A 72,089-nucleotide genomic window follows, 5' to 3' on the forward strand; every position below is an offset into this window, starting at 1 on the left:
TTAACAGTTGATCCTTCTAAAAGAGACTCTTTTCAAAAATCTAATTTAAAATCTCGTTATTATTACAATTTTTTGGAATACTAATCCTGTGCAGTTTGCTGACTGTCCTCTTCGTGGACTGTGTCAACAGCAGCTGCTATACCAAGGGACCAAAAGCTTACTGATCATATTTTTGCCCAGTTCCAGGCCCTCTTCTCTAGGAGGTGAGGATAAAACAAATCTCTGACTTCTAGGACATTACGCTTAGTGGAAGAGATGGAAAATACATAAACAAACATAAAATCAAACCGTGTGTCAGTTGGCAGCAATTGCTATGAAGGTGAACTCCTAGCACCTCATTACTGTTAGCATGCCCTTACTGGGGACACGCTGGGATTTCCATCAGATCCCCACCCTTTCCTCCCCAAGGCCGCCTTCCTATTTCTCCTTCCCGTCTGCCCTTTGAGCCCACTCCCTGCATTCATCAGTGGCCTGGTGAACCTGCCCATAATGCTGCCTGACCTAATATAATGGTAGAGGCTTTAACCATGGCCTGGGGCAGAGAAGGAGCAAGGAGACACAGCTAGACCAGGAAGCCAAGAGCCTTTGCTTGTCCTTAGCAGAGGCTGTAACCTCCAAGCCCCTGGTGGCCCTCCCTTGGAGTCAGTGTTCTGCCTCATGAGTCTGGCTCTGACAAGGTCCCGCCGCCACCCTCTGTCTCACTCCACACCAAGCTGGGCCAGGGCCACCCCAAGGGACCTGTTCCCGGGGATTACCTGAGGCTCAGTCAGGCCTGTTTTTTACTGGTTTATATTATGGTCCTAAGTTTTTAAAGCAAAGCTGGGACTTCCCTGGCAGTCCAGTGGTTAGGACTCCTCGCTTCCACTGCAGGGTGTGCAGGCTCGATCCCTGGTCAGGGAACTAAGATCCTGCATGCCGTGTAGTGCGGCCAAAAATAATTAAATAAATGAAATTTAAAAATAAATAAATAAAGGAAAGCTAACTTTGTATGGATGATGTCTCAAATGTATTACATAATATTATTTAGGGAAAAAAATTGTACAGGTTAAATAGTGCAACACGAGGGGAAGAAAAGTGCTACTTAAAAGGAATATCTTCTAACCAGTCTCAAATTTGTGTTAAATCCTTGGCTTAGAGATTTCCATGGCACGCATACAGAAAATGTTAATTCAGATTTCATACCACATGTGGCACAGTAGCACTGGGGTTCCAGAGTTTTCATGAAAGATATTTAAATAAAAATGTGTATATATTATATGTGTATATATTCATATATATTATATATGTGTATATATATAAAAGCATACATATATAATACATAAATAGAGATTATGCACACACCCACACACACATATAAGTATATTTTTTTCTTCTCCCAGGAATTGGCTCACTTTTTTTTTAATTCTCCTGGGATGGTGACAGGTCCCAGCTTTATGTAATGATCTCAGTCTGGCTTTCACTCCTGAGACAATGTCTTCTGTTCTAGAATGGGCATTACCATCTCAGGCCCTACCACTTAGGTCCCATCTCTGCTCTGATATCCTTACAACCATCAGGGTATCAGTTTAAGAGCATATTGCAAGCTTATTGCAAGTTTATGGTTCTAATTTTAAGTTTCCTCTTCATCTTTGGCTTCTGGGGGCTTCTGAGATTCTGTGTTTGTTAAAAATGCGAACTTTCTAGGTACTTGTACTTGGGCGCGGCAGTTTGTATTAGCTCAGTACATTAAGCTGTTGGCTGCTGTAGTATTAAACCCACCTGAATTTCCTCAGTCATTTAAGTCTTCTTCCCATGGGTTCTTCAAATTTTAGTTTTTATTTAAGATTTTAGTGTTTCTTAAAATCTAATATTGAAGAAAGAATTTCTTTGAGAGTAGGCCACTAGCTCTTCTACACTTGGAACAGAAACAGTAAAAATACAAGAATTACTGCTCCAATAATGCAGTGTTGTATGATATTGCTGTTTTATTAAGAAAGTTTTTTTTTTTCCCCTCTATTTTCTTTCCCTGCTCCTCTCTCTTCTTAAATTGAAATGCTAGAGCATTTAGCACTCTTTTACTTAAAGAGTTAGAGGAAAGTAACACTATTAAAGGGGAAAGGGGGACTCTCCCCAACTCTAGAGCTCCAAACGGTAAAATCCTTAAGGGAAGACAGAGTGCACACAACCTGGAAAAAGACGTGAAAGAAAACATGATGAATTCGGCCAAGGCTTCCCTGTCCCACCACTTAACCTAGGACAGAGGACAGGTGCCCAAAGCTGGAATTGGTAAAGGAGGGGGATAGTTGGAAGAGAAATTTAAATTATGTAGATAAAGGTGGGTCTCAAGGAGGGAGAGACCCTGTACCTGAGTGCTTAAATGAAGCCCTTAGAAAATAGCAAAATGCATAGGTTTGTGGGTACTGAGAGTAGAGGGGAATACTGAATCATTCTCAGATAGAGGTGTTTAAATGTTGTCTCTAGACAGATACAGCCTTAGTTGACATCACAACAGAGAGATGTTGGAAAAACAGATCCACTTCTAGGGCTCCACAATGCCAAGAAGTATAATGGGTAGAAGTGGGCAGATCTAGAAGCCATACAACTGGAAATTGGGACATTTCTACAGCATGGATCAGGAACTGAATTCCAGAATGTTCTATAGCTATCTCGACAGATTCCAAAGAGGACAAATGGCACTGACGATGATGTGTCTCTACTAATGCCTTATTATGTCATAAGCCTCCTTAATATTGTGTGCTTCTTAAGAAAAAGACTTGATCACAAATTGATTGACATTTTCATTTCCAGCACCACGAAAGAATGGAGGACAGAAAAAGAAAATGAGTGATAGAAACTACAAACAGGTAGCATTACTTATAGGAACTGAATTTAAACCTGTGCCAGAAACAGAAACAATGCTTTCCTTAATCCAAACTTCTCTTTCAAGTTTGTTCATTTGTTTGATTTGAAATGCTTCACCCTAAAACATGCAATGTTTTTCTTTTAGTAGCGAAAACATGTAATACTTGGTACGTATGTTTTCTAAGGCACTGATTTCAAACTAATATCTAAGGCCAGATTCAAATACACTATGTTTTTCATCTCACAGTGGGACGTTGGAGACCGCTCAGACTTGCTCCCAGGAACCAATTACACACTTTTCTTCCCATGTTTACTGGTGTTTACTCCATGTTTACTGATGTCATCCAGACAGCTCAAAATTGGCCCTAGTGGGAGTATTTAGCCCATAGAAAGCAGCAAATGCTGTACGTCAGGGCTTTCCCCTCCCCTGAGAGCCGCTGTTAAATGTTTAGCAATTCACCACTGGTCCTGCATCTTTAGCACTGGAGAACCATTTTTAAACTTCCCATGTTTCTGCTACAACTGAATTTATTTTTAGTTTTTGAGCAGAGAATACCCAGTCACATATGACATTTTTTATGAATCCTGGGTGTTCCAGATTTCTAATTTAGTAAAAAGTCATGTTTTATGTTTTAAAAATTTGAATTATTGGACTTATGGAATTTCTGTGGGACTGGGATCCAATTGCATGATCCCTCCACCCCATAGTGCCCGCCCAGTACTTTGCATCTGTTGGGCACACATACAGCCCCAGCGGCAGCCTCGGAAGCAACAGCAGCTCTTCTAATGAATGACCCAGGGGGCCGATTTTATATTAGCCCTTTCATGGAAAATAGAGTAGTAGGAAATCATGTCATGAGATGTTCTGTAGATAGATAGATACATAGGTAGATACATAGGTAGATACAATAGGTAGATACATAATTATATAGATAGATAGATACATAGGTAGATACATAGGTAGATACAATAGGTAGATACATAATTATAATGCTGTTTTTATTCTTTTTTATAGTACTGACCAATGTCAAACTTTTGAAGAAATTGATGATGAGGAAATTAAAGGAAGGAAATGAAATGGACTGCAGTGGTATGTATAGTTTATCTAGCCTTAGAGAATTCAGAGATAAAGGATGAAAGACTTCTTCCAGAAGCAAAGGGTGGGAGTTTCTTTTATCAAGTGAAATGAGTATAAGAGAATTAAAAGATCACTCAGAAATGACTTCGTTTATTATCCAGATCTCCTGGTGTTTTATCTTTTGCAGAAAATAACAGTTTGTGAATGCTCTGCTTAGTGCCCTATATGACAAGAGGGAAGGCAGTGGTGTGGGCAGTGAGGCTAAAGACAGGAAAACATAAAGTTAAGAAAAAGTAGCCTGAGGGTTGCCTGGAGGGGAGAAAAGGGAGGAGGGGTAAGGCTTACAGAAAAGTGGGCAATTTCCAGACCACACACAGACTTCCTTCAACAACAGGGAAAAAGCCTCAGGATTTCCTAGTCCCAAAGATTTAGATGACATGATACAGCAGAATAATGACTGCTGGCTCAGACGTCAAACCAGTCGTCTGGACTCTCTGTAGTTGGTAACAGTTATTACATTAGCTCCTGATGCCAAAAAATTATAAAAACGAGAAATTTCCCCAAATCACAATCCATTTTGATTTGCAAGGGATCTATCTTGTAATATTTTTCTCTCAGACTGATATATTTATACAGTGCTCAAAGCGATTTCTTCCTCCAACATTTTTAATCAGTCCAGTCATACAAAAACCATACTAAGACATATGTGAATGTTCAAAATAAAGTAAAACTTTAACATTCTTATATACTTTATAACTTATTAGCTGAGTAATTTACATGATTCTACAAACTGCCTTTTTTATACTGAAACAAATAGCTACTAATTGATATGTATTGGCTGGAAATGTTTTTAGTTGAAATACATTAACTTTTTTTTTTTTTAAGAAAAATACAGAATGCAATATTGTACAATAGAAACACTCATTTGAGTAAATCATATCAGTGCATTGGAAATTGAGATCTGAGCCACTTTCCTTCAAGAATGTATAAAATAATTCAAATAGAATTTTATTTAGTAGTGAGTCATATTAATAGTAATTCAGTTTAAGAACAAATGCTGCTGAGCAGAGGATGAGGTATTTTAAGGCAACAATACAATGAGAGAAAAAAAAAAGTCCCAGGTGGCTAAGTCTCTTCCTTACATTCAGTTAAATGCAATAATTATTTCAGGTTAAGGATTTTTTTTTTTTTTATCAATTAATTAATTTATTTTTATTTTTGGCTGTGTTGGGTCTTCGTTTCTGTACGAGGGCTTTCTCTAGTTGCGGCAAGCGGGGACCACTCTTCATCGCGGTGCGCGGGCCTCTCACTATCGCGGCCTCCCTTGTTGCGGAGCACAGGCTCCAGACACGCAGGCTCAGTAGTTGTGGCTCACGGGCCTAGTTGCTCCGTGGCATGTGGGATCTTCCCGGACCAGGGATCGAACCCGTGTCCCCTGCATTGGCAGGCAGATTCTTAACCACTGCGCCACCAGGGAAGCCCCAGGTTAAGGATTTTGTTCACTCATTCAATAAATATTCGTTGGAGCCTAATAAGTGTCAGTTACTCTTTCAGGCACTGGAGATAAAAGAGGGGAAAATAGACCCCCCCCCCAAAAAAAAGAGATAATATTGGATCATTTCCCTCAGTGTCCGACCTACTAGGAAGAAACTAGTACCTAAAGGAAAGTAGAGGTCCCTGACTGCATTTGGTACAGTGGTGCATTAATTACCACATGGGGAACACGAGGAAACTGGCTTGGCCTCTCCTCTGTCCTTGCTGATTTCCTGGTGAGGAACTGGGTACAACTAGTTAAAAAAGGTCTGTTTTCATTTTCTCCCTCAATGTGCAGAGCAGAAACCTTTTAAAAGCCCCAAGTGTGGAGTCAGGGATAGGTTCTCTCCTCTCTCCCCAGAACTCTGATATTAGATGCTGGCTTGATATTTGCCTGAAAAGAAGTTTTATCAAACCTCTAAAATGAGAAAGTTGGAAATTATTTCCACTCTCCTTAATAAAGTTCCATTTGAAGAATTTTACTTCTGTTATCTTCCTTAAAAAGTAGCTTCAACTTCACACATGATCTAGGTACAAGCTAAAGATATTAATCCTTGCATGCTTTAACCATTTGTAATTTAAAACTGGAATATTGCCAGCTCTTGAATTATCTTCAGATTGGCAAACAATTTATCTAATATCTTATTTTTTTGTTTTTTGTGGTTTTTTTTAACATCTTTATTGGAGTATAATTGCTTTACAATGGTGTGTTAGTTTCTGCTTCATAACAAAGTGAATCAGTTATACATATACATATGTCCCCATATCTCTTCCCTCTTGCGTCTCCCTCCCTCCCACCCTCCCTATCCCACCCCTCTAGGTGGTCACAAAGCACCAAGCTGATCTCCCTGTGCTATGTGGCTGATTCCCACTAGCTGTCTATTTTACATTTGGTAGTGTATATATGTCCATGCCACTCTCTCACTTTATCACAGCTTACCCTTCCCCCTCCCCGTATCCTCAAGTCCATTCTCTAGTAGGTCTGTGTCTTTATTCCCGTCTTGCCCCTAGGTTCTTCATGACCATTTTTTTTTCTTTTTTCTTTTAGATTCCATATATATGTGTTAGCATATGGTATTTGTTTTTCTCTTTCTGACTTACTTCAGTTTGTATGACAGATTCTAAGTCCATCCACCTCACTACAAATAACTCAATTTCGTTTCTTTTTATGGCTGAGTAATATTCCATTGTATATATGTGCCACATCTTCTTTATCCATTCATCTGTTGATGGACACTTAGGTTGCTTCCATGTCCTGGCTATTGTAAATAGAGCTGCAATGAACATTTTGGTACATGACTCTTTTTGAATTATGGTTTTCTCAGGGTATATGCCCAGTAGTGGGATTGCTGGGTCATATGGTAGTTCTATTTTTAGTTTTTTAAGGAACCTCCATACTGTTCTCCATAGTGGCTGTATCAATTTACATTCCCACCAACAGTGCAAGAGGGTTCCCTTTTCTCCGCACCCTCTCCAGCATTTATTGTTTGTAGATTTTTTGATGATGGCCATTCTGACTGGTGTGAGATGATATCTCGTTGTAGTTTTGATTTGCATTTCTCTAATGATTAATGATGTTGAGCATTCTTTCATGTGTTTGTTGGCAATCAGTATATCTTCTTTGGAGAAATGTCTATTTAAGTCTTCTGCCCATTTTTGGATTGGGTTGTTTGTTTTTTTGATATTGAGCTGCATGAGCTGCTTGTAAATTTTCGAGATGAATCCTTTGTCAGTTGCTTCATTTGCAAATATTTTCTCCCATTCTGAGGGTTGTCTTTTCATTTTGTTTATGATTTCCTTTGCTGTGCAAAAGCTTTTAAGTTTCATTAGGTCCCATTTGTTTATTTTTGTTTTTATTTCCATTTCTCTAGGAGGTGAGTCAAAAAGGATCTTGCTGTGATTTATGTCATAGAGTGTTCTGCCTATGTTTTCCTCTAAGAGTTTGATAGTGTCTGACCGTATCAAACTCTTAGAGGAAAACACTATCAAACTCTTACAGATAATATCTTATTTTAAAGTTAAAAATTTTTTTTTTTTACTTTATCAAATTTAGATGAGACAAGACCGAAGTCATCAATTTTACATTCTCCTCAGACTGGAGAGACTGGCTTCATCTCTGCTCTTGGCATCATGAAATGCCAACTGAAATTTGTGCCTTGACTGTTTTAATGATCAAATCTGTTGCATTTGGAACTTTGTAATAAAATCTATTTTCAGAACTTTAGCCATGCTGGTCTCCTTTTTTGTCTCTCAATTATGCTATTCTCAACCCAGCTACAAAGCTGTTTCTGTGCTGAGAGAATTTCTTCTCCCAAAACCCAGAATGCTTTTTCACCTAGTTAACTCCAGTTCATCCTTCACATCAAGCTTTCCTTAAGCATCACCATCCCCTCCAGGTTAGATTTGATTTGTTTTGTCATATATTTGGAGAGAACCATGTAACTTTCCTGTCTAGCATTTAACCACATATAATTTTTAACTTTTCAATATGGAAACTTGTAGAGAGAATAGTATGTTTCAGCCCTCTGTACCCATCACCACCAGCTTCAACAACAACAACCCATGGGTAATATTTTTCTCTTAACAATTAAATCAGTTATAATATACATATAATAATATTTAGCCATTTTAAATTTAAATTTTGATTGCTTTTATCTAAGGCATATACTTTTGTAGCCATCTCCATAACTGTGATGTAGAACATGTCCATCACCCTAAAATGTTTCTCTAGCCCCTTTGATGTCAACATTATACCAACTTTTTGTCAAGTTGTTTCATGTCTTCTTAAGTTGTAAAAATCTTTTATGTATTCTGGGTACAACTACTTAGTTATATTTCGCAAATATTCTTTCCCCAGACTCTGGATTGTCTTCTCATTTTTTAAAACAGTATCTTTGGGGGATTAAAAGGTTTTAAAATATATCAAGTCCAATTTATCAATTTTTTTAGGTTTTATGATTTTTGTGTGCTTTCCAAGAAATCTATCCAGAACCCAAGATCACAAGAATTTTTCTCGTATATTTTCTTCTAAGGGGTTTTCTAATTTTGGATCTAACCTTTAGGTCTATGATCAATTCTGAGTTAATCTGTGTATATGGTATGATGTAAGAGTCAAGGTTTAATTGGTTTAATTTTGTATGAGGATATTCAGTTGTTCCAGCATCGCTTGTTGAAATTAATTTTTCATAGTCAAATACCTTGACATCTTTGTGGAAAATCCATTTACCTTGTATGTGTGGATCTACTTCTAGATGCTCCATTTTTTTCCTCTTATGTACAAGTCTATCTTTTACTGAGTGCCATGTTGGCTCAATTACTATAGCATTTTACTAAGTCTTGTAATTAAGTCATGTATATCCTTCAACTTCAACCTTCCTTTTCAAAGTAATTTTGGCTATTCCAGGTTCTTTGCATTTTTATACGAATATTAAAATCAGCTTGTTGATTTCTAGCAACAAAAACCCATTGTAATTTTGATTGGGATTGTCTTAAACCTTTCTGATCAATTTTTATAAAGTTGACATTTTAACAGCATTGAATCTTCTAACCCATAGACACATATCTCTATTTACTTAGTAGCATTATTTTGTAATTGGAAAAGAAACAGGTTTTATTAGGTGAGTTGGTGAGAAAGAGACACAATGAGAGGAATGGAGTAACATCTTTCCCATAGCAGGTCTTCTGAACTCTTTTTGAGGTCTCTGTGAGGAGAGGAATTTTAAAAAACTGATGTTGATGGTTTCATTTAAGGACAACTGTGGAACTCTGGATATGAGGGCTGTCCTGGGACTCAGTGACAATGAGTTGTAAAATCCCAGCACAAATCAAGTGACTAGAGGTAGGGTGTGGAAGCATTTTCTAGCAGCAGCATCCTTGACGCAATTTTCTTTACTGTAATTGGTCAATTACTTGGGTGTTTCCTTCCAAACTCTAAACACCCCTCTGGTGACTAAGACTTGACCTGAAGTTTCATGGGGCTGAGGGTGTCCAGTGCTATAGGGGGCTTTTGGGTGGAGCATATCAAAGTCCTGATGCATAAGCTTTCACCTTCCTCAGGAAATTCTATGTAGCCACTATCAAAGAATGCTCTCATTCAAACTGCAAACAAGAGCACACCTGTTGTGGCTTTTCCCCACAGATATCATGATGTACTCATTTTGGTGGTTGGGGTGGTTTGCTATCACCTCAGTTTGGCAGACTGTATTTTCCAAAAATAGCAATATGTATATAAATTGATGGGACTTGTTCCCTCTCTTGAACCTGGGCAGGTACTTATGATTGCCCTGACCATTGGTGTACTATAGAAGTGATGCTATGTGACTTTCTTTGTTGTTTCTTTAAAAGAATTATTTTATTATGGTAAGAACTCTTGACATGAGATCTACCCTTAACAAATTTTTAAGTGTAAAATGCAGTATTGCTAACTAATGTACAGTAGATCTCTAGAACTAACTCATCTTGCTTAACTGAAACTTTATGCCTGTTGACTAGTTACGCCCCATTCCCGCTTTCCCTTGACCTCTGGCAACCACTTTTTGATTCTATGAATTTGACTATTTTAGATACCTCATATAAAGTGGAATTTGTTCTTCTGTGACTGGCTTATTTCACCTGGCGTAATGACCTCAAGGTTTACCCATGTTATCACATATGTAGAATTCCCTTCTCTTTTACCCCTGTACAATATTCCATTGTATGTATATACCACATTTTCTTTAACCATTCATCCATTGATAGACATTTAGATTGTTTCCACATCTTAGCTATTGTAAGTAGTGCTGTAATGAACATGGGAGTGCTAATATCTCTTCAAAATTCTGGTTTCAGTTATTTTGGATAAATAAAATACATTTTGCTTGGTGCTCTTATTCTCTTTTTTTCTTTCTTAAGATACTCACCTATGGAACCCAGCTACCATGTTGTAAGGAATACCAGATGACATGGAGAGATGATGTGTATGTATTCCTGTTAACAGCCCCAACTAAGGTCTGAGCTGATAGCGAGCATCGACTGCAAGACATGAGTGAAGATGTCTTTAGAAGATGTCTTTAGAAGATGACAGCTTCCAGACTTCAAATCTTGCAATTAAGACCCCAAAAATCACAGAGCAGAGATACCCTATCCAAACTGATGACCCGTAGAAACAATGAGAGGTAACAAATCACTTTTCTTATTTTAATCTATTACATTGTGGGATGATTTGTTATAAAGCAATAGATACTTGAAATACTTTTCCATGAAACTTTCCAGTGCTGGCTATACGAGGAGCTTGGAAGTCTCTTCATACTGATTTCCCTCCTCTCCACATGGTCCTCCGCAACTATTTGTCTCATTTCATGGCACAGATTTATCCAGGGTTTCTTCTATTATTTCCTCATAGCCGAAGGGCACAGCACAGTAATCTGGCTATCTATTCCTGTTATAATTTACTAAATAGTCAACACTAAATTATTATTACTAAATAATATTTTTTTAAAACCCGAGATACTAGTGTTTTCAGGCATTCTTTTTAATTCTCAAGATATTATTTTTGATATTCAAAACATTTGATTCCTTCTTTCTTATACCTTTTCTGTTATATAAATCTTAATTGTTCTTGATTCAGTGTGGAAGACTGGTGAGTGTGGAAAGAAAAGCACAAAGATGAGTATTTTAAGATATAATTCACTAAATATGTGTGTGACATGTAAGTATGTTCTGTGTTTATCAGTGGAGATAAGAGATCACTTGTAGTAAGTATTTAAAACATCTATTAACTTCATTCACATTCATTATCCCAGAGAGCTTTAGCATTGTTCCTATTCCAGATTTCCAGGACCCCAAACCAGCAGGTCCTCAGTTATGTATCTAGGTACACAGTTCTCACAAATCAGTCATTGTCATTTAAGAATGCCCAGTATGGAGGAAGATTCTAGCAAGGAAACATTTTTCTTAGCTCCCTTCCTAGTATATTACTATTTCTTTCTACCAACATAATCTCACACTTTTTTCCAGTTTTTCCATTGAAATGATATAAACCTTCACCCAAACAGCAACAGCAAAGCAAATGTTCTTGTTCCTGTTAGAAGTTGTTCATCTACTCCCCTTCCCACCCCCCATCCCCACCCCCACTAGCACTGCCTTTATCAAAAGGCACAAAGGCTTTCAACATCTTTTCTTGGCTTATTGTATTTTTATGCAAAACTCACAGATAGAAATATTGGCAGAATAGGGTAAGTGGAAAGGGAAGCAAATTACTTTTAATGAAGTTTAAGACACATAACCTGAAAATTTAAATATGAAACATAACTTTTTATTAAATATGCAATAATGCATGTTCCTCAATTGTTAAAGATTATAACTACATCTCAATATTTCCCTAAAAGTGAAATTTAACAGTATAGTTTAGAATATAAATTGGTATAGCCAATTATTTCTCATCTTATTCAGATATATCTTTCGTCAATAGAACTATTCCATCATTCAAGCTCCCATAATTTATTTGCTAATGAGTGATTACATAACATTTTAAAAGCTGTCAAGGTAGACCCTCCAATTTTTGGTTCTAGATGCACTTTACGAAAATGGTTGTCTTACCAGGAATTACAATTTCATTCAGTTAACACACATTTAACAAGTTTGGTGTCTCAGAAATTTTCTCATTTCTTTGGATATCACTGTGGCTTGCTCACCTTTTATCTACTAAAGTTATACATAGGTGGCTGGATCAAAAAATTGGGCCAAAAGCCTTGTACATGAGGTAATTTGTTTTCTATTGAAACTAGGATTATTGTAAACAAAGCCCAGGAGAAACGTTAGCTAAAAAAGGTCATTTAAATCTCTTTTTGCCACATGTCAGAGGAGGATTTTTCAGGCAACATAAAGGTGTGTCACAGTATACTTAAAGGTCAAAGAAAGTGCAATCATTCAACTTTTGGAACTTGAGGTTATATGATTTCAAGTTTGCCTATTTTCTAATACCATCAGGACTAGATAACTCACTTGGGCTGAATATTTTAAAAAGTTCCTAGTTGTTAGAAGATTGTTGGACCAGGCAACCTAAGGCACATAAAACCAGGGAAACTGAGCACAACATAAAAAATAAAAACAGAAACAAAGATACAAAGAAAGGATAGCTGCATCTTCTTTATGCTCTTTATGCTCTCTTCCAAGAAGTCTTGCAGGGAAATTCCGGACTAATTGTTAACTGAGATTAAAAGCAAGGGAGTGAGGATTCCAATGTTTGGCCTTCTTGGATTGTTAGTAGGCACCTAAGACTGTTGTTCAGCTGTCTCACATTACTCCTTCTGGAGGGCGGGTGGGGCAAGGAGGGCTTTCTTTCTATTTATCGATATGCTTTAATTCCTCATGCTTGGAAATAGTAAATGATTCCCAAACAGAATGTTTAGAATACCCAAAAGAAGAAAGAAAAAAAAAAAAATTATCCATAGACTTACTACAACAGACAAATGCTCTTGGTGTTTTAGGGCACCTCTTTCTGTGTTCTTTTAAAGTGTAGTTGTGTTTATATAATATTATTTAAATGAATACTAATTTAAACTTTATATATAAATGTAATTTACCGACATATCCATATTATTATTATCATTATATTATGTATTATTATGTTATTATTCTTATGCATAAATTATCCATATTATTAAATGCTGATTTTAAAAATAAATATATTTCATGTCATTTCATATTAGGTTTAATAGATATAGTTTATATTTATATCTATGTATAATTTTTTTCTGATTAAAGAGATAATGCAGTTCTTAAGAAATAGTAAATTTTTTAGAAAGTAATTTTTAAAGATACATATGTGACACTTTTCTTACTTTGCATAGCTAAGGATTCATGTATTTGCATTCATACATATGCATTAAATGCATGATATGAAATTTTGAGTGCACACATTTTTTTACCACAACATTATCTAGATGCAGGTGTGTTGATTGCATTTTGTTATTTAAAGTTGCAAAGTAAAAGTACACATTGAAAGCTTGTTCATTTGCAATGGAACTCTTTTCTGCTTATATGCCTGGATAATCTTCTTATTCCTTGTTGGGGAAAAATATCTTGCCAGTATTTATCTTGTTAAGGGTCTCTACATCTTAGCTTTTCTTGAATTCTGGCATAACTTGTTTGTTGATACATTGTTTTTTGTCAGCAAAGGAAAGATTTTCTTCTACTGTTTCAGGCTGCCTTGCTTCTATATTTTCAAGAACATCAGGTATCTCCATTCTTTTTCCTCCAAATCTATCAAATCCTATCTTATTGTTTAATCTACTTTACATTTTTTCTGTATTTCAGGTTTCTCAATTAGTCTTGCTTTTATAACCATCAGTATATAATTTTATTCTATTTTCTTTGTTTTAGGTTTTTTTGAATACTTCTTTTAGTTTATTGATATTTTATATAAAACCCTTGTTCTTCTGAAGACTCAAAGACTGGTTTTAGTCAACAGAGTACATTTCATAGGATTCTTGAAGTCTATTGAATATATTAAAACTTTTCTTGATACTTACCTTAGGTTCTAAAATAAATGATTTTTAGAGTAATATTCAGTGACAGTGTACTGTGATGATTTGGCATGCAGACTAGGGGTCAGAGTGCTGGGGTCAAATTTTGTCTCCATTACTTCACAGCTATGTGACTTTAGCCATGTTACTTAATTCTTTCCCAGTTTCCTCACTGACAAAAGGCAGGTGACACTAATTTGTGTAAAAAAAAAACATGCCACTATTAAAAATGTCAGGACTCAGTAAGAAAGAGTATCAAAATGGAAGCCAAATTTTCTGGTTAAAATTGAAGTTCCTTTAAAAAAGGGGCAAATTATAAAGAGAATGTCTACCTTCTTTTACGTTGAAACCTAAGACAATTTTTTTCTGAAACGTCTGACTCCATTTGCTTTATAGTTAATAGAGAACTCTCCCAGATTCCAGCGTTACTTTATTTAATAGACTCAATTTCTGATATTGATGTCATTTCTGACTTTTCCATTTTATTCATAGGTATTTGGAGGGAAAGTTAGTAGAAACTGTGGTTTTTCAATCATAAAAGAAACCAAGCCTGTTGATTATTTATTATGTCTTTAAAATTTAGGTATGAAATCCTGCAACAGTTACAGCAACAGGCTGTTTAGAAGCTGGGTCTGTTATTCTCCTGGGGGGAAATTGTAGTCTTTATTTTTGCCCAGTTACCAGAAGCAGTGATTTAGGTATGAGGTTTTCAACTTTCCTTGGTGAACTGGAGAGGGACTAGCTAGGATCAGAAGGCAACTTGAGTGTACTGAAGGGTCTCTGAACTTCACTTAGTTTGGTTCTGTCAAGCCTTTGACCATGCCTTAAAGAAAGTAGTACATTTTACCCAGTACACACACATACACAAACTCAAAGTTTCCTGAAACCCTATTTACTTTTACCACGTGATGTACTTTTTTTTTACTTTTTGATTTTATTTTGTTAAAAATATCATTCACAACCTGTTAAATTTAGTTTATTACCTCTAAGGATTTGTGGCACTCAAACAAAAAAAAAGATCAAAAAATCACTGGATTAGAGTTTGAGGTTCTTATGACTTTCCCTGCTGCCCATATGATGCTTTTTTTTTTCTTTTTTTTTTTTTATAAATATTTTCTAATTTATTTATTTATTTTTGGCTGTGTTGGGTCTTCGTTTCTGTACGAGGGCTTTCTCTAGTTGCGGCAAGCGGGGGCCACTCTTCATCGCGGTGCGCGGGCCTCTCACTGTCGCGGCCTCTCTTGTTGCGGAGCACAGGCTCCAGACGCGCAGGCTCAGTAGTTGTGGCTCCCGGGCCTAGTTGCTCCGCGGCATGTGGGATCTTCCCAGACCAGGACTCGAACCCGTGTCCCCTGCATTAGCAGGCAGATTCTCAACCACTGCGCCACCAGGAAAGCCCCATATGATGCTTTTGAATCCTAATGGAAAATAATCAAAGGTGAGATGTGTGTAAATAATATAAGAAGAGATTAAAACAAATGTCATACTACATAAACAGCAAATAGATTAACTGCAAAACATTTTTTCCTCTATTATTACTTCCTATCCCAATTTGACCTCCCAGAAAAAGATATTGTCAATTAAGAATAAAACAATTGTTTGACATGTTTCTTACAAGAGAAACCAAGAAAAAATTTAAATATAGAAAGTAAAAATGCCTTAATCACAATATTTGGAAATTTTACTAGTATTTATTGTACACACATCTATTTTCTGCAACTGGACAATTATGTTCTCATAGATTAGAAAGCTGAAAAGAAGAAAGATCAACTAAAATAAGTAGGTCCATTTTATTCACAAGGTGGAAATACTGTGAACTGACAAAACTACAAATTCAGAAACCTCATGACAATGAAGTTTTTCCACACATTTATTCTTTCCACTTTTAATTTAAGAACAAATAATCATTTGTCATTAAATTATTGGTAACAGATAAAAGTAAATGAAAAGAATAATCAGACACCAAACTTTTCTGTTATTTTTGCTTTTGTTTTCTTTCATAAGCAAGCAGATATTATAGCTGAAAACTGGCATTTTACTCTGTGCAATGATGTCAGATTGATTTAAGATTTATATAAGGTTAAAAATTCAGCTTTTGCTGCATTTTAAAAACAACAAAGAGCTTATGTTTTTTTCTTAATTTTATGAGCCAAACAATAGACATCTGTATTATTATAGCTAGTTGTTATTGTACAGCAGGATTTACTGTACCTGCCTAATTAGACAGCTAAAAGTACCATAAAGGAATCTTAAAGTATCCTTAAATAATTTATTTAGCAAGCCTTTGCTAGTTATTTAGCTTTGGGAAGTCTGCTGATATAAGGGTAGAGTATCATTTTTCAGGTTTAACATTGGCTTATGGTCAAAAAAAAAACAAAAAAAAAGAAAGAGAAAGAGAGCAAGAGAGAAGGAGAGAGAGAGAGATTATTTCTTTGTCAAATTAAGTCATTTTTCGAGGATCCCAGGGGAGAATACACTTACTCGCTTCATATAACAGAACTAGTAGGGAGGTTAGGTCAAAAATATTGTTCTGAAACTGAAGTGAGAACTAACAGCTGAGAAATGTATATTTAAAATGGAAGTTCACATGAAGTATCAAAAGTTCAAAGTCTGTCTTGTTTCCATTTCTATGTGTTTCATATCTATTTAACTGAAAGGCAGAAGTAGTTGAATATTTTGAGCAATTTGTACACTCAATGTCAGGATAGGGGGTGGTGATTAAGAAAGAACTTCTCACCAGACACTGCCATAAGGCTGGCAGTTATTTGCAATTTGATAGCTCTCCTTTCCTCCTCTTTGTCTATCTGCTTCTAGCCACAAGCATAGTCAATCAAATGAGTTTTACATTCAGTCTCAAATGCTGTATACTATCGGCAAACACTATAAGATTTAAAAAAATTTTAAAGTTTATGTACCTTTATGTTCACTGTGGTCAAGGTAATTTTCTTTTATACTATACAGTTTGACAAGACCATGTGAGCAGTTTTCTTGAGGGTCTGTTTTCACAGTAATTCATGACACTGAATTTGACTGAATTCTAGAATAAGAAAAATACATGCTTTGTTATACTTCAGTCCTATCAAAATATTTGGAAGAAGAAATTAAACAATTAATATGCATGTATTTTTTAAGGGAATAGAATTAAATATCTTACATTTTTCCTTCTCTGTTAAAGGAGAAAAAATGAGCATTATAGAGAAAAATAATTATTTGTCTTCCAGCTATTTTTCTCCCTTTTTAGGTCAGCCAAACAATACTCTATTTATGAAATAAAACACACCAGGAGTAAATTTAAAAAGAACAGGAAGAACTTTGGTAAACTATCACCACATGTGATAGTTTCCAGCTAAAGGGAGATATACAGTTCAGCCTACTGGGTGCTCTATTTTCTTTTTTTGATTAACTAAGGCATTTCTTCAACTTCAGTATTCTTTTTTTCTTTTTTACGTAATTTTTTGTAGTCTTTATAGCAAACTCTTAGAGATTCCTCGTATTTGTTCTCCCCTTCTTCCACAGTAATAGGCTTTCTTTTAGTTGTGTACATGGTCGCCAAACTAAAGGCTGTATTTCCCAGCTTGCTATGTGATTCATCATGGGATGTTCTCAGCTGTCAAGTCTTATAAAGGCTTAAAATAATATCTGGTACATGATAAGCACAATTTACATTTTAGGAAGACAGAGAACATGAGTTTTGTTAAAAAACATACACTATTTCCAGGTCTTGCTCTAAAACAATTAGGCATCGCTCCCCAAGTTTCTCACCCTCTTTTCACTAACTTGGAGATGGCAGAACTGGAACAGCCATATTGGACCCCCACTTTAGCCATGACCCTGGCAGTGCCACTTACCAGCTCTGATGTCTGCCTACCATTGAATTGTTATATGAGAGAGAATAAACTTCCATTGTGCATAACCCACTGAAATTTGGAATATCTTTCCTGGTGGGGCTGCAATCAACTAATATGAATTACTAATCATTCTCCTTTAAGAGAATTTTTCTTAGAAAATGAAACTTGTTATTAGTTCTAAAATAGAGGTATAGATTTGTTTGGCAAAATTATTAAGCCCAATCTTTCAAAATATTTTGTATTTATATATATATACTTTTTTAGAAGGCTAAGAAAAGTATTCAAGTCATATATTAGTCAAATCTGAGTAGTTATGATTACACTAACACATAAGTAGAACGATTCTCAATTTCAAATCCATTACTCTACAGAGAAGTTTCAATACAGTAGTGTTTATCTTATCCTTACAATTTTTGATAGACATGAATTATGCAGCTCTTATTATGTAGAGCACTATACCAAGACCAAAAAGAAAAAAAGAGAGAGAGATCCAGTAATACATATATGTTGTGTGTGTGTGTGTGTGTGCCTGTGTGCATTCAGAATAGTTTTTCAACCAAGCCTCTTGTCTTCATCCTTCCCTTTCCTAGTCATACTCCATAAAATCACCAGAATATTTTAACTATTTTCTTTATTTTTAAGGTAATTTGTGTAATACAGAACTCTAAGACTCCCCTGCATGATTAACTTCAAAATTTTGGGCACATTATTTAGAAATTTTCAAAATCAAGTATCAATCTACTTTTTTGTCGTCTTGGTCTCTCTTTCCTTCCAAGTATTTCTTCTATCTAAGTAGGCAGAGTTAGTCATAGTTTTCCTTTGTTTCCACAGCTCAGTTGATTTGCATATATTAGAACATTAAACACATTGTTTTTCGGTTACTTGCTTATCTCTCTTTCATCATACCATTAGTTTGTCAGAGACAAGCACCTCTTGCACAGTAATTCACACTTTATACTCTCTAGCATTTATTTCATTTTGCATTTCATATTGCATTTTAATTTCAAAGTTAATTTTTCTCAATATTGCCTGAACCCACTAGACATAGAAATGGAACCCTAAATAAAAAACAAAAAAAGATTCTTATATGATCCCTTATGTATATTTGTGTGTGTGTGTGTGTGTGTGTGCTTTTACATCAGCATTTAGCTAATAAGATGCTTTAGAAAACATCTCACATATGTAAAATTTTTTGTGGGAAACATCAACATATACAAAAAATACACAGAATAATACAATGAACTCCCAAATAACCATCAATCAGCTTGAACAATTGTCAGTTCATTTCTAATCTTGTTTCATTTCTACCCACACAATTCTCCCTTCATGGATTATTTTGAAGCCAATCTCAGAAGTTATATCTTTTCATCTGTAAATATTTCATTATGAACTCTAAAAGGCAAGATCTCTTTTTTAAAAATGTAACCACCATGTCATTACCATGATTAAAAACAATAATTTCTTGACATCATCTAACATTCAATTTTGTTCAAATTTTTAATTTAAAAATAAATGAAGTAAAGGTTTTCAACTTTTAATGTATAGAAAAGCTACCAATATCTTTTTATCTTGAAATGTATTTGTCATTTAGAGTGTCTCACTGTCTGGATTTTGTTGTACAAAATAGCATTTCTTCTCCCTATTTTATTACTTTTATACTAGTATTTGGGTCTACTGGCTTAATCAGAATTAGTTCTTGTTTTTGTTTTATTTCCTCATAAGGCTACTTCAGGTTGATAGGGTGATGTTGTGTTCTTAAGTCTAGAGGCACATTACAGCCTTAAATGTGCCAGTACAGCATGGGAATATTTTAATTAAAAGAGTCTGGAGTCTGTTCTTACCAATAGGACTCTTCTACCATGATTTGGGGGGCACAACAGTCAAGCTGAAACAGTCCAGAGAACCAGCTCATCTTTAGGTTTTGTTGGTTTTTTTTTTCAGCCAAACAAGTCAGTTATGCCAGGAAAGAAACACAGAATCAAGCTTAAAGGAAAAAAACAAAACTATAACTAACATTTATTTATAAGATGTCATAGAAGGAGATTGAACCACAAGGTAAATAGTAAAAAGAACCAAGAATGTCATAAGGAGATATAAGGTAAAGTTTACACTAGGTTATTCAGGCAAGTCCCTAAAGAGATGTTGTGTATGGCTGAGAAAAACCTTTTATGTAGAGGAAAGAATGGAGGACAGAAACAAAGGATTAGTTGACTATAAGCTTGATATGACAATAGTATAACATGGCTATGTAAAGCTCAGAGAAGTGATAGTCTCCTGATCATATTGTGTTCCATTCTGGGTAACATAAAAATATGTTTAGTGGAATATTGGAGACTTCAAGAACATTTAAAGGCAATTGAACAAGATGATGAACAGTTTGGAGACTCTGCCTTGTGTAGCTTGAAGAAAACTATGTATATGTGTATGTGTGTGTGTATGTAGGCCGTTATGAAGGATTAAAGTATCCTATAGTAGTCTTGATAAGAAGAAAATTTAAAATATTTGAAAGGGTATCATTTGGACTTATTCTGTCTAACTGCAGAAGAAAGGCATAGAACTGGTGGATAGAGGCTATACATACATGGATTTCTCCTCAACCAAATAAAAAAATTCATCTGTGCTAAAGTGAAATGAGTTAAATTTTGGCAGACTCTTGATAACCTCTTTAGGGTTGTTGTATATGTGATCTCTGCTTTATATCAAAAACCACATGATCCTTTTAGGATGCTCTAGAATAAAATCTAAAGCAATAAATTCTAACTGAAATAGATGCCACATCCTGATTGAAATCTTCAGAAACTAAGCTTATTCCCATAGTACATTATTTTCCATAGTATGTTGCTTAGCTAACACATTCCCTCAAACTTGTTCTGGCAAATCTTGTCACTAAGGATGTAGTACATGGAGTGAAAAGTTGTACAATTTTAGCTTCAAGTAGTCTTGCAATACTAAGATTTTCTCTTGTTTTTCTTTTATTTATCACCATCATCATTACCATTATCAATAACATTTTACTGTCACCCTATATCTTGGAAATCAGAACGCAGCTAGATTAGAGTACATCAGCTTTCATTTTTTCAGGTCCCCAACATTTTTCGGAGGATAGTTTAGGACAGTTGGAGAGGAATGGAAGTTGCCAGGTCTGTCTGATTTCCCAGTCCAGTCTAGAGGATTTCTAGAGCAGTCTAGAAAGAATAAGCAAGGACTGTGTAAGTGGTAGACAGAGTATCTGGGACACTCTGGCAAAAACCCTCCTTACTCTTCCTGGTAGCCTGGGCTTGCTGTTTGGCCCAGCCTGCTTGGGGCTTGTGTTTTCAATAGGAATGTCCAACTCTTATGCACCTGGTTTTTCCACCTCCTTTTCCTTGGTTGTTTCTGGGTCCCTACACTAGTTGCCTGATTATAGGACATAATTCTCCACCTGCCCATCTTCAGTGCAATGCACATGTGGTCTATGCAGCACAGCCTCCTCCCTTCCAGCAGCCAACATCTGCAGTACATGTTGCCTCCTCTCCACTTCCACCCCCATCCTTTTTCTGGCTTTTCTCAGCTTGTCCTACATTTCTAGAATCCACCAAGGTCTACTGGTTCCAAACCCAATAGAGACAGGATTGCTTATTCAAAAGTCATTGTCAATACTCCTCTTCCAGGAGGTATACATATGTGTGGGAAAGGCAGAAGGAGAACCTGTTACATCACATGAATGATCCTGACCTTTTTTCCAGTCCTCAGTGACTCTGTGATTTGACCCCAACCTTAATGTCCTTGGCCATCCATTGCATTCTTGATCTATTCTCAGGCCACCACCCTATCAAGTCCAATCAGAAGAAACTAATACCCCTTTTACACTATGTTGCCATGTTGCATCTTTTCCTACATAAAATTATTAAAACTAAATATAAGTGAAAACAATTTGAGGAAAAAATTAAACTTTTCTAGGCTTTTCAAAATGCACAGACAAAACCCCCACATGTATGTGAGTGAACTGATTATTAAAAAAAAAAAAACTTATTCACAAAATATTCACATTATGGCAGTTATTTCATTATGAATCTATTATTAGAATAAAAATAATTAAAAATGTACGTTGGCTTTAAGATGATGATAATGTTTGAAGCGATGGAAAAACAATTTTATATCTGCTAAATTTCCATCATTTTTGCTCTAAGAATATATCTTAGGATATAAGATATAATTGCATATATTTTCTCAGAAATCTGTAAAATTGTAAATACACTGACTAGGGTAACAGAGTAATTATATTTTTATTTAAGGTACAGTTCCAGGGGAGATAAAAATATGTACATATGTATGTATGCACAAACTCACACAAACATGCACTCATATATACGTGTACATAAATATAGTGGAGAGAGACAGAGACAAATGGAGACAGAGACACAGAGAGAGGGAGAAGAAAATGGAGAAAAGAATATGAAAACTTATTAAGACAATCTAATCATTAGGGCTAAATATGAAAGGCAATTTTTTTATACTTAGAAACTTTTGGGGTGATTTCTCTTGAGATTGAATTTTTCACATGCTAAGCTTTAAATAATTAACTAATTTTGAGTTATTTATTAAGTAAAAAAGTACCCTGCACAAAAGATTGAGGATGTTTTTTAATGCATTTTATATGCATGATGATTTTATTGTCTAAAACTGATCATCAGTTTTCTTTTTAAAAAGTTTTAAAAATACTCTAAAATCTTAGTAAGTTTCTTTTTCATGTCCTCTACTTTTGTTTAATCTGTCAAAACATGTAAATTTTAGTAGTGGATAGAGATTCTCTTGATTGGAAATACTGACCCATAGGTAAGTAGATGATCAAATAGAAATAGTAATAGATACATGCCATGGGTCATGAACTTGAAAATCACTTACTCTCCTTTTTTGTACATTTTTATCTGTTGATATTTAATATACTATTTATACCCCATAAATGGAAGTAAGAAAACCTATTTTCTTTTTCTAAGTAGTTTAAGTTAAAATTTGGGATATCGATTTCTCATGTACAAATATGCAAAATATTCTGTATTCAATAACCAAGAAGGTGTTTTTAAATAGCTAGTGGTTGCAGGGAGAAACAAATGAAGCAACAATCTTACCAATCCTTTCTTTCTTCAGTGGAGTTTCAAAGGCCAACCCAGGTCAACATGCCTCCCTTGTACTGCTCTAAATCACAAACCGGGTAATTGTGTAATTCCCGACGTGAATCTCTGGTCTCTATCTGCCTGACATTTTCAAGTAAGCTTTTACTCACCCACTAATTCACTCAATGCTGTCACCAAACTTTGGGCCTGTCACAACCTAACATGTGGAATGTCATTCATTAGCCTTCCACATCAGAATTGGGTCATCCTTGATACTGGTGCTGCTTTGATTTGGGGACATCAATCACCCACTGACTAAGATTCCTTTTCTTGAGGCCCAGGTCCATACTATTTAGATTTAGACTGCCCTTAAAGCCTACTTTCTTCTTGAATTGACTACTGATTTTGGCTGCCATAACTCTCTACTATTCATTCCCCATTTTGATAATAAGATCTCAAACTCCTGTTGAGAGAACAGAGACCCTTGCTCCTAAATCATTGTCCCTGTGTTTCTTTGCCTGGATTTATATAGTCTGTGCTCCCATATTTAGAGGATTCTAAATCAGCTCTCTTAATTAAGTCATCCTTGACGCTAGAGAACAGGCCCTCTCTACCTAGATCTTCTCAATGCTGCACAGATTATGATCATGACTCTGTGAAGAAGAAAACAATAACCTTTACCTACTGTTCCATTACCCCAAAGTCTATATCAAGCCAGCTTCAGGGAGTTGTGTTAAAATACTGATAAAAGAAACAGTACATTTTTCAAAAGTTTACATAATTAGAAACCAAAATGCTTCTCTTGAGTTCACAGAATATAGGGATACTAGAGACTATATTGTAAAAAGGAAGGATAGTAATGACTATGAGAAGATCTTGATAGTGATTGTGAATTCTAGAACAAGGAAATGACATCATAATGGTAGTAATTCTAAATGAAGTCAAATGACTTGTGAAAATTAGGTATACTTATTCTGTATTGATTTGACATATGTAACAAATACTCTTTGCCTATAAATCTTTTGGGAGAATTGCCTAAAAATCATAGTTATATTTGGGGCTTCCCTGGTGGCACAGTGGTTAAGAGTCTGCCTGCCAATGCAGGGGACACGGGTTCGAACCCTGGTCTGGGAAGATCCCACATGCCGCAGAGCAACTGGGCTCGTGAGCCACAACTACTGAGCCTGCGCGTCTGGAGCCTGTGCTCCGCAACAAGAGAGGCCGCGATAGTGAGAGGCCCGTGCACCGCGATGAGGAGTGGCCCCCGCTTGCCGCAACTAGAGAGAGCCCTCGCACAGAAACGAAGACCCAACACAGCCAAAAATAAATAAATAAATTTATTTAAAAAAAATCATAGTTATATTTGAGAACATATATTTTAGGGAGCAGAGGGTCTCACCCATGCTGAGCAGGCTTTCTCTCAGCAGCCAGCAGCTTCCTTCCCTTCCAGCAGCAGATTTGTCAGTTTACCATATGTGCCCTGCAAGTACTACTATCACGTTCTAGGTAGACTATGAAGGATATTGGGAGCAGTAGGCCGAGTCACTGATGGAGATAGCATGTCTTGCATTGCACATGTCTTCTTTAGTTCACATCATTATAAATATTACAACAATGTGGTTTTGTCAAATATGGATTTTTTTTTAGTAGCTGAATTTTCCAAACAGAATATGATTTAGAAATGATAAAACAATACTTTGTAATAAGTTACATGAAGTATCTCTGTGCCTTCCAAAGCCCAGAGGCATACATGCATCATATTACAATCTATAAATCTCAGATTTTCATTATTATGAAATAAAAGTGCACAACTATCTAATTTATGAGGCTGGAAATTTTATTTCCCAGTTCTACCATTTGGTATTAAGGTTTCTTCTGATTCAACCTCACAGTATTAATGTTTTGAAGAGGAAGGGCGTTTTTCAAGAACTTCACAGTTACTACTGCAACATGTTAAGGATGATTTAATTAATCTTGAATAGACTGTCTCTGAAGCAATTAAACCAGCTATGTCATACCCAATCTAGCTCTCTCATTTTCCATAAAGATGGCAAATTAGTTTTACAAAGATATGTAGTGAGTTAAGTAAATGCAGAAGTTGCATATAAGGAGAATCTGCTTCTCTTAGATAAAATTGAAAACTTGTTAAAGATGTGAGCCCTTTGATAAGTCACTTAAAATTACTTTTCCTGTCAGTTTTAGAAAAGAATATGCATTGTACTTGTCTCATTAAGGAAAAAAAATAAACAAATGCTGTGAACTGATCTGCCAATATTATAAATATGTTCGGCACCCGTACTGAGTGTAATCTATCAGAATGTAATAAAGCTAGAAGCTGACACTGTAATGAAGAAAGAAGAAATGCAATATTGATTTACAGGGAAAAGTCTGTTCTTTTGAAATGAAATAAAAGCACCTGTTACCAGAAGAGAATGTAAATGTCAAAATGAATAGTTCTGTTCATAAACTTTTCAATTTAGAACTGCACAATTCAGCTCACTAAATCAAAATTGTATACAATAAAAGAAAAGCCAAGAACTAGTTTTATTGTGAAAGTGGTGTTTTAAAGGCTCACTAGACCATCAATTCTGTCACAGTGTTGAAAAAATAAACTGTAGTTTCCTATCCAGTTGGCCCTTTCTTCCAGAACAAATTTTAAATTGGATTCAAACATCATCTATATATAATATCCTACTGATGTTGACATATGGCTTATAAACTTTCTGGTTGCTACTCAAATGTTCACTGTATGCCTCTTCTCTTTATGTCTCTGTTTTTCCTTCTTCTCTAAATCCTTTCTTTCTGCCAAATATTTATTGAGCACCAACTATGTGTGAGACACTCTGATAGGTCTCGGGGACCAATAAATTAGACTTGGGCCAGGGCAGCAGCCATGGAGACCCCAGGATTCTCAGTGCACCGTGCCTGAGGTTGAGGCTCCATTTCATGAGTAAGATCTGGACAAATGAAGGGTGCCTTCTCTTCTCAACCATTTGCTGAAGATCCACCGCTCAGTTGGAGAAGCAGGAAAGATTCTGAAGTCATGCTCCTCCCAGAAAAAAAGCCCTTTGACTGGGAGCTCAAGGGAGGGGGAGCCTTTTAGCTGCAGTCATCAAGAGTGGCATGTCTGCCTTGCTGAGCTGGGAGTGGGGAAGCAGAGAGTCACTCTGGTTCAAATGGCACAGTCTCTTGCCCTTCTTACTGAATTTTCCCAAACGGATTTTCTTCATTTGTTGTTTCCTTTTTAGGGCCATTTCCACGGGGCTTAAATGGTTGAGTTTTTAAAATAATTTTTACCAGTTTCACCGTGGAACTTCCCACGCTGTCTTGCTCGAAGTCGATCTTCTATCTCATTCTTTTAAATTGAAAATTTTTAGTCAAGGGGTAAACAGACAACTTTCTGAACAGCTGTTAATATCTTTGTCTATTGTTCGAATGGGTTATAAACCTTTCTCTAATGATTTGTTAAAACCCTTTAATGAAGGAAATTACTCTTTTGTTTTGTTTCTTCTTTCCATGATTTTCTTTACCCATGAGTTTATTATAATTGTTTGTATATTTGCCCCACTTAATTTTAAATACTGCTTAATTGATAATCTTTATCATTTATTGATTCTGAGTATCAAAAATATTTTACTTGTCTATAATTTATTATTTATTTAACTCTGTGTGTTTATTAAAAACCCTGATTTTTCTGTTATGAATCTGGACAAAATCATTATCACAACACAGCCTACAAATCTTTGCTCTGCTTAACTACTGAAGTCAAAGCCACTATGGTTGGTTTCACCAATGACAGCAACATTTTTTTAGGCCAAGATTTCCAGCTAAGCTTGGCTGGCCTGACCTCCAAATAATTATACTTATTTTATTCTACAGCCCCCTCTGCTAGGTGGCACCGATACGTGCAGCATTGCTAGATGTCCCTCACTACTCCAGGCCTGCCTCTGAAACCAGTGCATCTCTTTCAACCCTCTGTTACGTCCAGGTACATCTTCTCAGGACTAAGGTGACAGCCATCAGTTCTTCTCTTTGGCTTACCTAACTTATTCCTGGTATCAGAGGACTAGATTTATTCCTTCCAAAATTACCATCCAAATTCCTCCCATGTGACCTGTAGCTCTCAGGCAAATAAAACTCTTCTTGCCAGACTTGCTATCTTATGTTTCTCAAAGAACCCTGGCTGTAAGTCTAATGACTTCAAGAAAATTTTCCTTCATTTTGCAGGCACTTGATTTCCTTCAGAAAAATAAATTAGAAAGAGAGAAAGAGAAAAGGAAGGGAGCAAAAAGGGAAGGAAGAGACTTAAAACTTACTGAACAACAAATTAGACTTGTACAGATACTTGTGCTATGTATACCAAGCCATATCTTGGGCAAATTAATATATAATATGTGTATTTTATATAGATAGTTTTATCATGTATTAAAAATAACTTATGTTTATGTTATTTATTTTCTTCTTAATATCCTGAATTCTCTGCCTCCTGAAGTTTGCTGTGACCTAAGTTCCTGACCTCCTGCAATATATTTAAGTTAACATTGTTCCTAGTTGTTACCTGGCACCCAGTACATGTTTAATGAGTATTTTTAAATTTATTTTTTTAAATGAAGGAATCACTTCATCATGGTTACCACATACTTCGAGCAAACTGTGATGGCTAGTATCACTACACTAAAGGAAAAAAAAAAAATCTAAGAACAAAGTCAGGGAAGTTTATTTCAAGAAGTAAACTTTTTAGAAGTTTCTAATCTCAGAAGCATTTAGTTAATGCTAATTAATAGCTATCAGTTTAACTTAACTCTTTTCCACATTATTGCTATTGATGATCTCCATCTGGTCTAATTAATAAAAACTCTTCTTCCACTAGTTCTGATTATCAGCCAAATTTCATTTTCCCCAATCTGGTTTCATAAAGAAAAATTTTTATTCCATCTGTAACAGCCTTACTTTTCTAATAAGCCAGAAACACAATGATTGCTGATTATACCATTAAAGCTATGTTCTAGCATAGCTATTGAATCTCCATCTTGCCATTTAGAAGGTGTGAAAGAGGCTGAAACTCTTTGAGATGTCTGTTCCAGAAAAAAAAAAAGATTTCTACATAATATAAATACAGATTTAGAGATTTAGAACTAGAAGTGTGCTTTTTGGAACTCAGTGATAATTCTGAAACATAATAGGCAATTAAGCATAGAAATTATAAATAATCAATAGCCACAATACTGTCAAAGAGATAAATTATGTTTCTAAGGTTTTAGAGACAGGGACATCCTTATATGAGGACATATAACTCTTATTTTATATATGTATTCACAAGAATTTATATTCTAAAGAATTTCCAATGGTTTTTTTCAGAATGAGAAAGATTTACATTACAGTAACTTAACACCTGACACAAAATATACACGCTTTTCAACTACAGATCTTTTAATCTATTCAGTCTAAACACTCAAACGGTTATAGCTAGGTTGACCATGCTGTGAATTACATGACCACCCTGATTATTACCTGTTCTCTCTATGTGATATTAGTGCTTTGTTTATCAACAGAATCACAGTTATGACAATAAGCTGTATAATCACTTACTTATACCAATTATTGTCATTGTGTTTCCCAAACATGCCCTAGATAAACTAAATTATAAACAAACAGTCATGAATAAAACCTAGCTTTTATGAATTAAATAATTTCAGTGTTTTAAATTAATGAGTAATAATCCAAAGTTATTTTAAATGAAAATAAACTATATTAATTTATGACATCTATCTGTTTGGAATTCAAACATCTGGCATTTGTCCTATTTGTGAACAAGGTTTAGAAAATCTTTCTCTCAATGACCAAAGAAAAAACAAACTGATTTTGGAAAAATCACTAATAAAAAGATTTTTTTCCAGTTATGGCCATTGAGGACATTTTTTTTTTTGCTTGTTTCTTTTAAAAGATTTTTTAGAGCAACAAAATTTAGAGGAAGGTACAGAGATTTCCCATATGCCCCCTACCCCGAACATGTGTAGTCTCCCCCATTATCAACATCACTCACCAGAACAGAACGGTACATTCGTTACCAAAGATGAACCTACATTGACACATCATCATCACCCAAAGTCCATAGTTTACCTTAGGGCTTACTCTCGGTACAATCTGTGGGCTTGGACAAATATATAATGACATGTATCCTTCAGTACTATGCTGAAAATGAGTGGTGAGGATACACATTCTTGCCTTGCACCTGATCTTCGTGTGAAAGTTTCGAGTTTCTCACCACTAAGTATGATGTTAGCTGTAGGTCTTTTGTAGATAGACTTTATCAAGTTGAGAAAGAGTCCCCCAATTCCTATTTTACTGAGAATCTTTATCATGAAGGGGTGTTGGATTTTTTTTTAATTAATTAATTTTATTTTTGGCTGCGTTGGGTCTTCGTTGCTGCGTGCTGGCTTTCTCTAGTTGCAGCAAGCGGGGACTACTCTTCCTTGCGGTGCGTGGGCTTCTCATTGCAGTGGCTTCTCTTGTTGCAGATCATGGGCTCTAGGCACGCAGGCTTCAGTAGTTGTGGCATGCGGGCTTCAGTAGTTGTGGCTCATGGGCTCTAGAGCACAGGCTCAGTAGTTGTGGCACATGGGTTTAGTTGCTCCGTGGTATGTGGGATCTTCCTGGACCAGGGCTTGAACCCATGTCCCCTGCATTGGCAGGCAGATTCTTAACCACTGCACCACCAGGGAAGTCCAGGGGTGTTGGATTTTGTCAAATTCTTTCTTGGCATCTATTGGTATAATCATGTGATTTTTCTTTTTTAGTCTGTTGATGTCATAAGTTACATTTATTGATTTTCGAATGTTGAAACAGCCTTGCATACTTGGGATAAATTCCACTTGGTCATGTTATATTTTTAGATTTGATTTACTGATATTTTGTTGAGCATTTTGGGATCCATGTTCATGAGAAATATTGTTCTGTAGTTGTCTTGTGATGTCTTTGTCTGGATTTGGTATTAAGGTAATACTGGCCTCATAGAATGAATTAAGAAGTATTCTCTCTGCTTTTAACCTCTGAAAGAGATTGTAGTGAGCTGGTATACATTTTTCTTAAATATTTGGTAGAATTCACCAGTGAACTCATCTGAATTTGGTGCTTTCTGTTTTAGAAGGTTACTAATTACCAATCTGATTTCTTTAATAGATAGAGGCCTATTCAGACTTTTTTTTTTTTTCTTTTCTGATGCGAGATTAGGCAGATTGTGCCTTTCAAGGAATTAGTCCATTTCATCTAGATTGTCAAATTTGTGGGCATAGAGTTATTCATAGTATTCCATTTTTATCCTTTTAATGCCCATAGGATCTGTAGTGGTGTCCATTTTTCACTCTGATATTAGTAATTTGTTCCCTCGTTCTTTTTTTCTTAGTTACCCTGGCCAGAGGCTTATCGATTTATTGATTTTTCAAAGAACCACTTTCTGGTTTCATTGATTTTCTCTATGATTTCCTATTCTCAATTTCATTGATTTCTGTTCTAATTATTCTTACTTTTCATTTGCTTAGTTTGGATTTAATTTACTCTTCTGTTCCCAGTTTTCCAAGGTGGAAACTTAGATAATTAATTTTAGACCTTTCTTCTTTTCTAATACTAGCCCCTCCCCTCCTCAATTTCACTTTCCATGGTTTCAGTTACCTGATGTCAACAATGATCAGAAAATATTAAGTGGTTGGAAAATATTAAGTGGGAAATTCCAGAAATAGACAATTCAAAAATTTTAAATTCCGAGTAGTGTGGAGAAATCTCGAACTTTTCCACGCTGCCCCGCTCCGTCCCACCCAGGATGTGAATCACCCCATTGTCCAGCATATCCCACCCCTTAGTCATTTAGTAGCCTTTTCAGCTGTCCAGGTATCACAGTGGTTGTGTTCAAGTAACCTTTGTTTTACTTTCTAAAGGCCCCAAAGTGCAAGAGTAATAATGCTAGCAACTCATATATGCCAAGAGAAGCCATAAAGTGCTTCCTTTAAGTGAAAAGGTGAAAGTTCTCAACTTAATTAGGAGAGGGAAAAAAAAAATCATATGCGAAGTTGCTATGATCTCCAGTAAGAACGGATCTTCTGTCCATGAAACTGTGAAGGAGAAAGAAATTTGTGCTAGTATTGCTGTTGCACCTCAAACCCCAAAAGTTACAACCACAGTGCTTAGTTAAAATGGAAAAAGCATTAAATTTGTACAATAAGATATTTTAAGAGAGAGAGAGAAAGAGGGAGGCCATATTTGCATAACTTTTATCACAGTACATTGTTATAATTGTTCTATTTTATTATTATAATATTATTTATTATTATAGTTGTTCTTAATCTCTTACTGTGCCCAAATTATAAATTAACTTTTGTCATAGACATGCGTATATAGAAATAATATAGTATGTATAGGGTTTGGTACTATACACAGTTTCACACATCCACTAGGGGATCCAAGAGGAACAAATCCCCCACAAACAAGGGGGGACTACCGTGTATGCATTCAGTGCTACAAATTTCCCTCCTAAGCACTGCTTTCATTGCATTCCACAAATTTTGATAAGTAGTATTTTCATTCTCATTTAGTTCAAAATATTTTTAAATTTCTCTTGAGATTTCTTCTTTGACCTATGTGTTATTTAGAAGTGTGTTGCTTATTCTCCACATATTTGGGAATTTTCCAGTTATCTTTCTGTCATTGATTTCTACTTTAATTCCATTGTGATCTGAGAGCAGACATTGTCTGATTTCTGTTCCTTTCAATTTGTTAGAGTGTGTTTTATGTCCCAGAATGTGGTCTATCTTGGCAAATATTCCATGTCAACTTGAGAAAAAAGTGTAATTCCTTGTTGTTGGATGAAGTAGTCTATAGATGTTAATTCTATCCAGTTGCTTGATAGTGATGTTATGTTCAGCTATATCCTTACTGATTTTCTGCCTGCTAGGTATGTCCATTTCTGAGAGAGTGGTGTTGAAGTCTCCAACTATGATAGTGAATTTGTCTATTTCTCCTTGCAAGTCCATCAGTTTTTGCCACATGTAGTTTGATGCTCTGTTGTTAGGTACACACACATTAAGAATTATTATGCCTTCTTGGTGAATTGCACCTTTATCACTATGTAATGCTCTTCTTTATCCCTTATAACTTTCCTTAGTGAAGTCTGCTCTCTCTGCAATTAATTTGGCTACTCTTGGTTTCTTTTTATTAGTGTTAGCATGGTATATTTTTCTCTATCCATTTACTTTTTTTATAGAAATATAATTTTATGATTATTTGTCAGTTCATAGATCAGATATTAAAACAGTTAGCAGGAAAATATATTATGGCTTCATATAAGAAAGATTTTTAAAGATTGACAAAACTTACTCCACTCAAACAATTTCTATCCATTTACTTTTAATCTATATGTCTTACTATATAAAGTGGGCTTTGTGTAGACAACATGTAGTTGTGCCTTGTTTTTGATCCACTGTGACAATCTCTGCCTTTTAGTTGGTGCATTTAGACCATTGATGTTCAAAGCAGTTATTGATAGAATCAGATTAATGGCTATCATATTCATTACTGTTTTCTATTTGTTACCCTTGTTCTTTGTTCCACTTTTTATTTTTGCCTCCCACTCTTTATCTGCTTTTTATGGTTTTAAATGAGAATTTCATGTTTCCCTTTTTTCTATTTTCTTTGCATATCAATTGTGCTTTTTTTTTTTAGATAAATTATATGTTTATTCATTCAGATATTAGAAACCATTAAAACTCCTTTACCTCTATTTATCAAAGGATTCTCCCCTCTCTTTTTTTTTTTTTTTTTTTGGGGGTTTTTTCCACTCCCTTAATATGTTTAGTATTTATCACTTTAAAATATGGAAATTCTCTTGTATAACCCCAGGACCATCGTCACAACTAACAAAATTATCAAACACAGCCTTCTTGTCACATAATACCCAGTCCATACTCAGATTTCCCCAATTGTTTCAGAAATTCTTTTTGCAGTTAGTTTGTTTGAATCAGATCCGAACAAGTTCCACACATTGCATTTGGTTGTTACAACTATTAAGTCTCTTTTAATTGACAGCAGTGTCCTAAAAAAAATAAAATAAAATAGATAGTATAAGACACACAAAAAAAATCAGTTCTACTTTTAAAAAAAACTTATTTTTAGTAGTTGCCCTGGAGTTTGCAATACACATTTACAGCTAATCCAAGTCCACTTCTAAATAACACTATGCCACTTCACGGGGATTATGAGTACCTTATAACATGAAGGCAATCCTTGGGACTTCCCTCGTGGCGCAGTGGATAAGAATCTGCCTGCCAATGCAGGGGACACGGGTTTGAGCCCTGGTCCTGGAAGATCCCACGTGCCGCGGAGCAACTAAGCCCGTGCGCCACAACCACTGAGCCTGTGCTCTAGAGCCTGCGAGGCACAACCACTGAGCCTGCGGGCCGCAACTACTGAAGCCTGCATGCCTGGAGCCCATGCTCCGCAACAAGAGAAGCCAACCCAAGGAGAAGCCCGACGAAGAGTGGCCCCCGCTCACCACAACTAGAGAAAGCCTGCACAGCAGCAAAGATGCAATGCAACCAAAATAAATAAATAAATTTAAAATATTAAATCTTAAAAAAAAAAGAAAGTAATCCTTATTCCTCCCTCTCATCCCTGGTATCATTGTTGTCATTCATCTCACTTATATATATATAAGCATAGCTATACCTATGATATATACAAAAGCATGCATAATTGAATAAATTTTTTTACTAGTTGTTAGGACCACGTAGTGACTTCCAGCCTCTTTGCAAATAGAACTAGAAACTGAAAGTCTGTCACAAAACAAAAATGTACGTCACAGTTTTGAGGACACACATTTCTATGGCCTAATACTTTGAAAGACAAGAACAGTTATGGCTAACAAATTTCTTCAACTAATTTTTCTAATATCTTTACCTACCTATCTCTATCATCTATTTATCTATCTAATAATAGATAGAAATAAATAATAATAGAAATAAAGCCATGAGCCTGTAATAGTCTCATATTTGATATCTCTTCACAAACGCCACCACATCAGAAAAGCCTTTTCTAACTACCTTATCTAAAAGAATTTGCACCCTGCCCCATAGTTTCTATCCCCTTACTAAACTCTATTCTCAGAACAATTATCACTGACATTATAATTTTTTATTTGCCTACTTATTTATTAGTTACTTATTATCTGTCTCACTGACAAAATATTAAATGCCATGAAAGCAGGAAATTGCTCTAAGTTATCCATCACCATATTTGATCCTCTGGAACTATAGTGGTAAATGGTCCATTCTCAATAAATATCAATCGATAAATATTTTTGTATCAATGAAAGATGAAAATAATTTATTCCCAGAAAACTACCATCCTATTTTATTTCTTCTACTTCTCTTTTTCCTCCTCTACTCATTCTCCGTCTTGTCATTATCATCTGTATAAATTCATGCACTGGCAGCAAGTACTATTAGGGTTTATTGGCCTTATATTTTTTTCTAGTCAAAATAAAAATGCTGGCTTTTGCCATGTAGCTCAATTAACTTATTAACACAAAGCAGTTAAAATAACATAAGAATATTGGATAAGTAGGGAGAAATAAATTATTTTACCCACTATCCATTGAAGTGGAAACATGAAAGATGAGATAGGAAATACAGAAGCTAAATTTTCTTTTGCACGATGTAATATAATGTTTTAATTCAAGTTCCTACTGAGGTTCTAAAGGTAAATTCAGACTACTCCAATAAATTATTCAGACTTTTAAACAGCTTGGCTTTTTTGGATATGTATTCAGTCTTTTAAATTTCCTCTCCTCTGTGCTTTTTTCAAATGGTGTATGAATGGATTGGGGGACAGGTCTACTTTACCTCGTGTATCTAGGAAGAATTAGGCCCTCAGATCTATGACAATATGATTTTTTTTAAAGATTTTTTTTTGATGTGGACTATTTTTAAAGTCTTTATTGAATTTGTTACAATATTGCTTCTGTTTTATGTTTTGGTTTTTTGGCTGTGAGGCATGTGGGATCTTAGGTCCCCAACCAGGGATCAAACCGGCACCCCCTGCATTGGAATGTGAAGTCTTAACCACTGGACTGCCAGGGAAGTCCCTGACAATATGTTTTTATATATATTCTGACTCCTTTGAACTTCATAGAAATATCCCCGTACACTTGTTAGCTTTGCTTCTTATTGGCATCAAAGGATATGTAGCTACTGATAGAAAATAGTAAACATACATTGGGACTCTTACTTCCCTACCTCCACGCAGAACTTCTCAAAAAAATATTCACATCACAGTCTTTCCCAGTTGCTTGTGTCAAAAATTATGTTTCCTACCACCAGAATCTAAGCTCCATGGTTAGGAGAAGATTGATTTGTTTACTGCTATAGTCCCAATTTTTAGAACAATGAGTGCCATGCAGTGGGTAGCCAATAAACATTTAATGAATGAATTTATCTCCACTCCCAGATTGGTTAGAACTCAGTAGTTACCCCTATTGACTTTACCGCATCTTGATTCTGGATGGAGTTACCTCCTGTTCCTGAGGTTTTGATGTGCTTCAGCTTTGCTGCTTTGTACCTTCATTACAGTATCATTTCACTCCAGATGTTCTATCCTCCCTAGTAGACTCACCAGTCCAGCACTGTCAGCTATTACTCCAAGACATGTGTGGACTTTTGACATTTCCATGCCACTCAAGAGTGTGTGGGCTTCCCTGGTGGCTCAGTGGTTATGAATCCGCCTGCCAATGCAGGGGACACAGGTTCGAGCCGTAGTCCAGGAAGATCCCACATGCCGCGGAGCAACGAAGCCTGTGCACTACACCTACTGAACCTGCGCTCTAGAGCCTGGGAGCCACAACTACTGAAGCCCACGTGCCACAACTACTGAAGCCCGCGAGCCACAACTACTGAAGCCCACGTGCCTAGAGCCCATGCTCTGCAACAAGAGAAGCCACTGCAATGAGAAGCCCGCGCACCGTAATGAAGAGTAACCCCGGGTTGCCGCAACTAGAGAAAGCCCACACGCTGCAACGAAGACCCAACATAGCCAAAACTGAATAAATAAAATAAATAAAATAAAACAAGAAAAGAGTGTGTGTATATGTAGGGGTTGGAGTTGGGGAGGTTGGGGAATAATCATATGTTCTCCATTTGCTCAACCTTGTCAACTAATAATTTTACTCAAATTTTCCTACACCAGCTAATAAACAGAGAATCCTGCAAGGCAGACTCCTCCAAGAGTCCCAGATGGGAAACCCTGCTTTTCACTCACTCCTCGACCTTTCCCAGTCTCAGCTCTAGGACTGCAGGCTGCGAATGAGAAGTCACACAGGAGTCCAATTCTGTGGTTCACGTACTTATCCTCTCTCTGCCCTTCCTCCATTTCGGTGCCCTTTTTCTCCCTATAATTCCCTTGGACTGGACATTTGGATTTTTGTGTATTCCTTCATATCAAAATCTGAGTTCTCTCTCATGTAGTAGGATTCTTTCCCTGCTTTTGATATGCTAAATAGAATACAAGTAATATTAAAACACCATTATCTTTTCAATGAAACCTGGAAACTCTTTTCATTTTATGGACTCTAGAAAGTCATTTTGAGACACCAAGCTGATCATTGACGCCCTCCTCCCTTCCCACGTGAGACCATTCTACTTTTCTGAGCAAATAAAATGCTTAGATCAGCCTTGATAATCAAAGGTCATGAGAAGATATCAATCAAGAAGAAAAGGAAGTATATTTTTATTCTTAACTGTTATCCCCATTATGTGTATTTAATTGGAGTATAAAAATTCTAACCAATACTCTCTTTTCTTGCTTATTTTATGAAGTTTATGCACCTGACATTCATACAAATTAATGAGCTGAAGAACAATCTCAGATGATGACTGCAAAAATACAATCAGGATGAAAAGTACACATTTAAATCCTTTGCAAACTAGAAAATTAATATTTATCTAGTATGTCTTTCATTTCAGTAAATTTATATGTGGTATAAAATGCCTAATAAAATGTTCTCACTAACGTGATAGAATAGGATCCTTCAAACTTTGATGTTGTAAGTCTTCTTGCTGTATCACTAAGCAACTTCTTGTAAAACCAACCATCTTTGCTTCTATTGTGTCTTAACAACTGACACACTTGTATTCCCCTTATCTCCCCCAACATCTCAATCTCGCTGTCTTTACTCATCTTCTCCTTTTTGTCTCAAGGGGAGAAAAAATGGACTTCTTTCTCCAGTTAGTCTTTGCAGTGGAGTTCTGGATTCGATTACCTCTCATCTCTTCTAGCCCTTGGATCCTTCTCTTTCTTGAATACTTCTCCCTCTTTACCGCCTCTTCCCTGACCTTGTACACCCATCTTTGACTGGACTGTTTGGTCATGGCATCATTCCCATCATTCTCCATTTGGCGGGACTACTTTTCCTGACATTATTCCCTCTCTCTCTGAATTTTCACTGACCACCATATCAAAAGAGCTGTCTACATTGCTGACAGCTCAAACGTCAAATCGCTTCTTAGATTTGTGTTGGTGTCTCTGCTCCACCTCTTTACTCGGTGCAAGCATTCAGATGCACTGGTTCTTCAAAGTTGTGTAATAAATTGTTTGGAGAGCCAATAAAGAACACAGCAGCACAGGCTTCTTCCAGAGAACAAGGCTAGGACTTCTGTACTTGTATAAGTCTCCCACGTGGTTCTAAGACACATCAAAATTTAAGAACCATTGCTCTGGTGATTTTTAGGATCACAACTTCATAGTCTCCAGAGTAAGTCATTTTTTTTTGGCCAGTCAACCCTCAGAACTGTCTCTCCCTTCTTCCCTTCTCTTATAGAGGACTATCCTGGATCTGACATCATTTGGGCAGTCTTACCCCCAATAGAATCTCAGGAAATGTTTGTTGAAACTGTGTAAACAAAGGCTTTATGAAAAACCTGGTCTTTAGTCTGCTTTTTTCTAACTCAAATTCCATTTCCTTTAGAAAGTAGCTTAAAGTTATTACTTTTTCAGACTAACAGCCCAGATTTTGCTTTTCAGTTCTATAAGCAAATCATTTAAAATAAAAATCCAAATACTAATACAGTTCTTTTCCCTACCAGGCCATGTTCATATTGGCATTTAGGAATAGGAACTTAAATGATGACAAATTTGCCTAAGGAAATTTTATTTAACATAATTTTGTAAGGCTTTATTGCTACTTTGCTGGTTACTGGACAGAGAATGCAGCATGTGGCTCTGATTCACAAATTACGTTTCTAATTCAAGGGCACATTCAACCAATGAAGTACAGTTTTTAGTTTAAATTTCAGAACATATTGAAATATTTGATAGAAAATTGAGTTTTGGGGGCCTATGGCTCCGTTCCCCTCAGAGGATCCTAATTGAAGCCAAATTCTAATGAAGCTAATAAAAATTTAGTAGATTGACAGTTGAATGCAAGAATACATTTGTTGCCAACTTACTAAAGTTAATCTGTTCCATATGTAAAAACAGCATATGAGGCTATTCTTCTCTTTGACTCACGTTATTTTAGCTTTAATACCTACCTTTAGGATCCAAGGACTCTTACAAGACTATCTTCCCTGCAGTTACTGGTGATAATCTACACATGGATTTCCATGGCTGTGCAGGGCTGCCTGTGTGTGTATTTGAGGCTTCCTGTGTATGCGAACACACACCTATATGTTCATACACACATACTCCCATTAACAGATCACATGCACTTAAGTCTAAATGTAGCAAAGTTCTATCAGCGTTAGGCTGAGATGTTGAAGCCTAAAAAAATCAGAAGATTCAGAAGTTAGGTTCTCAGAGCAGCTTGAAACTAGCACTGGTGTCATGTGCTGTGACGGGGTTTTTCCATTACACAATCAGATAACCTTGTATAATGTGACATAAATATTAGGCAGATCTTCACTTTGCAAACACACATTTACTGTGTCATGTTGTATAACAGGCTTCCATAATGTGGACGATACTAAAAATGAAAGTTCTTGTCTTGGTTTTAGACATTATGTGTAAATATTTTGCTTATGAGACATGCATTAATTTTGAAGGTATAACAACATAAAGAATTGCTCTTTAAAAGACAGTATTTTGTTTTAACAATGTATTGCTAATATCAACAAAAAGAACAAACATTGAAAGAGTAATTAATAATCACAAATGATAAATGAAGCATACAGTTGGTAATTATAAGATAAGCAATATCTCTTTGCTCATAAAAAGTGTTATTTTTAGTTTATAATCTTATAAAAAGTTAGATACTTGGTCATACAATAAGGCAAAAGAAAAGATTTTAAAAGTAGGGGATAAAAATGAATGTAAAGTCTTAGACATAAGCTTATTAAAATTCTTATTCTTTATATATTAAAATGCATATTTTAAATAAATGACAAACATTTTATTGTTTCACACATATTTTATAATAAAAATACAAATATTCACAAAAATATGAAATACCCATCGAATCTAACTATTTAAATGTCTTCTAGATTGTCATCAAGTTGCATAAGAAAAAACTGCAGTGAAATGGAGTTTGCATTTTTGGTTGTTTATTGTCTTAAGATTAAATCGTAGTATAGAAAGCTGCTCGAATCATTAACCCTCAATTTAAAGTAATTTAATTAAATATAATAACAATTATACATCAAACAATATACAATATTGGCTACTTGGCTATGGATTCACAGCAAGTAGGAGGGAACTCCATCTTAAGTCCCACCGTCTTCTCATAGTCTAACAAATTTGATCTTTAAATCATTCATTGACTCAGTTAATGGCCATTAGGAGTTCTCTGTGTCAGATACTCTGCTAGGCCAGGAGATTCTGGGATGAGTTAAATAGATGTGGGCACTTCTTTCTCAATATTTTCTGTACAGCAAAGAGTACAGACATTCAAAATGTCACTTTGCATGTTTGAAGACACATTTTTTTCTACTGTTCACATTAGAATCTGTAATAACAGCTTATATTTGTTGAAATTTTGTCCCAAGAATCATTTTGAGGATTTTACATGTACTAATTTGTCTATTCCTCACAATGATACAGCGGGGTAGGTAATATCATTCACATATTATAGAGGAAGAAACTGAGGAACAGAGGTCTACTGTAGAATGCATAAGGTCACAAAAAAGTTATATGGGGTTAATTTACATGCAACACATAGAAATAAAATTCTGTGTATATAGAAACCATAAAGTTGCAAAATAATAGCACTAATATTCAAAATATGTATCATAAAACTAGTATTGGCTTTTTGACTGTTAAAGAGTCACAGGGACTTCCCTGGCGGTCCAGTGGACTTGGTGCTTTTAGTCATGGCCCCGGGTTCAATCTGTGGTCAGGAAATAGGATCCTGCAAGCCACACAGCATGGCTAAAAAAAAAAAAAAAAAGATTCACAAAAAATCATTTTAAAAAAAGGTTAAATGTTCCCATTTAGAATAGTCTCTAAGGTACATAAAATACAATTTTTAAATGAAAACCACAAAAATTATACTTTCTAAATTTGAATGTTTAGATTTGCATTCTGTAATAACTGAAAACTAGTTTTTACAGCTTTTTTTGTTATAACTAATGGTGTATGATCATCAATCTTCAGATTTATCCTGGTAGATTTAAGGTAAAAAATAATAAATTATTCTTTATCAGGCATTATCTGCTGTGAAATATTACACAAGAAAATCATGTTTTAAATGCGACTCGGTTTTCCCCACAACGAATTTCCTTCATATACTCCTGACAGTCACTTAATTACTCTTTGTTATTCAAATTTATATTTCATTTCACAAATAATATGATATTGAATTGTAATTTTTTCTAGTACTGCACACCATATAAACAAAAATGCAACAAATTTCTATTCTTGAAAACCATTAGCAAAAAAGAAAGACAGTTTTTAATTTTTTAAATTTATTTTTCTAATGATTTTATTAATTTTTTAATGTGTTTTCCAAATTAATTTATGCATATCAATAAAATTATTTTGTCCATTTCTTCCAGGTTGTCCACTTTATTGGCATAGAGTTGCTTGTAGTAATCTCTCATGATCGTTTGTATTTCTGCAGTGTCAGTTGTTACTTCTCCTTTTTCATTTCTAATTCTATTGATTTGAGTCTTCTCCCTTTTTTTGTTGATGAGTCTGGCTAATGGTTTATCAATTTTGTTTATCTTCTCAAAGAACCAGCTTTTAGTTTTATTGATCTTTGCTATCGTTTCCTTCATTTCTTTTTCATTTATTTCTGATCTGATCTTTATGATTTCTTTCCTTCTGCTAACTTTGGGGTTTTTTTGTTCTTCTTTCTCTAATTGCTTTAGGTGCAAGGTTAGGTTGTTTATCTGAGATGTTTCCTGTTTCTTAAGGTAGGATTGTATTGCTATAAACTTCCCTCTTAGAACTGCTTTTGCTGCATCCCATAGGTTTATGGGTCATCGTGTCTCCATTGTCATTTGTTTCTAGGTATTTTTTGATTTCCCCTTTGATTTCTTCAGTGATCACTTGGTTATTAAGTAGTGTATTGTTTAGCCTCCATGTGTTTGTATTTTTTACAGATCTTTTCTTGTAATTGATATCTAGTCTCACAGCGTTGTGGTCGGAAAAGATACTTGATACGATTTCAATTTTCTTAAATTTACCAAGGCTTGATTTGTGACCCAAGATATGATCTATCCTGGAGAATGTTCCATGCGCACTTGAGAAAAATGTGTATTCTGTTGTTTTTGGATGGAATGTCCTATAAATATCAATTAAGTCCATCTTGTTTAATGTATCATTTAAAGCTTGTGTTTCCTTATTTATTTTCATTTTGGATGATCTGTCCATTGGTGAAAGTGGGGTATTAAAGTCCCCTACTATGATTGTGTTACTGTCGATTTCCCCTTTTATGGCTGTTAGTATTTGCCTTATGTATTGAGGTGCTCCTATGTTGGGTGCATAAATATTTACAATTGTTATATCTTCTTCTTGGATCGATCCCTTGATCATTATGTAGTGTCCTTCTTTGTCTCTTGTAATAGTCTTTATTTTAAAGTCTATTTTGTCTGATATGAGAATTGCTACTCCAGCTTTCTTTTGATTTCCATTTGCATGGAATATCTTTTTCCATCCCCTCACTTTCAGTCTGTATGTGTCCCTAGGTCTGAAGTGGGTCTCTTGTAGACAGCATATATATGGGTCTTGTTTTTGTATCCATTCAGCCAGTCTGTGTCTTTTGGTGGGAGCATTTAATCCATTTACATTTAAGGTAATTATCAATATGTATGTTCCTATTCCCATTTTCTTAAATGTTTTGGGTTTGTTATTGTAGGTGTTTTCCTTCTCTTGTGTTTCTTACTTAGAGAAGTTCCTTTAGCATTTGTTGTAAAGCTGGTTTGGTGGTGCTGAACTCTCTCAGCTTTTGCTTGTCTGTAAAGGTTTTAATTTCTCCATCAAATCTGAATGAGATCCTTGCTGGGTCGAGTAATCTTGGTTGTAGGTTTTTCTCCTTCAACACTTTAAATATGTCCTGCCACTCCCTTCTGGCTTGCAGAGTTTCTGCTGAAAGATCAGCTGTTAACCTTATGGGGATTCCCTTGTGTGTTATTTGTTGTTTTTCCCTTGCTGCTTTTAATATTTTTTCTTTGTATTTAATTTTTGATAGTTTGATAAATATGTGTCTTGGCGTGTTTCTTCTTGGATTTATCATGTATGGGCTCTCTTCACTTCCTGGACTTGATTGACTATTTCCTTTCCCATATTAGGGAAGTTTTCAACTACAATCTCTTTAAATATTTTCTCAGTCCCTTTCTTTTTCTCTTCCTCTTCTGGGACCCCTCTAATTTGAATGTTGATGCATTTAATGTTGTCTCAGAGGTCTCTGAGACTCTCCTAAATTCTTTTCATTCTTTTTTCTTTATTCTGCTCTGTACTAATTATTTCCACTATTTTATCTTCCAGGTCACTTATCCATTCTCCTGCCTCAGTTATTCTGCTATTGATTCCTTCTAGAGAATTTTTAATTTCATTTATTGTGTTGTTCATCATTCTCTCTTTGCCCTTTAGTTCTTCTAGGTTCTTGGTAAACGTTTCTTGTATTTTCTCCATTTTATTTCCAAGTTTTTGGATCATCTTTACTATCATTACTCTGAATTCTTTTTCAGGTAGACTGCCTATTTCCTCTTCATTTGTTTGGTCTGGTGGGTTTTTACCTTGCTCCTTCACCTGCTGTGTGTTTCTCTGTCTTCTCATTTTGCTTAACTTACTGTGTTTGGGGTCTCCTTTTTGCAGGCTGCAGGTTTGTAGTTCCCGTTGTTTTTGGTGTTGGCCCCCAGGGGCTAAGGTTGCTTCAGTGGGTTGTGTAGGCTTCCTGGTGGAGGAGACTAGTGCCTGTGTTCTGGTGGATGAGGCTGGATCTTGTCTCTGTGATGGGCAGGACTGAGTCCGGTGCTGTGTTTTGTGGTGTCTGTGACCTTATTATGATTCTAATGGGTGGTGTTGTGTTCGTGTCTTGCTAGTTGTTTGGCATAGGGTGTCCAGCACTGTAGCTTGCTGGTCGTTGAGTGGAGCTGGGTCTTAGCACTGAAATGGAGGTCTCTGGGAGAGCTTTTTCTGTTTAATATGATGTGGAGCTGGGAGGTCTCTGGTGGACCAATGCCCTGAACTCGGCTCTCCCGCCTCAGAGGCACAGGCCTGACACCTGGTTGGAGCACAAAGACCCCTGTCAGCCACCCAGCTCAGAAGAAGAAGGAGGAAAAAGGAAAGAAAGAAAAGAAAGAAAGAAAAGAAAGAAAGAAAGAAAGAAAGAAAGAAAGAAAGAAAGAAAGAAAGAAAGAAAGAAAGAAAGAAAGAAAAGAAAGAAAGAGAAAGAAAGGAGGAAGGAAGGAAAGAAAGAAAGAAAGAAAGAAAGAGATAGAAAGACAGAGAGAGAAAGAGAGAGAGAGAAAGAAAGAAGGAAAGAAAGAAAGAAAGTTATTAAAATAAAACTTAAAAATTAAAAAATTAAAAAGTTATAAAAGAAAGAAAAAAGAAAGAATGAAAAGAGCAACCAAACCAAAAAACAAATCCACCAATGATAACAAGCGCTAAAAACCATATTAAAATAAGAAAAAAAAAGGGCAGACAGAACCCTAGGACAAATGGTAAAAACAAAGCTTTACAGACAAAATGATACAAAGAAGCATACATGTACACACTCACAAAAAGAGAAAAAGGAAAAAAATATATATATATACCTAGATATTAAAAAAATGGAAGAGAGCAACCAAATCAATAAACAAATCTACCAATGATAATAAACTCTAAATACTAAACTAAGATAAACATAAAACCAGAAACAAATTAGATGCAGAAAGCAAACCCAAGTCTACAGTTCCTCCCAAAGTCCACCACCTCAATTTATTGATGATTCCTTGTCTATTCAGTTATTCCAGAGATGCAGGCACATCAGGTTGATTGTGGAGATTTAATCCGCTGCTCCTGAGGCTGCTGGGAGAAATTTCCCTTTCTCTTCTTTGTTCGCACAGCTCCCGGGGTTCAGCTTTGGATTTGGCCCCACCTCTTTGTGTAGGTTGTCTGAGGGCGTCTTTTCCCGCCCAGACACGATGGGGTTAAAGGAGCAGCTTATTAGGGGGCTCTGGCTCACTCAGGCCAGGGGGAGGGAGGGATACGGAATGTGGGGAGAGCCTGTGGCGGCAGAGGCTGGAGTGACGTTGCACCAGCCTGAAGAGCGCCGTGTGTTCTCCCGGGGAAGTTGTCCCTGGATCACGGGACCCTGGCCGTGGCGGGCTGCACAGGCTCCCGGGAGGGGCTGTGTGGATAGTGAACTGTGCTTGCACACAGGCTTCTTGGTGGCGGCAGCAGCAGCCTTAGCATGCCATGCCCATCTCTGGGGTCCGTGCTGGCAGCCGCAGCTTACGCCTGTCTCTGGGGCTCCTTTAAGCTGCGCTCTGAATCCCCTCTCCTCACACACCAGGAAACAAAGGGGCAAGAAAAAGTCTCTTGCCTCTTAGGCAGCTCCAGACTTTCCCCCTGACTCCCTCCCGGCTAGCCGTAGGGCACTAGCCCCCTTCAGGCTGTGTTCACGCCGCCAACCCCAGTCCTCTCCCTGCGATCCGACCTCCGAAGCCCGAGCCCCAGCTCCCAGACTCCACCCGGTCCTGGTGGGTGAGCAGACAAGCCTCTCGGGCTGGTGAGTGCTGGTCGGCGCCGATCCTCTGTGCGGGAATCTCTCCGCTTTGCCCTCCGCACCCCTGTGGCTGCACTCTCCTCCGTGGCTCCGAAGCTGCCCCCTCTGCCCCCCACAGTCTCCACCCGGGAAGGGGCTTCCTAGTGTGTGGACACCTTTCCTCCTTCACAGCTCCCTCCCACTGGTGCAGGTCCCGTCCCTATTCTTTGTCTCTGTTTTTTCTTTTTTCTTTTGCTCTACCCAGGTACGTGGGGAGTTTCTTGCCTTTTGGGAGGTCTGAGGTCTTCTGCCAGCGTTCAGTAGGTGTTCTGTAGGAGTTGTTCCACATGTAGATGTATTTCTGATGTATTTGTGGGGAGGAAGTTGATCTCCACGTCTTACTCCTACACCATCTTGAAGGTCTCCCCCAAAAGACAGTTTTTAAACAGATTTTTATAAACATAACATATAACCAAGTTCTGTGAAACTATGAGTAAAAAAATCTTTTTCATGGATGGAAAATTAAACTGTATGAAACAAAGAATAGAAATAAACAAAACTTGTCTTGAGATGTATTCCTCAAATATCTCCCATATTTGGATACTGAATCTGGTTTTATTTGAGATTTTTATAACTAATCTGGAAGAAAGAGGCCTCCATAAAATCTACACATCTGTAGAAGGGACATTTCCAAATATTTAAATGCATATCAATGTAAAGAAATTATAGATTTTGACCAATGAGTGATTTCTGTAGCTATGCTCTGCCCTTTCACTCGTCAGTGCATGTTTCTAGCTAACAAAATTGCTATAAAATAAGATGGCAATATGACAAATTATATATTTTAAATATTTATTAAATATTATTATTTAATAACTATTAATTATTAAATAATATTTATCAACTGTGTATTATGTACAACATGCTATTCTACATTACATTAAGATAATACAAAAAAAATGAGACACAATCTTTAACCGTAAGAAGTATGTAATCTAAATTGGTAATATCACTAGAAGAGAGAGGACCATAATGTTACAAGTAGTTTTAAAACTGTGATCAGCACTTTCAAGACTTCAGAGAAAATGCCTCAATATGTGTATATTAAAAACTACACATCTATAGTGGCTATTGGAAAAAGTAGGAAGGTGTGAAGGAGAGGAGAGGATGCTATAGGGACACTACCCGTACTTCAACACAAATGATCAGGCAGTTAAATGAAAACTGATGGAATACTTTGATGGTTGATTAAAAGTAGAAGGCAGATTTGGAATGCTACAGTTGGGTTGTTTGAACCCCAAAATACTACAAATAAAGGGGAGTATAGTGAGTATACTACTACTGCTATTAATAGCAATAATAATAATAATAGTAATTACTATTATTATATAATTAAAAAGTGTAAGTAAATGCTTACATAGTCCTTACTATAACAGGAAAATAATTGTAAGCTTCTTGAATGTCAGGGCTAGTGGGTTTGTGTTTAAATCAATAAAATTGGCCAGATGTTAGGGCATTTTGAACAGAGAACTATGAGGTTCACTTAAGAAAAGATTGATCTATAACATTTGAATAACATAAATTAAAATTGGGGCAAAGTAGGACAGAGACTAGTTAGGCATTTCTTGCGGTAAATAATCATCTGTCTTAAAGAGATTGTTGACTGTCACAATAAAACGGATGTAATATATGTGAGAAACACTGGAATTAATATCTGACAGTAAATTAGATGTGGGAACATGTAAGCAAAGAGAGGATTCTTTCCTTACTCTGAGTTTTCTCGCCTGAGATGTGGGAAAGATGGAGTCAGGATAGAGCAGGTTCTGGAGGGAACATAATTCTTTTAGATTCACTTTTGAAAACTAAAATGTTAGTAATGCTTAAAGCTATAGCAGTAGATGGTTCCATGAGGGAGATAATTTAGATAGCAAAACAAGGAAAGGTAAAAACTTGACCAATGCCCCGCTTCAGGGTCTAAGAGAGAAACAAAAGACAAGGGTTATGGAGAGCAGATGAGCGCTTAGAAGAATTCAGCTAAGATTGTTTTTGACTTTTGAAAGAGCAAATTCATTTGCCAGCGGGAAAAGTCATTATAAGGCAATAGAAATAATATGTGTTTCCCAAACATTCAGAAGTGCCTGTATGCTCTGAAACCCAAACTTCTTCAATATTTTAGGACTTCATTATGTGGACTTAAAAATACATATCTATATTAATCTACAATCAGTCTCAAGTATTACACAAGCATGACGACTTTAAATTTCCTAAAACTGTCTACCTGTAAGGTATCTGTGAAATAGCTATCCTCAACATCTTGTTTAAATGAGCTTTATAAAGTTCATTAAAAATATAAAACACTGTCTCTGGTTCATCATCTTTTGTTTCTTCCTTTTAACTTACTTTTAAATTGTACAGTTAACAAGGTCTCCTTCATAACAGTAATCAAAATCTTGTTTATTTCATTGATGTATCTGTTTACTTGTTTGTCTCTCTCCCCCACTAGAATATACAACCTGTGAGACAGAGAAATGTGTATGCCTTATTGTAACTCCCAAGCCTAGCTGAGTACATGGCATCTAGTAGGTGCTTATGAATTATCTTTTATTGAAAGAATAAAGTCTCTGAATACATAAATAAATACGTAAAATAAAATTTCTGCTCTGAAAAATAATCAATTGCTGCTCACAATGTAAAAAACTGAAATAAATGGAATTGTAAAGTCCTTGAAATTGAATTTCTGCTTCTCTTATCTCAAAAGTATCAAACTTGGCATTAACTTTTAACTAAAAGACAAACTTACCATTTCATAAAGGAAAAATAATAAAGTAAAAAAGAGAGAAAAGTACGAAGTGGTATTATGAGCTCTTGATAAACTGCCAGATTAATCTCTTCTGGTCACACACATACAACTTCTGAGGCTTTCTTTTGCTTGGAAAAGATGATGCATTAAAACAACACACTGGTTATAGAGTGGGAAATACGGGAAGGAAGTCAGTCATATTTTTCAAAGCTGGTGACACTAACTTATTTCCATTTTCAATCAGAGGGTGAGATTTTCACACTCCCATAATCTGTTCTTTAAAAATGCATTTAGCATTTTGCATTTAGAAGAGTAGAATGTTGGAACCAAGCACCCCTCTGTGCTTTTTTGGTCTTCTAACCAAAGAAGTGGGCAAATTAAGGGTCCAGGTTTTGGTGGTGTACTATGTACTGTTCCATTTCTCTCCTCCCTTTCGGAGAATTATGCTTAAGTGATTTGCTACACTTCGCGATGAACACTAACGCTTACTTTGCTTTATGCATTTATTTAACAAATCTTATCTTCACTATAACTCGAAGGCTAAGAAATAGAAGGCTTGTATTCCTGGCCTTTTACCTTTGCTCTTCATCATCAGATCCCTGAAGCTTGCAAGTCTTTTATTTAGTCCTTTCTTTTATCAGGATATTTGAAAGGGCAGGTGTATTATACCCCAACACACCCACACTGCTCCGGTTTCCCGTGTGGCTCTGGCAGCCTAGTTTCCTCCTTCGACAAACTTCTTCCATCTCGCCCTGGCAGTGAGAGGCCCCATAGCTTAGAAGACTGGACTGTGCCTTCCACCAACCACCACCTTAATTAATAATCTGCAATAATTATAATGACTAAGTCTATATGAGGGATTTTTGCCCTCTCTGTCTTATTCATTTATAATTATCTATGTTACTACCAAAATTTCAAACCTAACTCTTCTTTCACCGTTATTTTTTAAAATATAACTTTCCCTTATTCTGTCTTTTTCCTGAAATGAGAGGTATAAATTTACTGTTTAATGTAGATAATTTTCTCCAAGTTTCTTACTAGCTTGCATTCCCTTCCGCCAGCGGAGTGGTGTAACCAAGTGCTCAGAAGCATAAAAGTGATCACTATGTTGTACACCTGAAACCAATATAACATCGTAAATCAACCATAATTCAATAAAAAAAAAAAGTGATCACAGCGAGCAGGAAAGTATGGAAACCAGAGGCTGAAATTTTGCAGATGTAGTGTTTTTTACAAATTCATGACTCTCAACATTTGAAGTTTCATTGTTTTCATTAAGAACAAATATACACATATCAGATGTAACATGGGTATTTTAAACTATGTGCTGGGCTTCCCTGGTGGTGCAGTGGTTGGAGAGTCTGCCTGCCAATGCAGGGGACACGGGTTCGAGCCCTGGTCTGGGAAGATCCCACATGCCGCGGAGCAACTGGGCCTGTGAGCCACAATTACTGAGCCTGCGCGTCTGGAGCCTGTGCTCCGCAACAAGAGAGGCCGCGATAGTGAGAGGCCCGCACACCGCGATGAAGAGTGGTCCCCGCTTGCCACAACTGGAGAAAGCCCTAGCACAGAAACGAAGACCCAACACAGCCATAAATAAATAAAAATTAAAAAAAAAAAATTTATGTGCTAATAGCTGTGATAAATTATCAGAATATATCCATTTATTGACTGGGTGTTTAAAAGAAAAAAAATAAGAAAACCCACATGTTATTTAAAGGTTTCCTGATCATTCAGTCATAATGAATATGACTGAAGATAAAATGAGAACAATTATCCTTAGTGAAGAGGATAATTTTATATTTAATACTACAGATTTCAGAAGAATTAACCACAAAACCTAACCCGTGCATAGGTTTCTTACCTCTCAGCTCACAGAATCCACAGAAGTAATTTAAATTTTGATGCAGACCTTTTTGCACTGTACAAAATGTCAAAATAATGAACTAATGTTCCACATTAGCTCTATCAATTGCTTTAGTTTGTTCATAAAATTAAATCCCCAGGCTTGAGCTATACCCATAAAATGGCATGTGAGCCAGAACAAATAGAATTAACATATAGATATAGGATCATTCAAATTAAAATTTAAAATCCTGGAATGGAGAAAGAGAATCTTCAAAATTATTAAACAACATTTAGAACTTCCTTACACTGTAGTAAATTATCAGTGTATAATTTAGGTCTGTACAAAGTTCCAAGCATTTTATAAATGGATTATAATTATACATCACTTTAACAACAAAATTCCATGAAGTAGGTTTTATGATTAATACCATTTTTCAAAGAATAAAACTGAGGAACAGGGAAGTTCAATAACTTGTCCAATGTTATTAATCCACAAAGCAGTAATCCCAGAAATTGAACATAGAGAACTTGACTCCGAAGCCCCAAATCAACCATGGTGTTCTTCACACTGCCTCTAGGTTATATGTTTCCCTCCCCCGAACCACACACACACACACACACATTCAGTTGTTTTTAAAACATTTTTGCCACTATACTTGCTGCTATATTATACATTGTATTTTTATCTTCCCAGTAACACTATAAAATAGGTATTATTTTCTTCCCATTTTACAATTAAAAACCTAAAATTTAGAAAGATTAATTAATTTGTCTAGAATCACAGAACAGAGAGCCCAGAAATAAACCCATGCATAATATATGGTCAATTAATTTATGACAAAGGAACCAAGAACATACAATGGGGAAAGATAATCTCTTTGATAAACGGTGCTGGGAAAACTGGACAGCCACCTGCAAAAGAACTGGATCACTATCTCACTCCATACACAAAAATCAACTCAGAATGGATTAAAGACTTGAACGTAAGACCTGAAACCATAAATCTCCTAGATGAAAACAGAGGTGATAACCTCCTTGACATAGGTCTTGGCCACGATTTTTTGAATCTGACACCCAAATCAAAGGCAACAAAAGCAAAAATAAACGTGGGAATACATTAAATTAAAAAGCTTCTGCACAGCAAAGGAAATTATCCACAAAATAAAAAGGCAACCTACTGAATGGGAAAAAATAATTGCAAATCATCTGTCTGATAAGGAGTTAATACCCAAAATACATGAAGAAGTCACGTAACTCAACAGCAAAAATCCCACAAACAATGCCATTAAAAAATGGTCAGAAGATCTGGGCTTCCCTGGTGGTGCAGTGGTTGAGAATCCGCCTGCCAATATAGGGGACACGGGTTCGAGCCCTGGTCTGGGAAGATCCCACATGCCGCGGAGCAACTAGGCCCGTGAGCCACAACTACTGAGCCTGTGCGTCTGGAGCCTGTGCTCCGCAACAAGAGAGGCCGCGATAGTGAGAGGCCCGTGCACCGCGATGAAGAGTGGCCCCCACTTGCCGCAACTAGAGAAAGCCCTGGCACAGAAACGAAGACCCAACACAGCCATAAATAAATAAATAAATAAATAAACCCAATAAATAAATAAATAAATAAATAAACCCAAAGTTTAAAAAAAAATAAAAAGGTCAGAAGATCTGAATAGACGTTTTTCCAAAGAAGACATACAGATGGCCAATAGGCACATGAAAAGATACTCAATATCATCAGTTGTTAAGGAAATGCAAATCAAAACCATAAGGAGATATCACCTCATACATGTTAAAATGACTATCACCAAAAAGATAAGAAATAACAAGCGTTGGCAAGGATGTGGAGAAAAGGGAACACTTGTGCACTATTGGTGGGAATGTAAATTAGTGCAGCCAAGATGCAAAACAACTCGGAGCTTCCTCAAAAAATTAAAAATAAAACTACCACATGACTCAGCAAATTCCACATCTGGGTATTTATCAGAAAAAAATGAAAGCACTAATTCAAAATGACATTTGCACTCCCGTATCCCCATGTTCATTGCAACGTCATTTACAAAATCCAAGATATAGAAACAACCTGAGTTCATCAGCAGATAAATGGATAACAATGGAATTTTATTCCGCCATAAGAAAGAATGAAATCTTGCCATTTAAGACAACATGGATGGACATCAAGGTCATTATGGTAAGTGAAATAGTCAAACGGGGAAAGACAAATACCATATGCTCTCTTTTACATGTGAAATCTAAAAACAAAACCAAAAACAAGCTCATAGATACAGAGAACAGATTGGTGGTTGCCAGAGGTGGAGGATGGGGTGGGGGGGTGGGAGAAACTGGTGAAGGGGGTCAAAAGGCACAAAAAAAAGTAAATAAATAAATAGCCCTAACATTTAGAAGGGCTAATTAACTTGTCTACAGTCACTAGGTGAATAAATAACTGAGTCAGGGTCTGAACCCAGCAATTTCTGACTCCAAAGCCTGGCTTTTTACTCCATGCCATTGTTTCATTCCTAACCAAACTCTAAGGATGTCTCTGAATATTTGTAAATGAAAGTCTATACAGGACTCTACCTAAGGGATTTCAAAAACGAGAATGCCAAAATATAATTGTATAATTCTAATCCATTCTGTCTCAGTTGCTTGTGACTGTTTTAACAAATTACCAAAAACTTTGAGTCTTAAGACAACATAACTTTGTCCTGTCAGGGTTCTGGAGGCCAGAGAACCAAAATCAAGGTGTTGGTAGGGTTGCATTTCCTCTGAAAGCTCTAGGAGAGAATCCTTTCCTTGCCTCTTCCAGCTTCTGGTGTCCATCTGCCTTCCTTGACTTCTGGCTTCATTGCTTCAATCTTCAAGGCCAGCATCTTCAAATCTCTCTCTCTCTGTTCCGTCTTCATATTGTTTACTCCTCTGGGTATAGTAAAATCACCCTGTATCCTCCTCTTATAAGGATACATTTGATTGCGTTTAGTGCCCACTTGGATAATCAAGGGTAATCTCATCAGCTCAAAATTCTTAATCACATCTGCCAAGAGTCTCTTTGGTCACATAAAGCAACATTCACAGGATCCAAGAATTAGGAAGTGAATTCTTTTTCAGCCATCACATATTCCAATTCAAATTTATTAATATTTTAGCCATAGTTACCATATTTTTTGGACTCCAGGAAAAGAGCAAGCTTACTTCTTTGCAAGACTAATCCTAACGTCTGTACTAGTGATCTCATTTCCTCTGGTTTCACCCCAGGACCTTGTCCCATCAATTATGCTTTTATTCGTATGTATCAATTTCTCCTTCCACATTGGTGCCTTTCCTTAAAGCCTAATATCATGTGTCAATCTCTCCTGCCTCATTTTCCAAATACATATATGATGGATTAAAGAGGGGTGCTAATTCCTTTACAAATCTCCCACTCCCAACGCATACACACACACACACACAAACATGCACACACACCTTTAATCTGGGTAAGCTCTATGACTACCCTCACCAGCGAAAAATGATGAAATGACACCGTGCCAGAGTCCAGGCTCAGGTCTTTACAGACTGGCAGCTTCCATGTCTGCCTCTGGAAATTTTCCCTCCAGGAGTCCTCATCCACCATGTAAGAAGTCTGACTATCTTGACAACCGTTCTTGGGGTCCACGCATTATAACATGGTTAATAGTCCAAGCTGAGCCTATCTTTCCCGTCCTCTTTGACAAAGCGTGAGGCATGTGAGTGAAGCTGCTCTGATTCCTCTAGACTGGCCCATCCACCAGCTGGATACTACTGAGTGGCCTCAATCAATACCACATGGAGGAGAAGATTTGGCCAGATGATTCCTGCTTGAATTTCTGCCCCACAAAATCATGAGATAAAATAAAATTCTTAGAGTTTTAAGCGTCTAATTTTGGAGGTAATTTGTTTTGCAACAAGAGATGGAATTTGGAATCTGGAAATAACACTGACTTCCGGACCACGTGGTAAGCAAAGTTGGATGGCCCTAGAGGAGATTCTTAATAAAATCTGGAGGCATCTCAATGAGATTTTTGGTGAGGGCTGAGAGAACAGAGAAGAATTTGCAGTCGGTAGTTAGAGAAAATGATACCTTCGTAATGTGTAGCAGAAAATTTGGCAATAATGTGGAAAATAAAAAGGGTACCTAATTAACTTACTGATCTCACTCTGGAGATTTTCAAGCAGAAGGTAAAAGGTGCCAGTCACTTCTCTTAGTTCCTATAAGAAAATATGAAAGGCAGACATGAACTAAAGAAGGACCTGCTCACTTTTGAGCATAGTATACAGTAAATATAAAGGAGCAAAGTCTTCCTCGGTTGGAAAACCAATCTGTTTCTTATCCACATTCTCTTCCAGCAAAACATTTTTAAAGAAAAAAAAAAAAAAAAATGGAGTCAGGATAAATATCAAATCCAGCATGGAGCTGAAAGATTCTTTGTTAAGACCGCAGAAAGATCTGTGGCAGTGCAACACACTTTCAGCTAGTCAAAAGCCAAAGGGATTATTTTATTAATCTTCTCTTCTAAGACAGAAAGCTTCTAAGAATCCTAAAGACATTGTCTCACAGATACCTTACACAGGGTCTTTCACAAGATTGAAAGGGTCTATCTATCTAATCTAGTGACCTGATAATATTCATTGAAAACCTGTAATGTTTTTAAGAGAATTATATCATCAGAAGCAACAATAGCTTAGACTAAAAGGGACAGAGAAAGTACAAAATGAAAAGAGATCTTATGCCTCCCTAGTTTCCAAACAGGCATAGAAGACCATGTGGTTGCAAACAAGTGCCAAGAAGGATAATTCAGAGGACAAAACCAAGAGCCAATAGGATAGAATTAAGAGCCACAGAAAATATTCCCAGGAAGCAGGATTCAGAACTAATCAAGGATCTGGTGACATTTTCTAGGTTGAATCTCAGAGTTTCTGTGAAACAGTGGCTGCTATGTGCCGAAGGATTTTTTTTTTCCTTTTTGAATAGGAATGCCTATTGTGGTTCTCCTGTCTCGTTCTTATCACTATGTAGTAGGTTTTTTTGGTGAGAAGGGGAGAAACGGTGTAGAAAACTTATCAATTGAGTTTACACAATTTTAGAGTGAGAAGAACCATACTCATGAAATGATACCGAAGGAACATCATAACACCTGGATCTAACTTAGGTAATAAGATCCAGAACTTTAAGCTAATAATGTTGTATTAGAATGAAACTTTAAGGATGTTGGGATGGAGTGAATGTATATTTTTAGGGGAAGGATGCCAGAATATAATCAACATGTGTCTAGAGAGAGAACCATGGTGAATTAAAGACGGCCAAGCATTCTTTAAGATTTCTGTCTTCAAGAGATGGGGCTTACTTCCTCTTCCTTTGACTGTAGGAGGACTCTCTGAGTACTTTGACCAACAGAATAAGCCAGAAGTAAGACTGTGCTAGATTTTTGTCTCAGTCCTTATGACACTAGCAGCATATACTTCCTATCCTTTAAAGACTTGCCTTTAGATCCCAGTTACCATGCTATGAGAAGCTGAAGCCACACAGAAACACTGAGTAAAGGCACCCCAGTAGACAGCCCTGAGAGCGTCTTGGATATTCAGCCCAGCTGAGCCTTCAGATGATTTCTTCCCCAGCCACTAATTGACTGTAATCCCTTGAGAGACTCCAAGTAAGAACCACCTGTCTGCTCCTAGTCAAACCTCAGTACCACGAGAAATAATTACAAATTCTAGTTTTATGCCACTGTGGTTTGTGAGGTACATAACACAGCAGTAAACAAATGGAAAAAATGAACTATCTTCTTTTGTTGCTGTCCAACAATTTCCATAGACTCTGCAAAATTGTGTGTCATTTTTGCTAGAAGTAGTTGTGCAGCCATGAGCTGTATTTTGCAGATCTTTTGGGATTCAGGGATGTCCATGATATGATTTTAACCATCTGAATGTGAGCAGAAACATATTACCTACCCAATCCATGATGTCTCTAAGTTTAATTCTTGCTTGGAATAGCTCAATATCATTTTTTTTCCCATAAAACATTCATTTTTTAGGATCAATTGAAATCTCACCCCCTTCTAGAAGACCCATTCTCCCACACATTCAGACTCTTATCACTTCTACTTCATCGGAATCAGTACTTCTTTCTCTGTGTTCCCAACACACTTTAAAATCATTATTTTTATTTACCTCATGAAAAATAGTTGAATGAATTTCCTCATTCATTACTGTTTTAGTCTGTTCAGGCTACTGCAACAAAGTACCACCGACTGGGTGGCTTATAAACAACAGAAATTTATTTCTCACAGTTCTGGAGGCTGGAAGACCAAGATGGGCATGCCAGTGTGCTCAGATGAGTGCCTAACTCGTACACTGACATTGCAAAAGGGGCTAGGGAGCTCCGTGAGATCTCTTCTATAAGATCACTAATCCCACTCCTGACGATGGAGCCTCACCTACTAACACCATTGCCTTTGGAGGTTAGGATTTCAACATGAATTTGGGGGTGGGGGGGACACAAACATTCAGATCATAGCAAACATGTTAACATCTTGACATCAAGGAACTATAATTCTAGTACTTACCAATGCCAGATACATACTGAATATTTTATGTTGAATAGAAGATGAATACATTAATTAGCTACAGTCTTCATTTAAATTCCTTAGAATCTATTAAGTTTAAAAAGGCAAATTTTGGATACTATATTCTATCTCTTTTGCTCAAATAAGTAAAAACTTTTAAGGACTACCTTGATGTTTCCTTTATAAAATGAGGTCTGAAACAAATTTATACATTATCACATTGGATAGATTAAGTGAAAGAGATGAAAAAAAAGTATTGAGAAATTTACTTGAAAATAAATTCACTTTACCTCCCTTCTAAAAAATTTTCACCAAAATTGCAAAACATTTAAAACCATACCAAGAAACCTGGTAAATTATTATACTGGAATTATATTGTTATTTCAGCCATACTGCTATCAGTTTAGGATTTTTTAAAAATTAAGGTTTTAACACTAACTGTCAGAAAAAAAAGTATTTCCATCTTATTATTATAACTCTGGCTGAATAAATTTCTTGAAAGCTGGTTATGTCCTCTCTTCATACACTTTGAGAATGATCAGTGTAATTTAGATAGAAAACAAAGACAGTTTCAAGCTTGAAGGAAATTGTGTATTTTATATTTTATCATAGAGTAATATTCATCAGCATGTGTACTTAAAGTTTCCATAATAGGAAACATACACTAACTCAAAATGTCGTGTCTTCCTTAAAGCCATACATGAATAGCATATATATGGAGGAAAATCAGTATTGTTAGGATAATAACTGCACATGAGAGACAAAATTTGTTTCATCTCTTTGGTACCTTATGATGCTTTACTATTTGACTGTATCTTGGAATGTGGATACAGATTATCTTTATTTTGCAGGAAAGTAGACTGCTAGTTTTAGACCTTTCAGTTTGAATGTTTATCCTGTATTGTTTCAAGTTAACTCTTGGGACCAAAGCAAGGAAGGAAGAGCTTGTCAGCACTATGAACTTGAAGTTGGATAAGAGAAAACAGTTTCAAAAAACTCTTTGCATTTTCTCTTTACAAAGTTGTAGAAGTTTCTTTACATTCCAACATTTTTATATTTGAGGAAAACAATATTACACGGTGACCTGTTAAGGATAAAATATTACTCTTTTGACTACCAAAAAAGCAATATTTTCTTAAACAGATAATATTAAAAGAAGCATGCAGAATTGTGAAAGATGAAGTGTATGTGAATATATACCTAATTATGTTTCCACTAGGATGTGAAAGATGCTTTGGCACGTGAAAAGATTAAATAGGAAGGTGCTGAGAGATAGAGTTGATCCTTTTATAGTTCTAAGTTTTAGACACTTTTTGTAGATATAACTAATTCTACTTTGAAATTCTCTCCTTCTTATGAGAGTTTAGTTGTGTATATTATTTGCATACAAAACTAAAGACTCTAAACTCATTTCCTTGTACTTTATCCTATGAAGCATATTTTTCTTTCTTTTCTTCTCAAGTCTTAATGTGTTCTTAATATATAATTCAACACTCAATATTTTTATACATGTCTTATGTACATATTTACATTCATTTATCTGGGAGGAAAAAAGTAATGCTTCCCCTATGGATTATAAGGTATGTATATATGTCCAAATAAAACAGATGCAGTCAAATAATTTCCCAAGTGGTTGTACCAATTTACACTCCCACTGGCTATGGTGACAAAATTTGGTCATAGGCAAACTTTCTAATTTTCAATATTCTTCTAGGTATATAATAGTATCTTATTTCGGTTCTTAGTTACATTTTCCTAATTATTAATGAAGTCAAACACCTTTTCTTATATTAATTGTTCAAGTGAATAATTTTAGTGAAGTGCCTATTCAAGTCCAAAGACCATTATTTACTGTTTTTCTCGTTAATTTGTAGATTATATGAGGTTTTGTTGATGTTGTTGTTGTTATATATGTTGCAATTTTTAATTCTATTTTTATTTTTAAATACTATCTTTTGATGTACAGAATCCCTTATCTTTAATGTAATCCATTTTACCCATCTTTTATTTAATGTTAATGCATTTTATATTTGGTTTAAGAAATATTTCCCTACTCAGATTTTATAAAAATATTCTCCTTTATTAATTTTTAGGAGCTCATTGTTGCACCATCTGCATTTATATCTTTAATTCAACTGAAATGATTTTGAGTACAGTGTGAAGGGTGTGACTAATTTTTATTTAATTTTTATACCTGTACACTTCATTCTGGAAGAATTGATGAAAAGATAATTCTTCTCACTCTTTTTCAGTACAAATTTTGTCAAAATTCAAGCATCCAACTATGAATGGGTCAGTTTCTGGACTCTTTATTCTGATTCATTGTTCTCTTAATCTATCATCACGCCAGTGCTGCACTGTTATAATTCATGTAGACTTACAGAGAAGTGTAATACTCAGTAGAGGAAGCTCTTCCATTTAGCAGTTCTTAAAAATGGTCTCCTGTAATTTTGACTCTTTGAATTTCTATATGCAAATTAGAATTAATTTGTGAATTCATATAAAACCTTTCAGAAATTTTATCGGAATTGCATAGAATCTACACAAAAATTTCTGAAGAACTGACATCTTTAAGATAGTGAGTCTTCATATTCCATGAATATGATATACTTTTCCCTTTATTTTTACTTTTTAAATTTCTCTCAGTAATATTTAATAAATTTTTATGTAGATATTTTGTATATTTATTCCTAGTTAATTTGTTTATGATGCTCCTATATAGATTATCATCTTTAAAATTTTATTTTCAAATTATTGTTTGTAAGGATAGTTACAAGGAAATCAAGAAGGAAATAAAATTGCTTTTTTTGTATATTAATCTCTTATCCAGAAACAGCGCTAAGAACATTTATTTACATTAAAATTTTTTCTGTAGACCTTTTAGATTTGTATGTACTCAATCATATTATCTATAAATAATGGCAACTTTATTCTTTATTTAAGCAGCCCTTAAAGCTTTTATTTCTTATTCTTACATTTTTTCACTGACTAGGGAATATATAATGTTAAATAAAAGAGATAACAGAGTATATCCTTACCTCACACCCATTCTTCATAAGAAAAATGTCAGTATATTACCTTTGAGTATGACTTTTAATGTAGTTTTCCTTTATCATATTAGGGAAGTTCTCTTTTATTTCTGGTTTTACCAAAAGCTTTATTTATCTAATTATTTAATAATGAATGTATGTTGAATTTGATCAGATGTTTCCCTAGCATCTGTTGGGAAAATCCTATGATTTTTCTCCTTTATTTTATTGATGTAATTATTTACCCAGATACCTGTATGTTAAATCAGTTCTACATTCCTAGAATATATCCAGCTTTGGATGATAAATTTTCTAGTTATATTTGGTGGAAAACTTGGTATGAAGTGGAATTTCTACATTATTAGTTTTGTTTGTTTTACATCTATATTTGAAAATATGCCTTCAAGAAATTTACTATAGATGAAAACGTTAAATTCTAATGTTATCACCTAATGAAAGAAAGAAAGAATGAATAGTTGTAAATAATTATTTTTAAAAAGGATTAAGAGTTCCATAATTTTAAGAATGAATCACAAGTTGTTGATGTGTTGATATCTTGCATATCTTTAGAACTTTGTGGTCACCTAATTTTCTTTAGATAAACGCTTAGGTGAGGCCCAGAACCAAGGTTTTTAAGTTCAATGTCCTATATATCATTCTGTCAATTATTACTTCTTCTCTTTCAGTTTCAAGACTTTATTTTTAGATCCCACAGTCTGATATTTTTAAATGAACTTAATCTTCTTTCTGTAAAATTAATAGAACATTTTGCTTATGTTTCAATTCCCTCTCCATTCTGGGTTATAAACTTCCAGGCAAGTATCTAAATTCATGTTTTTGAAAATAACTTCACAAATATATACATTTCCTTTCCTTAAATGCACTGATAAGGTAACAATGTGCCTGATATGCTCTATTTATGGATGTTATGGCAAGAGAAAAAAACAAAAATGAAGGAAATCTGGAACATAACAGTGATTTGGAAGCTTCAATATAATCTATGATGCCAAAGGTGCATTTCCCCTTAAAAGTTTTTTTAATTTAATTTTTATTTTATATTGGAGTATAGTTGATTTACAATGTTGTGTTAGTTTCAGGTGTACAGCAAAGTGATTCAGTTTTATATATATATACACACACACATTCTTTTTCAGATTCTTTTCCCATGTAGGTTATTACAGAATATTGAGTAGAGTTCACTGTGCTCTACAGTAGGTCCTTGTTGGTTATTTATTTTAAATATAATAGTGTGTGTATGTTAATCCCAAACTCCTAATTTATCCCTCCTCCACACCCTTCCCCTTTGGTAACCATAAGTTTGTTTTCAAAGTCTGTGAGTCTGTTTCTGTTTTATAAATAAGATCATTTGTATCATTTTTTTTTAGATTCCACATATAAGTGATATCATATGATATTTGTCTTTCTCTGTCTGATTTACTTCACTTAGTATGATAATCTCTAGGTCCATCCATGTTGCTGCAAATTGCATCATTTTATTCTTTTTTATGGCTGAGTAATATTCCATTGTATATATGTACCACATTTTCTTTATCCATTCCTCTGTCTATGGAAATTTAGGTTGTTTCCCTGTCTTGGCTATTGCAGATAGTGCTACAATCAACAGTAGTGTGCATATATCTTTTCAAATTATGGTTTTCTTTGTATATAAGCCCAGGAGTGGGGTTGCTGGATCATATGATATTTCTATTTTTAGTTTTTTAAGGAACCTCCATACTGTTCTCCACAGTGGTTGGGAGAATGGGAGAAAGTATTTGTAAACGAAGCGAATGACAAGGGACTAATCTACAAAATATACAAACAGCTCATGCAGCCCAATATCACAAAAACAAACAGCTAAATCAAAAAATGGGCAGAAGATGTAAATAGACATTTCTCCAAAGAAGACATACAGATGGCCAAAAAGCACATGAAAAAATGCTGAACATTGCTAATTATTAGAGAAATGCAAATCAAAACTACAATGAAGTATCACCTCACACTGGTCAGAATGGCCATCATCAAAATATCTACAAGCAATCAATGCTGTAAAGGGTGTGGAGAAAAGGAACCCTCCTGCACTGTTGGTGGGAATGTAAATTGGTACAATCCCCTTAAATTTTTAAATAATTAATGCTAAGAATACTTTCATTCCATTGCAGATAGATAAGAAGAGGCAATCTTTAGAGAAAGCAAACTCAATAGTACCCAATATCAGGTGAAAATTCTTCAATAAGGAGTAATAATTATATGGCTGTCTTTTCTGACCACATGAGTTTGATTACAACTGCTATTTCACGTTCCATTATTGTATTTTTATTAGCAATGATGAAAAGATTCTTTTAAATTATGCTTTTATAAGGACAGCAGATAGAAAGAGAGTGACAAAATACACTTTCTGGAATAATTAAATTTAATGTTCTACAGATTATTTGCTCTGTCCACATTAACTCCTAATTCACTTCTTTTCTTGGTTATATTCTGTTGAAACTTTTAGTTAGGATAGTCTTGTGTCATATAGATCAGAAATAGTTATTTCTTGTGTTAAGATTTCAATACTAATTGCATTTCATTACAGCTTTGTACTCAAAATGCCAGGCATGTTTTGATTATTATCGAGAAATATTATTCCTTATTATTCTTGGTGGTGCCACCTATTCTTTTATTCTCTATTTTCTGAACCTATTAAAGTGTTGGAAAGAGGCCTAATATAATATTTCTTTTTATTGGAAGAGCAGTTTCCAGGCTGAGCCAGACCCTAAAAGGAAGACTTGTAGCTCCTTCCATAATACTCTTAAATTCCCTTTCTCTTGATGAAGATAATGAAGCCTATGGGCAATGACTTGAATGACAGCTTAAGATGCACGAGGATCATAAATGCAATGAACTCAAGGCTGGAATTATATACCATGTGCTGGATACCAACTGATACAAAAGAAAAGAACATTTCTATGATGTGCTTTAAATGTTTTTAAGAAACGTGGTTTGAGTAGAAAGATTGTACATTCATATATAGATCATTTCTATCATTTTTGGTTTCAAACAAAAAAGTTAATATGCATACAGTTGTTGCTTTGGAAATATCTCAACTTTTACATCTTGCTAGAACTGCGTAGAGCTGTGGAACAGTGCCCAGAACCTCAAGCAAAACAAAACAAAACACAACAAAACAAAAGGAAAATAACAAACTAAAAAACCCACCAATGTAATTATGAAGACAGTTGTTGAATATTGGTATTATTTCAGAGTTTAAGAGCAATTTGATAGAGTATCCAGAATTCTTTTTTTCTGAAAAAAATCAAGTTGCATAAAATTTTAAAATATAAAATGAACACAGGATATTTACTTGTCCCCTAAGCAAATTGTTAGGGTCTTGGATTTTTAATCATAAGTGGATAAACCTTTATCTAGTTGGAATCTTCAGTTGAAAAATTATCAAGTTTTATTCAACTTAAAATCCAAGTGTTCTTTATTATACACTGAGAAATAATATAGTTTGAAACGGTTATTCCCCACAGTATAGTGTTGAATCAGCAGGCCTTGATTACTCACTCAGTAGGATGTCTTTGAATTGGTTAAATCAAATAACTGTCATGTTGGACAATTCATGAAGGACTAATAAAGTAGATGGAAACTGGAAAAAAGCCAAAATAGACTTTTGAAAGGGAAAACGATGACCATGAAAATTATATATCATTCAGTTTAGGTGTAAACATCCATCTGTCCCTATTATGTTATAATAGTTTATTATTCAAATGCATACTTAAAAGAAGATTCTCAACTGATAAGCAATTGGTTTAGATTCTAATAAACACTAAAAAAAAATAAATAAATAAACATTTTAGTTTTGTACAAACCATCTGTGTTTGATTAAACTGAAAAACTGTAGTGAAGAAACTTATAAGTTTCTGTTAAATTTTTCCATTCATAATAAAATATCACCAGTATCCCAAACAAAAGTACGTTTTACATTTAATTACTTGCTACTGGCAACAAACATTAATTAAAAGTAAAATTTCAAAATATTTTGAACATCATAAAATTTTTATACACACATAATATTAAGGGATGCAAATTTATACAAAATATTTATGCTATTAAAAAAGGGAGAATACTTTCTTTATGACAGGGAAACCATTTCTGGATTAAATTAGTGAACTCAATAATTCAATTCAGTTTCTCAAAATGAAATTAATGGTTTGATTCAATTGAATACTCCATATAGCATTAATTTTTTAATTATTTTATCTATTTTTTACTTTTCAAATTTACATTGAATTAATGAAATTTTCTGAAAGACCTTTGGGGTTTTTGTTAGGCTTTTGATGATATGCCCTTAATTAAGAAAACGTTGATCTTTCTAATCCCTTCTAGTTAAAGATGACTCAAAGTTTCTGTAAATAGGGAAATGTTAAAGATGCTGAATGTTTTAAGCTCAGTGATACTGAAATTTAAAAAGTAAAAAAAAATTTACCTCAAATTTTTGTTAATTCTTCTTTTATAATATTTCTTAAAATTTTCACCTTTAAACATTTTTATTATCCTTAGCTCAATACCATTTCACTAAATACTTGGACAGTTGCTATAAATTATTAACAGGGTCTTTGTTCCTTCAGTGTCCCTTTTTTCTAATACAGATTACATAATCCTAGGAGAATAGACCTTTAAAAAAATTTTAATTATTATTTAGCGGATCAAGACCACAACTTTTCGTCACAATTAAAACTATTCCTCTAATCAGTTTATTTTATGTTACAAAATTCATTTTGAATTTTTTTTTCTGAACAAATTCTCCATTCTTAGCCTTTATCTGACCCCCCATATATATGTTCCACAGTTTTAAGTCTCTTGATACCTGTGGCCAAATTTATCCTGAGGTATTGTAGCAAATACCATTACCACCAGCAGTGGAGGTGTTTCCATACATCATTGTCCAAACTGCATAACTTTGTGTGTTTTCAGTAAATACCATCTTCTAGTTATGTATTCATATTATAGTTGTTTTCAGAAACTACTTAGTTTGCAGGATTGTTAACTGTAAACTTAAAGAATAGATGTAAAATAATGATTAATATAATTAAAAGCTTCTTATTTTACAACCACTATGCTAAGTAGATTCTATGTATTAATACTTTGTATATGCTCAGTAACTCTGTTTTGTTTTTCAATGAGATAAATGAGATCTAGGAATGTAGATACTATGTCCAAATTCACAAAACTAGAGACAAAACTAGAGGTACATCTCAAGCCTATGCTTTTCAAAGTACATGACACTGTTGCGAATATAATATGCGATTATGTAAGTAACTGAAACAGCTTCATTCTTGGCATGCATGAAATGTTCACAAAATAGCATCTTAAGAAATACAAATTCTGAACCACTTCTGTACAGAAGCATAGTTTATTAATTTTTATATCTGTCACCTCCCAGCAAAAAGACTTGGGGCATATAAGTATTCGATAAATGTTGGCTTCCTTAAATTATTTTTCTGTTGTATATACATATAGATGCATGCATGCACACTTTAAAAAAAAATTCTCATTTCTCTCCCCCAAACTGAAAAACAGAATATTTATTTTAATAAGAATTATGATTATATCAATTGTCTGGGCACACACACAAACCACATGCACACACACACACAACCCTCACATCCTCATACTCTCTATATATTAAACAAACAAGCAAAGAAACAAACAAAAAAAAGTGTATGGTTTTATTCTTGGAAGTTGGATCCACTGTGAATAACTTGTTTGTTATTTAACAAATATTTATTAGACATCTAGACTATGCCAGACACTGTTTTAGATGCTGAGGAGACAGCAGTTAATAAAACAAACAAATTTTTGGCCTGATGGAATCTAGATTTTCACACAGGATACAGACAATAAACAACATGACTAAGCAAAATGCATACTGTAATAAGTAATGATAAGTGATAAATGCTGAGAAGGAAAGCAGAGAAGGGAGAAAACAGTGTGTGTGTGTGTGTGTGTTTGTGTGTGTGTGTGTGTGTGTGTGTGTGTAGGTGTGGAACTTTAGATTGGTTTGCCAGGGAAGACTTCATGGAGATGGTTCTGAGTAAGGACCTAAAGGATGTGAGAGATCCAGTCATATGAATTTCTTTGGATAGAATATTTTAAGCAGAGCAGAAAGAAATCCCAAAGACGATGGTGGTATGTACCTAGAATATTCAAGAGACAGCGAGCCCAGACTAGTGAAAGTGAGAGGGACGGGAGACCAGGTATGGGAGATGAGCAGAGCATGTGGGGCCTTGGGGTCCATGAGCAGGACTTTGGCTTCCATTCCCAGTGAGGGGAGAAGCTGATGTGGGGTTTTGACTGATAAAATCTGACGTGTCGGGGCTTCCCTGGTAGCGCAGTGGTTGGGAGTCTGCCTGCCAATGCAGGGAACGCGGGTTCGAGCCCTGGTCTGGGAGGATCCCACATGCCGCGGAGCAACTGGGCCCGTGAGCCACAACTACTGAGCCTGCGCGTCTGGAGCCTGTGCTCCGCAACAAGAGAGGCCGCGACAGTGAGAGGCCCGCGCACCGCGATGAAGTGTGGCCCCCGCTCGCCGCAACTAGAGAAAGCCCTCGCACAGAAAGGAAGACCCAACACAGCCAAAAATAAATAAATAAAGTGTAAAATGTTAAAAAAAAAAAAAAATCTGACGTGTCTAAACGGGTTGTCAATCAATCTCTCTCTCCCTCTCCCCCCCCTGCCCATTCTACTGAGAAAATATTTAAGGATGAAAGAAGGGAGAACCATTGAAATGTCATTTTAATGATGTAGGCAAACACGTAATGGCAGCTTAGACTCCAGAGGTATCAGGAGAGTGGGAGAGAAGGGGGTGATTTAAAAGTAGACTGATGTGATTCCTCAGTGAGTGTGAAACAAGGTGTTGGAGAAAAAGAAGAAAAAAGGATGATTTCAGGATGTTTGTACTAAACAATTGAAAGAATGGAGTCCTCATTTTCCAGGATGGGGAAGATTAGTAAGGCAGCAATTAGGAGGGCAGCTCAGTGGGAGACATATGAGGAGTTCAGTTTGAGGCATCGAAGTTTAAAGCACTAAAGTCTGCTAGAATCCAGTCACCTCCCACACCCTCCTCCTGTAATATGCTAGTTCAGGCCCACATCACCTCCGCATGGACTACTGCAGTAATTCCTGACTAATGTTTTCCTTCTGTCCTTGCCTCCTACAATCAATTCTGTCAGCTCTTGGTGGCAATTAGTGTGAAAATTATACAGAGTGAGTCAAATTATGTCACTTCTACTGCTCAAAACCTTCCCATAGCCAATAAACTCACTTACCTTAAAAGCAGATTTTACCATGGTCTCTTTTATTTGGCCCGTAACATCTTCTCTGGTCTCATCTGCACCATTCTCTCCCTTCATCCTGGGCTGCGGACATTCTGAATCCAGCCTGCTTCAGCAACCCTTCAACCACAAGTCCAAGGCCTTTGGGTCTCCTATTTCCATAGCCTGGAATGTTCTTCACCAAATACAGCAATTTTTTTGGTCAGATCTCTATTCACATGGAACTTTTATTAGAGATACCTTCCCTGATCATTTTTTCCTAAAATACCAAGTTCCTTCCTCCTTAATTACCCTAACATGTAATTTCTTTACTCTCTCTTATTTTAAAGCATTTAATAACATACTTAAAAAAATATTTGGGCTTCCCTGTTAGCGCAGTGGTTGAGAATCTGCCTGCCAATGCAGGGGACACGGGTTCGAGCTCTGGTCTGGGAAGATCACACATGCCGCGGAGCAACTGGGCCCGTGAGCCACAGCTACCGAGCCTGCGCATCTGGAGCCTGTGCTCCGCAACAAGAGAGGCCGCAATAGTGAGAGGCCCGCGCACCGCGATGAAGAGTGGCCCTCTCTTGCCGCAACTAGAGAAAGTCCTCGCACAGAAACGAAGACCCAACACAGCCAAAAATAAATATAAAAATAAATTAATTAATTAAAAAAAATATTTAACATACACTTTGGTACTGCTTATTTTGGCACCAGGCACAGTTCTAAGATCTTTATAAATATTCATTCATTTAGTTTTCATAACATCTCAGGGAGCTATATACTATGATTCTCCACACTTTACAGAACAGGTAAAAGAGGTGAGAGAATTCAAGTAATTTTCCCAAGAAAACACGTTTGGAAAGTGGTAGAGCCAGTACTGTCTACTATATTTGCTTATTGATCATATATCCACCATGCTGTCTCTTATATTTATTTACTTAGGTATCATCTCTCTTATTCTACTAAAATGTAAGCTCCTTGAGAGGAGTAATTTTGTTTTCTTCACTGTCTTATTACCAGGTCCTAGAATAGAGTTCCATACATAGAAATATTTAAACAGATACACTTTATCACAGGAGAATATATGAGTAATTATCACGCTAGTTAGAAACATGAAAGTTATTCAGAGATATATATTATTTCCACTGAGGTCCCAGTGCCTCCAGGACTTCAGTTTAGGAACCACTGAATTATAAAATGCAAACGCTTTTTACTGTTTGACACAATATAATATAATCTTTAACAGCCCAGACTTTGAAACATTTAAAACAAATCTGCCTTCAGTCTAACCCCAGCTCTGATACCTAATAGCTTTGTGAACTTGGGTAAGTTACCTAATACTTATTTTTTTAAATTTGTAATTGAAGATAATAATAATAACTTACGTTATGAGCCATTGAGAGGAGCAATGAGTTTATGCTGGTAAAGAACCTGGAAAAGTTCTTGGCAAAGAATGAGCACTCAGTAATTGCTACTGATAAGATTATTTTTATTGTTTGGTTTTTGTTATTTAAAGAAAATCTATAGTCCCATTTGTTCAGCAGAGGATAATCATATTAAAAAGTAATGGAGATCCCCCCCTCCAATCTGCATCATAATTAGACATTCTTTGAACTATTTCTCATTGCCCACATCACGCTGGCTGTTTGTCACTACATAATGTAAATAAAATGGGAATGCATAAGTAAATCTTTTCTTTTTCATACATTTAGTTATCTCTATCTCCAAAAATATCTCCTGGAATTGAATTTTAGTTGTGTTTGTTCTAATAAAAAAAAAAAAAAAGCAGTTTTAATATGTGTGAGAAAAGACCAAATGTTAAGTATTGATATAAAATACCTTAACTTTCTTTGTAGTTATATGCTTATATACATAGCTATATATGTGCATGTATGTCTATATGTTTGTTAAATATGTCAGAAGGGCCAGTGGCATAATCTTATTGTATTTATTCAGTTTGCCTTCTGGCTTCAAATATCTTTTATAGCTGTTCTTATTTTCTTATTGGTATAAATTTATGAAGTTCTAATTTGTATTGACTTTTTATGTTGCAGAAAACTTTAACCCATTTCTGATCTCAAATAGTACGGAACAATATGAATTCATGTATATGCATATTATCAGCATAGAATTAAGACACAGAAATATATATGTATATAGAAATGTATATGTATATTTACATGCATATATTTATATTCAAGATACAATTGGAATTTGGAGTCATGTGGAGTGACAAACAGACATATGCTGCCCTGGTGGTGAAAATAAAGGGGATAAGATCAGCGATATATAAAGGAGTCTGGTAATAAAGTTTTATGCTATGGTAATACATTTGAATTTTATTCTAAAGGCTATTATGGGCAAGTTTGATTTCATAAACTGAGCAACATGATCTTAGTTTATGTCAATTATTATGTAAAAATTGGAGAAATGCTGCCATTAAATGGAGAGTTGATTAGGCTGGATAAAACACAAAACCCAACTATGTTCAATGTTTTTATGTCATACATATAAAATCATATGTTTCGTGTTTGTTAATTGCAATCATTGTTGCTTTTGTTGAGGTCATCCATTTACAATGCTTGGTGTCAGTTTATCTCTTGTAAAAATAAAATACAGTGTGTGTGTGTGAAAAAAAACAAAAGAAAAAAAGAAAAAAAAATCAAATGAACAGAAAGGCTTACAGGTAAAGAATGGAAAAAGACATACCATGAAAATACTAAAAAAGACAGCAATACAAATCAAAATTTAACTAATTTTGACTTTAATACAAATTAAAAAGATATACAGGCAAAGCTCATAACTAGAAATAAAGAGGGACACTTCATATTAAAAAAAATTCAGCAGAAAGATATAAAAATTTGTATGCACCTAAAAATATGACTTAAAAACATGTAAAGTCTGGCATAACTAAAAGGGAATGCACAATTTCAGAATAGTGGTTGATTTTGAGATACTTCTATCCATAACCGATTGAAAAAGTAAAAAAAAATAAGTATTACAAACATAGCACATTTGAACAACAGGATTGCAAATTTGAACTAATGAATATATAAAGAATCATAATCCCCCAAAGTGCAATATGCTTATTATTTTCAAGCACACATAAAACATAAACAAAACAATGAACATATGCCAGGTCTAAAGCTTGTTTCAATAAATATCAAAATTTAAATCACACAGAAAATTTAATCTGACAACAATATAATAAGGCAAGAAATCAATAGAAAAATGTAACTACAGAATATCATATGTTCTTAAACAAAACAATACATTCCTAAATAACTCAGAAGTCATAGAGGAAATCATACTGAATATTGGAAATCATGCATAAACAAATAATAATTAATAGTACATAAAATGCTACATATCAATACTTTGTCATGTTTAAAGAGAATTATTGCCTTAAATGAATGTATTAGGAAAGAAAAAAACCCTAAAAATCAATTAGAAATTTAACAACAAACAGCAATTTGAATCTAAAAAAAATGTAAAAGAAGGAAGATAATGAAAATAAGAACAGGAGTTAGTGAAATAGAAAACAATCATATACTAAATAATCAACAAAGGTGAAGTTGTTTTCAAGAAAAGACTTTAAAAATGTTAAACCCCTAAGACATTACTAGTAGAATAAAAGCAAAAGGCACAAATAATGTCAGTAATGAATGGGAGAGAACACTACAAATCATCCACACAAAAATAATAGCATATTATCATACTAATTATTATATTATTGTATCATTGATATATACCTTATATATAATACATAATAATAATAATATGGATAATCTTATGTAAGTTAATTTGCAAATTTAGATGAAATTGAACAATTTGAAAACAAAACTAATGAATATTGACAAGGTAAAAAATGAAAATCTGAGCACTTCCATTAAAGTGAAAGTATTTGTAAGCATTATTAACTTTTCACAAAGGAAACCATGTGCTTAGATGATTTCACTCACAATTGCTACTAAAATCTTAAAAAATAAATAATGTCATCTTCCCAGAAATTCTTCCAGAAAATAGAAGAAAGAACATTTGCCACATTGTTTTTATGAAGTCAGGCTTTGATACCAAAACATGAAAAATATTATAAAAAAATAACATTTACACAGCAATCTTTTCATTAATTGGATGCAAACGTTTTAAACAAGCATATTAAATCAAACCCAATAAATATTTTAAAAGGATAATACTGTTTTACTATTTGGAGTTTACTTCATAATTATAAGCTTATTTTAATCTTTGAAAAAAATTGGTGAAATTCATCACATTAATATAACAGAAGACAAAATTATGTGATTAACAAAAGATACAGAAAAGCATTTGATAAATTCAACAGCTTCTCACGATAAAGAAAAAGATTATAAAACATTATGCACAGAAACTTTCTTATTATGATAAAGGGTAAAACAACATTTAACAAGCATCATACTTGATAAGTTGATCTAAAATGATATATAGCAAATTACCAACAAAACATTTCTTTTTTTAATTGGAAGGACTTACTCCAATCGATTTTGACTTATTATGAAGTTATACTAATTAAGACATTGTACTATAAGAATAGACAAATAATACAACAGTATATAAAATAGAGTGCCCAAGCACAGATTAAACAGATATAAAGACAAGGCATAAAATAAACTCGGCAATACACGGCAGTGGGGAAAAGATGGACTTTTCAATAAATGGTGATAGCACAATTGGAAATCCACGTGGAAGAAATTTGACCACTACTTCACACCATACACAAAAATCAATTTGTGGTATATTATAGATCAGTGTGATTTTAAAAAACGGTACAGTTTCTAAAATATACTATACAAGAATGTCTTCACGCTATCAGAGTAAGGAAGGATATCTCAAACAGGACCCAAAAAGCAGTCGCCATAAAGAAATAGACTGATAAATTGGATTCAAAATCTTAAATTTCTGTTTATTAAAAGAGAGTATAAAGATAATAAAAAGGCAAGCAAAGGAGAGGGAGAAGTCGTGTGTTACGTGTATGAAAAAGGGGCTTATGTGCATAATATGTAAAGAATTCCTAGAAATAAGCAAAAAGACAAACAAGCCCATAGAAAATAGAACAAAATATTTGGAGAGTCACTGGGTTTATGAGGTTAAGGTCACGAGGAAAATTCTGGGTTCTGGCCATGTTTGATTTCTTGACCTGAGTGGTGGTTCCGCAGATGTTGGCTTTGTGATACAACTCATGAAGCTGTACAATTTTGTTCTGAACATTTTTCTGTATTATTTTATTTCATGTATTCACTGGAAATGTCTTAAAAGCAAGATTATTTAGGTTTCAGTGTGAAAATAATTATTGAAGGAGAGTCTTCAAAAATGAAGAGGGAACCAGCAATTGAGACCAAATTTCACTAATACCTGGGAAAGGGAATGAGGACCTAACAAAGACAGTGGAAGTAGACACAGAGAGGAAGGAAACCACTGTAGAGATAGTTAGGAGGGAG

This window comes from Eubalaena glacialis, chromosome 5, assembly GCF_028564815.1.
Source record: "Eubalaena glacialis isolate mEubGla1 chromosome 5, mEubGla1.1.hap2.+ XY, whole genome shotgun sequence".
In the NCBI taxonomy this organism is placed as follows: Eukaryota; Metazoa; Chordata; class Mammalia; order Artiodactyla; family Balaenidae; genus Eubalaena; species Eubalaena glacialis.